The 61,137-nt window shown below is 37.1% G+C and overlaps 6 protein-coding genes across 20 annotated transcripts; 1 reads left to right on the top strand and 5 right to left on the bottom strand.

The window, feature by feature from the left end:
* Positions 1–557: 557 nt before the first annotated feature.
* On the bottom strand, positions 558–15,251 carry LOC148699646 (uncharacterized). 7 transcript variants are annotated; one of them, XM_089928066.1, is made up of 8 exons: positions 15,061–15,251; positions 11,917–11,998; positions 11,732–11,799; positions 4,987–5,084; positions 4,581–4,717; positions 4,042–4,109; positions 2,101–2,164; positions 558–942 (listed from the first exon to the last, which is right to left on the bottom strand). In XM_089928066.1, the coding sequence occupies exons 1-8, from the start codon at positions 15,069–15,071 to the stop codon at positions 904–906; spliced, it is 567 nt and encodes a 188-aa protein (XP_089784192.1). In that variant the 5' UTR covers positions 15,072–15,251; the 3' UTR covers positions 558–903. The 7 variants fall into 7 exon arrangements, 6 of the variants coding, with proteins under 6 accessions (XP_089784192.1, XP_088570044.1, XP_088570042.2 ...); XM_088713918.2 differs by having other exon boundaries at positions 11,732–11,844; positions 15,061–15,216; XM_088713916.2 differs by having other exon boundaries at positions 558–908; positions 11,732–11,844; positions 15,061–15,216.
* Positions 15,252–17,891: 2,640 nt separating this feature from the next.
* Positions 17,892–23,740, bottom strand: LOC103707225 (uncharacterized). The gene is made up of 3 exons (XM_008791626.5): positions 23,336–23,740; positions 23,090–23,195; positions 17,892–18,123 (listed from the first exon to the last, which is right to left on the bottom strand). Exons 1-3 carry the CDS (start codon positions 23,540–23,542, stop codon positions 18,041–18,043), a joined length of 396 nt encoding a protein of 131 aa, XP_008789848.2. The 5' UTR covers positions 23,543–23,740; the 3' UTR covers positions 17,892–18,040.
* A 1,058-nt stretch (positions 23,741–24,798) lies between these two features.
* Positions 24,799–27,294, top strand: LOC103707226 (uncharacterized protein At5g01610-like). Its single transcript, XM_039132884.3, has 2 exons — positions 24,799–25,444; positions 27,144–27,294. Exon 1 carries the CDS (start codon positions 24,931–24,933, stop codon positions 25,441–25,443), a length of 513 nt encoding a protein of 170 aa, XP_038988812.2. The 5' UTR covers positions 24,799–24,930; the 3' UTR covers position 25,444; positions 27,144–27,294.
* Positions 27,295–27,698: 404 nt separating this feature from the next.
* On the bottom strand, positions 27,699–36,018 carry LOC103707228 (alkaline ceramidase-like). 9 transcript variants are annotated; one of them, XM_039132747.3, is made up of 4 exons: positions 35,861–35,977; positions 34,840–34,989; positions 32,260–32,615; positions 27,699–28,453 (listed from the first exon to the last, which is right to left on the bottom strand). In XM_039132747.3, exons 3-4 carry the CDS (start codon positions 32,514–32,516, stop codon positions 27,937–27,939), a joined length of 774 nt encoding a protein of 257 aa, XP_038988675.3. In that variant the 5' UTR covers positions 32,517–32,615; positions 34,840–34,989; positions 35,861–35,977; the 3' UTR covers positions 27,699–27,936. The 9 variants fall into 9 exon arrangements, with proteins under 9 accessions (XP_038988675.3, XP_088570037.2, XP_089784189.1 ...); XM_088713911.2 differs by lacking the exon at positions 34,840–34,989 and adding an exon at positions 29,965–31,907 and having other exon boundaries at positions 35,861–35,969; XM_089928063.1 differs by lacking the exons at positions 34,840–34,989; positions 35,861–35,977 and adding exons at positions 29,965–30,198; positions 31,673–31,907 and having other exon boundaries at positions 32,260–32,402.
* Positions 36,019–43,145: 7,127 nt separating this feature from the next.
* LOC103707229 (late embryogenesis abundant protein Lea5-like) lies at positions 43,146–43,965 on the bottom strand. The gene is made up of 2 exons (XM_008791631.6): positions 43,671–43,965; positions 43,146–43,588 (listed from the first exon to the last, which is right to left on the bottom strand). The coding sequence occupies exons 1-2, from the start codon at positions 43,739–43,741 to the stop codon at positions 43,354–43,356; spliced, it is 306 nt and encodes a 101-aa protein (XP_008789853.2). The 5' UTR covers positions 43,742–43,965; the 3' UTR covers positions 43,146–43,353.
* A 3,444-nt stretch (positions 43,966–47,409) lies between these two features.
* LOC103707231 (dormancy-associated protein homolog 3-like) lies at positions 47,410–49,408 on the bottom strand. The gene is made up of 3 exons (XM_008791632.6): positions 49,237–49,408; positions 48,975–49,136; positions 47,410–47,869 (listed from the first exon to the last, which is right to left on the bottom strand). Exons 1-3 carry the CDS (start codon positions 49,349–49,351, stop codon positions 47,757–47,759), a joined length of 390 nt encoding a protein of 129 aa, XP_008789854.1. The 5' UTR covers positions 49,352–49,408; the 3' UTR covers positions 47,410–47,756.
* Between the last annotated feature and the right edge of the window lie 11,729 nt (positions 49,409–61,137).

The raw sequence follows: 61,137 nt of genomic DNA, 5'->3' as shown, positions 1-61,137 counted from the left end.
GTTTCTCTGTTTATTTTTCAAATCATCATAACATAAATAATGAGTTAATGATGGTTATTTTTACTTCATACTTTTTAAATAAAATATTATTTTTCAAATTTTATGTTTTCTCAAAATTTCTCCAAAATAATTATACAATGCAAATAAATATTATGTATCTAATAAGAAAATAAAAGAAAAGATAACACGATTAAAACTTTAAAAAGTTACCTCTTAAGATAAATAATAGGTATGTTATAATGGATAACTAGCATATAGCTTGCGTAATATTCAAGTACAGTTTTTTCTATTTTTTCAACTATTCTAAAATATAATATGGCAATATAATAAATTATAATAAAAAAAATTTATAGCATTTTTTTGGCACATCAAGCAATAAACTTTAATAAGAGCCGAACATGTCTTTAACAGTGCCATTAATATTAACATCCACATAATAAATAAAAAGTTCACCACAAGTTAGTTGCGCGCGCGCGCGCGCGCGCACATATATATATATATATATATATATATATATATATATATATATATATATATATGATATAATAGATATATTATTTAAATTCTTTTACTCTTTTATGCATCAAATTAAAGAGTGGCACGAAAATTGATCTACAACATACTCATCTCTCCTCTCATACACAGCATTACACCCCACAGAAAAATTGTGCCTGGAGATGCGTTTGCAAAGTGGCTTTGCCCAAATTTGTGGCTATGTTACAAAGAGGCTTGCCATCCCTCGCTGAAGGGCTTTAGCAAGTTCTGATAAGCTGGCCTTACTATAAAGCCACAGCATACAAAAGAGTAGTCTTACGGAATTGGAACAGGGAGTCTCTGATTGCTTCTTGTACACCATGATCAACATCCTCTGCACCCCCTATTGCCTCTCTCTGGCTCCTCTCCTCAGCCTAACAGGCATTTTAGGCATACTTGGATTATTATCTAAGAAAATTAAATGAGACATCATTAATTCTCCACTAAGATTAACCTTGAAGTTGTGTTACTTTTCTCAACTGGTTTCCACAAAAGAACTACACATTCTGATCCAGTCATACCACAAATGGTAGCAAGAGTATTTTTCTAAAGAGCGTATAGCATTTTTCCAAGAAATCCAAGAAGCATAGGTTATATTTGATATAATAAAAAGTAAAATACATAGAAGACTCAAAAGTAAAATGTCTATAAGCTACATGCCCCATGCATTGATAAAAATAACCTTAAAACATGATAAATATTGTACAACACAGCACCCTCTGAATTATAACAAAACCGAAAAATTTAGAAGCCATATTTAATCTTGGGGTGGTGGCTCCTTGAAGCAGCTCTCAAACTTCACGTTCCTCACTCATCAAACCCCTTCCTCTACAGGGATAATTCCTTCGTCCACCCAAATCCACATATTATAAATTATTCTTCCTATTGCTAGAAAATCAGAAAAAATGGCCTTCACATAATTTATCTCCAAAAATCTCTTCTGAAGGCATTCTAACTTGTCCTCAGTGCACATTACTCATTCTAAGCGTTCCATCTGCGATAGAAGATTATTATACATGGATCAAGAATGGACCAATAAAATGTTGAGATATAGGTCAGAAAACATGAAGATCACATGAGAATGAACACCAAAATTGATGATACCACTGCATATGGTATATAAGAAATCAGAAGGCTTTTCCTACAATTGCTATCCCAAGCTATCCCTCAATGACTGGAAAATGAGTATAAGAAGACTCTTCTCATGTACATGGCCAGTGACAGCTAGCACTAAGACAAAAGTTGATTCTTGAGCCTCGCTTCCATGGGCGAATGCAGATGTCACAAAAGAAAAATGGAAAATATTCCTGGTCAATGGCCCTAAGGGCTTACATATGAACTAGACAGCCGCATGTAAGCACTGGATGCAGATCTGGAAGATTGAAATGCTATTTCTATCTCACAAGAACTATGTCGACATAATTGCAGGAATCAGCTTTCTAAAGTGCTTGGGTATCATAATTTTCTAGGCTTGTTCATAACAAAAATAAATATTCCATCAGCCCATTTTGATAACAAGGATGAAACCCAACAAACGACTTCATCAGAAAAATAAAGAACAAATACCTTCCAAAGGCCATCATTTAAATAGTGCATATTATCAACTCCAATTCCCTTGTTGATAGAGCTACTGCAGCAACAAACAGAGTACATCGTTCAACACAAGGAATGTGAAAAAAAAAGGAAGAAAGATATCAAAATCTGAAAATAACCCTTTTTTTCTGCTTGAGATACTATTTGATGCCAATGTATCATTCATGAACAAAGAGAGGCATGCATACACTAGCAGGGCACAAACAAGTTCACAATGGAAATTTTCAGTTACATAATGATGTAACCATTTATATAATTACAAGTGGGATAAGAAGAGTATGGGTACCTTTAAATGCACTCTTTTAGTGTAAGACATGAAAATGTAATAATTTGTTGATACAAACGTTGCAAGATTGTTATAGAACCCAATTAAGTTCAGAAGCATAAGTATTTAGGAAGAGTATTCCAGTCAACACCATAACCACAAACCCACCCAACACCCCATCCACGGCGCACGCATGCGAGAGAGAGAGAGAGAGAGAGAGAGAGCCCAAGCTATGCATGCAGGGCTGGAGTGCAGTTTTAGTATTTCATACAGTACCATAACTCCTCTTTCTCCACCATGCAAAATTCGAACAACATTTTACCATGCAGTATAACTCGGCAGTTAGGTATCCATAAGTCATGCTTCTGCAATAGAATCCTTAGTATTACAGTCAATTTTAAGAATGCAGTCCCTAGGCTGCATCACATTACCTATATGGTTATCATAAATGGCCAGGCTGCATATAGGCAGAATAGGCATCCCACTTAACAATACCCAACCACATAACTTAGCATAATGTGCATGTATAACCAACTGCATGTGCCCCTGAATAATTGTTTGCATACTTCATTCATGCCATGCGGCCCCTTGACAATCCGGATACCGTGGCCACCTTTCAAAATACCGTCCATTATTATTATGACTTTTGTTTCTCATTACTGCCTTCCAACCTTCAAGTGGTTTTCAAGTGAAGAACAGAAATGTAACATGATTCCCTAGTTTAAGGTAAAGCCTACCGAAACTCAAGAAGATTTCATGCCTACATAATGTTTAGAACCCGTGAAGCTGCTACTTTAAACAGGAAACACCCCCAATGCCTACCACCCTCACGTGCATATCCCATAGTATTATTAATATGGGTAAGGAGAAATTAGGATCTCTTTGCTGACCACTGTTAGAAATCATCAAGTAAACAACTGAATGACTTTTTCTTCGTGGTGGATTTCTTACATTATTTGGACAAAACATTTGAGAATGCAATCAACAACCTTATGGCTTCAAGATTTACATGTAGAAGCAACCTGTTCACTAGTTTAACCTCAGTGATCCTTGGGAAACTTACGAGAAGTAAAATTAAAGTATTATTCAGGCCAAGCACAAGCAAATGTCGAGAATTAAAATCAAGAACCACTTGTCAATGGTCGAATAGCCCAAACAACACAAATAGTTCTTCCATTAATTTCATCCATAAATAAGAGAAGCATCGTTCTCTCTAATTTAGAAAATATAGGTTTCCTGACTAGGGAATCTTCCATTTTTATCAACATCTTTGATCAATTTCTCACCCTGTATACTAGTAATCACCTATACAGCCTTTTTTAATCTAAGGAGTAGCTTATAAAACAATATAAGTAAATCAACTAAGGATCATTTAACCATGAATTTCCATCTTTGCATCTGTAAACTATCAATTGATATAGCTTAAACTACACGAGGAGCTTATAAAAGTGGCCTTTATTTATAGAAGACTAGACACTGATCATGAATTGAAATTGGTGAAAAAATGAGAAAATATGAAAAAAAAAACATCATCACTCTTAAATATATATATCTGAATAATTAGCAATTGATATGTAATTGATCAATGGAACCTCAAAATATATTACAACTACTTAAAGGGGGGAAAACCAATGTAAGATAAAACCTACATATCTTTTGCTGTCATTTTTGTATATCCAATTGCCAAAGCATGTTGTTTTCCTTCCGCCATTATGGCCTGAAAATAATGAAGATACAGAAATCAGCCATTATTCCCTACATCACAGCACACAGAAATATTACTTGTACAAAAGTAATGTGTAATAACTAATAAGTATTTTAAAGGCTGCATGACTACCTAAATCTAAACACATTGTAAGTTGTAACAGCAACCACTCAACCAAATCCTATTGGTTGATATGCTATGTCAATACCTCCTGAGGGGGAGATAACCCAGAAATTACAGTCACTGAACAGTTGTACTTGATGGCAATTTGTTCTATGGCTACTCCATGCATGGCCTAGCAAAACTGAACATGATGCCAATTTGTTCTATGGCTACTCCACAAAGTAGCCTACCAACTGATGTATCTGAGTTGACCAGTTCACCCTTGACTTGTTGAAGTCATAGGGATTAAATTTTACATTCTATAACTACAATATAAATATAAATCAACTTTTGCTATGACCTGTAAAAGAGAATCTTTACCACAGGGGTTTCTTCCAATACTTCATCATCCAAAGCGCCACCAGGCGATGTCAGACCAGGACACATAATGTTAGCACCAGAAAGGACAAATTTGATCGCGCCTCTATCCACCTGAAACTTTTTCATTATATCTGGATCTGAGAGAGCATAAGAGAAAGGATGAGAACCTAAAGAATTACAGGGTTAGACTACTACTCAATTACTACTCAATATTAAGGCATCAGTTTGACTCAAAGAAGGTGCAATTTTTAGTGATCACATCACCCATGGGGAATATACAACAAATCATTTGCTGCTCAGCCAACTCATAAAACAAAAGGTAACCTATACATTACAAAGCTTGGAAACTAACCTTATACGAAACAAAAAAAATATAGGAAGAATAAGAGCCAAGGAGATACTTTACATTGATGAAGTAACCTCAATGTTGGCATGTAAGGACTATCTCGAACATTGAAAAATAGTGGTACATTGTTCACCACCACAAGATTGAGATGATTTTGGCTTAAATAAAGAGAAAAATGCATTAATCAAGATGTCCAGTTTAGTAGTGGATCAACTTTCATCATTTCATACATGGACAGCTAGAAAACAAGTCGCTAAACAAAAATAATGAGAATGAGTTGGCATTTTCAGTAAGAAATCTTTCAAAATTTAATAATCTGAACATCAATGCTTTAGGATGCCCAGAAAAGTTCCAAATGGTCCAGCAGACAATTTTTAATGCCTTACACAAAATTCTACAACATACATTATTGACCAGTAACATGAGAAACATGGAAGATACATTGGTTGACATAAAACAAACTCCAAAATAACTTAGATATTGCAAAATAAATCTACCCAGAAAGCCACGTTAAAAGGGATATCCTCCTTGTATCACTGCCAGATGTGCAGCATTACATTCTATGATTCAACTCATATTTATCTGATCTTATTCCTAATCTGAAACCTCCTTGCTTAAAGGAAAAACTTTTTGCTGCTCCATATCTCTATGTTGCACATACACTTGCAAAGACAAACCTAATATGTAATAGCCCTCCTGTACTTAGAGAAATATGATTGGATATGTAAGATTGAAATGTAAACCTTCTCTTAATGTGCTAAATACTGAATAATACTGAAATCGGTGATGTGCCTTAGAGACTAATCTATAAGACTTTTTTTTTTGAACAGAACTTTTGGACCTTAACAATGTCTTGGCATAATAGAATTAATGGGATCTTAAGATCCAAAAAAATAGCTTGGTTTTTAAAGTTGATATTTTGATCTAATGCTAAACATCTAAAGTTTGAACTAAAAATGAGATACCAACTTTTAAACCTTAATAATTAGATTTTCTATAAGCATTTTTTGTTGAACTCAAATGAGGAAAGGGGGTTTACTTACTTATTTACATGTAATGTCTTTAGTAAATGTCCTCTTTTCTATTTACTTCAATAATATTCAGTAAATAAGTGTTGTTGCTGAGGGCCCTGTTGGAATTTAACCTACTGAGTCATCATCTTCTTGACCAGCTAAGGAAGGAAAGGAAATATAGTAAGAATAAGAATAAGAAGAAGGAGGAGGAGGAGGAGGAGGGGAACTTTTATGGATTTCACTGGCTTTAAACATTCAGTAACTTCTTGATGCATAATTCAAATAGTCTTTTCCAAAAACTATGGATTTCCTTGCAAGTGACTATTCCACGCCTTTAGAAATTAAGGTTTTAAAATTTGCTTTCTAATTTTGAATCTCTTAGTCGCTCCATGTTTACATGTCTTTAGAAATTCACAATCTTAGTATCTGTTTGAAAATCGCTGGACTACTTTGCCAGTAAGTCTTCCACGTGACTTGGAACCAATTTTTTTTAGGTTCTTTGAAACTTACAGTTAATATCAAGATTGTGTTATTTTGAAGTTCTAATCATCACAATTGTTTTCAACACTTGCAATCTTTAATATTTCGACTCTCCAACTGAATTCAATCTCCAAGTTGCATTCAAACTTGCATATTCTCAATCTGAAATGTGGTTGATTTTAAAATTATTTGTTTTCATTTGAAAACTCTAGACGTATGTGTGTTTTGAAATTGCTATTATAAAATTAGTGTATCTCCTTCGATTTGAAACCATATATTTATTGAAATTCTCTAAATGCTAGGTCAGAAATAGTGTTTATTCTCTTTGGAGCTTTTATTAATTATTTAGTATGAAATTTGTGAAATTTGTTAAAGTATGAAATATTGACATAATTCTAAATAGAATTGAAACCTTAGCTGGGAGGTATATGAGTGACCCCACTCAAGTTGTGGCAAGGAACTCGATGGTATTTGTGGTCACATCTGGATTACCAATGAAAGTCTAAATGGACCCACAACCAGCTGGTACACAGGTGGCCTCACTTGATTTATTGATGAGAAAGCACATGCTATGTGGTATATGTGGACCCTTGGCCGAGTAGCCTGAGTACAGCCGAGGATATAAGTGACCTCATTTGCATTAGCAATGAGGATAATAAGTGGCCTCATTCAAATTATCGGAGACAATATAAGTGGCCTCACTTGCGTTTGCAATGAGGATCTAAGTGACCTCAAGGGTATTTTAACATTATAAGATAATGTGAAATTATATAAAATATCAGAATTTGACATAAAATATGTTATGATTGTTCCATTGTTAATTTTCCTTATAGTGAATTTTAATTTCTAGAATTTTCATTACCAAACCATCGCCAGAATTTTTGAAATATATATGACTTGTGATCTAATATGAATTATTGAAACTCTTCTTGAAAAATCATGTGTTTTGATCCTTTTACAATAATTCCTTTCCTTATCGAAACTTTTGGTTTTATTTCAATGAACCAAACCTGGATTTTCAATGATTCTTTGAGTTATGTAGTATGATTTAAGAGATGTGTTTTTCAATGAAAACCTAAATTCTTAATCATGGTAGAGGTTTACTTGTTGAGCTACATAGCTTACTCCACTTATTTTACAATCTTTTCAAAGTTAGTTGTATGATATATAGTGGACCCATTTCAAAGAAAGACTGAATCTGCTGGGGTTGTTTTTGGATCGAGTGATTATTGAAATAACAAAAGCATAGTTTTGCATGATTGTTGATATAATTGGCGGCACAATAATGTATAGGTAGATATGTTTTTAAGTTTGTAAGCGAATTTTCATTTAAATGCTATGGTTTATAATACATTTTGATATACATTATTCCATCATATAGTTTATCCTGAGGATGTTAAAAGTTTCAATGATATGTAAATCTATTATAATGGTCAAACCTCAAGATTAGCAAGTTCTAATTTTGAGGAATGACATTATCAGCATCAGGGACAGTCCTTGTACATTTGGGATGATTAAAGCAAGCTGTAAAGAAAAGGAGAAGGTAGGGAAGTTAGCTAAGCACACATGAGCACTCACTCATGCTTTGCAAAAAGAAAAAAAAAGATAACAAAATTTGGCCATGGTGGATAGGTGAATATAGGAGGAATAATTATGCTAGAAGCTCAGAAATTAATGTGCACACATTTCAATAGTAACCATTTTATTATTCCACCTTTTTATTGGAGTAAGTTGAAGTTGGAGGGGAAAGGGAGAGTTAAACTATTCCACCTTTTTATTGGAATAAGCTATTCCTTGGTTAAGTGGGATAAATGGGTCAGGAGGAGAAAAACTAAAGCATCATGCTCTACCTTTTTTTCCAGAAAGACCCATTCTGTCCTTCTTAGAAAGTGGTTTATTCCATGTGCTCAAATGACCGACTGGCTAAAAAGAGGTGGAATAAGTGAATTAAGAGAGTTTTATTCCTCCCTATTCCTCTTCCAAATGCAACCTTAGCATTTTAGCCTTTGCAGAAAATTGAATGACGGAAGAATTTGGTAGTTTGTTCGCATGACTTTGGAAAGATTGGCATCCTCTCTTCAGAAATAATTTCATCAAATTTGATTAGTGGAGAATATCTTTAGCAAGGTTCGCCATCTTGATACCGGATCCCATAATGGTACCATCCTGTTATAGTGCCAGTACGCCCAGTAGAGTACCTAATTCGGCATACCGAGTGTTGGTACATCCCCATACTATTTCAGTATCGGTACAATATGGTACAGTCGGTATGCACCGTGACCAGTATGGCAAACCTTGATCTTTAGTTTTCTTTATGATGGAAAGGGGACTAGATCATCCCAAGAAAAATCTAATCAACATCTATTTTCCCTGATACCAAATTTTTTTTGGGCTACGGCCCTGTTTGGGGGAGCTGTTAGTAGTAGAGCTTTTGGAAGTAGAGCTGTTCGAAGCAGAGCGTTTATAAAAAGCTTTTTGCTATTTGGTAACCACATTTCTAAAGTGCTGTGGCACTTTAACATGTGTTTGATAAACAAATTGAGAAAGTACTTTTGTGTGACAAAATGACCATAAAAGACATTACCAGTATTATACAATAGAGTATAATAAAATATAATATGTATTAATAGATAAATATATAATATAGTATAATATTAATGTAATGTAATATAATATTATTATAATATAGTACTATAACATTATGTATTATAAAATAATAATTTAATATAATATTAAATTATTTAATATAACATATCAATGTATTATGATATAATGTAATATAATATTATATTTATAGTATAATACAATAATAAATATATAAAATATTATAATTATTAGGGTAAATTAATTTTTCATCATTCTAATGACCATTTATCTCTCTAATAAATTTTCTAGCTAGGTGATAAAATTAGTTAAATAATTACTAATATTATTTATTTATTTATTTAGATCAGATTATTTGCCACTCACTCATTATTTTTCTTTTTATTTATTTTATTTAGTTATTTATTTATTTATTATTTTATTTCATTGAAATATAGAGGGGTCGCCGGTCATGGGTGGTGGCCGGCATGGTGGCTGCCACCATGGGCAACCACGAGCTCCCAAAACAAAAAAAGAAAAGAAAAAAAAAGAATAGGAAGAAGGAACAGTGACGGCAGCGTTGAGAGGAAGAAGAAGATAGAGAGGGAGAGGAAGGTGATGGGTGAGAGAGGAAGAGGCGGGATGAGGGTTTTGGAAAAAAAAAGTGAGATTTAAATGGGGTATTTTGGTGCAAAAAATAGCTTCCTGACAAAGCTGAAAACATCGTTTTCGGAAAGCTCCAAATTGGAGCTTCTCCCCAAAAGCTGTTTTCAGCTTCCCGCAAAAGCTGAAACAGCTTTCCGAAAACTTTACCAAACACCATTTTTTATCTGAAAGTACTTTTGGAGGGCCAGAAAGTGCTTTTTGGCCCTCCAAAAGCTCCCCCAAACAGGGCCTACTTCCATCAGCATGGTTTCAAATATAAATTAGCAAAGAAAGGTTCTATTCAAGGATTTTAAGTGCTAGTGCTACAAGGTTGTAGTAATTGGCAAGCAAGGCATGTGTCATGCCATGCTAGCATGCATGCCATCCTGCCGCGAAACAAACAAAATTGCAGAGGATTTGTAAGCCCCTTTTTTATCAAAATAATAATAATAAATCAATTAGTAGGTGTTGTTTGAGCCTGTTTTGGGTACCAAGCATGAACTTACACGCTCTGACATTTGAAACAAAAGTTTCATTCAACAGAGCCAATGAGAGCATCAAGGAAGCAGATAACATGATAAGTTATCATTTTCTTTATCACCGTTTTTAAGTTTTTGCAGCTTTAAGTTCACAATTTTGCTTGGCAAAGACTTTCATAACTTCAATTAATGTGACAGAACAATGATCATAATTTCCTTTTCCAAAGAATGGGAGGTTAGCTTGGATAGCTCTTCCGCTTGCTGTTGGGTGGGCCATTTTAAGAAAGATTTTATAGGACAATTCTTAAGTTTGAGGACGAGGGAATACATGACTTTGGACAATAAGTGTGGGATCCAATACCACATACTTCTATCGATTCTTTTAGAAGAAATTTTAAGGAGATGGAAGATTATTTACTCAAGGATAGTTTCTTCCAGATGCACCTTGTCGCTGCCTTCAGATAGCAGGAATCTAGACCTCTTCTACTTTGTTTCGAACAATGTAATAATAACCAAATGCTTATGCATGAAAGGAAAGGTTTGGTTTGCAAATGGAGACTGAGATGGAAAAGATATTGCAACATATTTAAAGGAGCTCCACACTGAAGGGAGAATGAAATGCATTTGTATCAGTAGACAGTGTCAGTAAATAAAGACAACTTTGCAAATGAAAGAAGAAAAGGCAGATGCGCTAATAAGCACTCACATATGGAAAACTGACATGGAGTCAGGTTGATTTGATTAACTAGCGTTTGGATTTGATATACAGTCTTCGCATATAAAAAATAATAGTCAACTAGACAGAAGAATGATGATACGAGTTAGCATGAAAAATGTTGACACTATCAAATTTATGGGTTAAACTGTTAAAGAATAAAGTTAAGGCGAACAATTGGTTGGTCCATAAGCAGAAAAGATCTTAAGAAATCAACATAGCATCAAAAGGCAGCCATTGAAGCTTCTCATGTGAAAAAGAAGGTTTCTCCTATTTAATCTATTGACTTAGAAAACAGAGCAGCATTAGTGAAGGAGCAGATCTAATTGCGAAAAATAATTGTGAAAGAAGTAAGAGAATTTCTAATTGCAGCATGCTACCAAAGACACCCTTGATGCTGGAGACACTTTAGACCTGTTATAAGTGCAAGTCCATATTCATGACAAGGTAATATTACTGATCAGCTGCGGATAATTTAGTGTTACACAATAAGGCTAGCAGTGATGTATGCTAAACTAGGCAAGATGGAACACTTTGAAGCATAATATTTGAAAACTAGCCAACACGAAAACAGAAAAAATGTAGTTTTGCAGCTCTATAGCTAAATGGATATAGTAAGTTAAAAAAATTGGTTGTCAGTTATCATGATCAAAACTTTTTAAAATAGCTAATTAACCCATTCTCAACCTGTTTTCCTTTATCATGCCCCAACTTATATATATATATAATGACTTTATCAATTCAAATTCCAGCACCAATATCCTTTTGTTAGCATGACTAAACTACCACATAACAAACAGAGTTACCACTGATGTTATAAATGAATCATCAATAATCACTGATATATCTTGCGGAAAAGTACAAAATAATTGAGGAAAGAATGGACGGACCATTTTGCAACAATTAGAGGCATTTTCTTTGGAAGCATGTCATCCAATAGAGGTTCAAGGCCAGGATACTGCAAAACAAGTGATCTCGCCAATGATACAAACAAGAGTGAAACCTATTCCTTCCATCTGATCAGAAGTAAGCTCAAAGTAAAAAAGGAAAATTACTTTTCAGATTTAACACAAACCTCATCAGCAATACTTTGTCGAATCTTCCTTTGTACAGATGCCTTCACTTGGTTTTGTGCAGATACGTCTTCAAAGGAGAACCTTCAAAGAGAAAGTGAAAGTTAGTTGCTAATCAATGGCATACATCAAAAAACAAGAATTTTTTGCAAGAAAAGACATAATCGTAATTATCAAAATCTTGTAATAGAAGTTCCCCTGGAGGAAAGATCTTAAAAGTTAATTTCTGTTTACAACAATAAAAAAATATGTAATATTTATTTGGGTTTGCATTTTGGATCTCATTGGTCCCTTTCACTGTGGATGATCCACATTCAGAATCCCCGCTATTACCTTGGAGTCTTGGACACTCCAAGCTTTTTTATGCTTGTAGAAGCCATCTCCAAGAACTATCCCTACTATTACCTTGAGGTGTATTGAACCAAACTGACAGAGAATCGGAACAGTTTCCCCTGTCGGTTCGATAAATTGGCCGAACAGGCTCTAATGGATTAAACCCCTTCAAGCCGGCTCAGTTCGATTAACCACCCCCAACCACCCCCGCCCCACACAGCTCAATTCAACTAAAGGAACCCCTCTGCCCCCTTCATCTTGCTCATGACCTTCACGTCCCTCTCAAGCTAGCGACCCTCCCCTCCCCTGCGCTCGTGATAGTCGACTACTAGCCCTCCCCCCACCAGCATCAAAGGTACGCATCCTCCCTGCTCCCTCTCTCTTTCTTGCGGGGTTTGTGTTAAGGTTTCAGGCCCTCTCTCTCTCTTTCAAGCCTCGCACCCCTAACGACGAGGGCTTTCGAGCCCTCCCTCCCTCCCTCCCTCTCTAACTCTCTCTCTCTTTTCCTCTCTCCTTTTCCATCTCCCCCTCCCTCTCTGACTTTTTGTCGATATGCCCTAAAATGGCACCGTACAGATCCATACCGTGCCAAACTGATCATCCGTCAATACCCCCTCTGGCGTCGATTCAACAAAACTTGCTGCTATAAATACTCTTTCTAAATTACTTTTGGCTCAATTATTCTAATTTATATAATTATGCTTTCCTATTTGTACATAGATACGGCTGGTTAAGTCTATAAATAAAAACTTTAGTTGAAACTTTGCAAGTATGTACATTACACTATCTCATTCATCAACAGAAAAGGTTCTTCATAATCATGCAGCACAAAGATGCGCCATAAGTTTTTCATAATCATATAGAATTTTTTTCAAAAAAAAATATGTTGCAAATGGTATAGAATTCAAAGAGTTAGCACCCCCAAAAGAAAAGGGAACTCAGCAAAAGGCCATGACTATAGGACTAAATTAGTGCACATGTCTAATGGGTAGAGGCCTAAGGGGATGGACCTAACATGAAGAGTGAAGGCAAGGAGGAAGAAGATGTCAAGTGAATAGTCAATCCATACAAGACGTCACCTTTCAAGCTAAGAATCTCTCTGCTGCTTGCCAAAAAAAAAAAAAAAAATCAAATCTTACTTAAGAACTTTATCAGTTTAATCTTCTATTAACAAAATGTTCTCGTGTTCTTCTATTTTCAAATTCGCTATGGGCAGTATATGCTTTCTTTTTTATCTGTCTTCTCTATATTTAGCAATGCAGCCTCTAGTCAAAAATCAAAGATTTCAAGTTAACAGTTAATCATAGTGAAGCAGTCAGGAATGTTAATAATCTGCCACATGTCAACAAGGTAAATTGAAGTTTAAAAGGTATGCTCCATACAATTGTCTCCTACAAAGACATATGTTCATGCCAGCCCACTTTGATTCCCCTTTTGTTGAGATTCACGTACTAAAGATTTACCTCTAAAATTGAAGTTCAAACCAAGGACTAAAAAATGTACTTTAATGCTCAAATGACCATTTATCATAATTAACAATTAACTACTGCAGGCTTTGCACCCATACTCTGCAATAATCACATTTTTACCATGTGACATCTTGTCTTTGTGTTTTTCTTTTTCTTGGTTGGTTTTTGTGGGTGGGGTGGGGGTGTGGTCCTCTCAATAGTCCCTTCACAATGGTAAACCCCAAATATTGGTTTCATCCTCATCAGTCACCTCACCACATAATGAATCACTGGCAAATTTGATCCCTTTTTAAATGCCTGCTCAAATGTGCCCAAGAATCCGCCCTTCTCTTCCTACCCCCACACCAGCATCTTTGCATGAATTAACTCCTCCCTCCTCATCCTTGACTTCTCAGATTACCGACCACATATCCAAAGCGCAGATCATTTATTATATACCATGCACGCAAATCATTTTTTCAAAGCTCTCTCCATGCCAATTCTCTTACCATATCTGCAACACACGATATCACTTTTCTGCCTCCTGCTCTCAGTCAAAGCATCTGTTTCCTTTTCATATCAAATTCATAAATTTCTTCTAAGATCTCAAATAACTCACATTGGAGCCCTCATCCTTATGCTGACAACAGCTGTATACCTTTAATGCACACTCTGCTACTCCAAATACTCCAGTTCCAAGCTCTCTAAACACGTTCCCTCAGAACAAAATGGTCCCTTGAACAAGATAAGCTATCTTATATCATATAATTGACAACAAAGACAGATAAGAATACAAGATTTGACGTTCTACCATGATATCACCTGCTGATCTACAATCCATAACAAAATATTCACTGAGGCATGTTGTAGTTCAGTGCTGATATTAAATCACATTGCAAGAGATCCAAACTCTCTCCTGTAAATAATATCTCACATAAAATTACCCTTAAAACTAACTCACTATAACAGTCTCCAGTAAATACCGGATCCAAACTCTTAATTTTGCGACCAACATCCAACTCCCACAGTCCAATCTCACAAAGGAAAAGAATATATATTTCTCCGGCAAAGGATTCTATGCAAAAATGACAGAAAAAAAATTGAATAGATGAAAAAGAATCAGGATTTGAAACCCTAAAACCGGGTGCATTTGAGTCTAGACTTTAAAGAAAACCTCGAGCAAATTAATTGACCAACAGAAACATAATTAGCAGAATCAACAGACATTACCCGAAATACGGTAAAAAAAGATCTTTCAAATAATTTAAAAAAAAACAAAAGAAAGATCGTTTATATTTTTTTGAGATCATTTTTTAAAAAAATGCCCTAAAAATCTTAGGATAAAGAAAGAAAGGTAAAGCTCACTTCTTAAACATATCGGACTAAGAAAGAGGGAACCAGAGAGCGAAGGCCGAAGGGATCCAAAGGGACAGCAGCGAAGGCTTCGCGCGGAGTGCTTCGAAAACGAAGACGACGATGGGCGCGTGGCGATTAAGCCGATCGGATCGCACAGGGTAAGAAGAGCACTTAAATTTTAAAGAAAAACATAAAGTCTGACGGTAGGGATTGTATCTTTCGCGAGAAAGAATGATTCACCTTCCTTCGCACGAATCTACCGTAAAATCCGCTTTAATAACTGTGCAGACCGATAATCTTGAAAAATTTGAAGGGCTTGATGGCCGCGTGGGGCGCGATCCAACGGACGACGTTGTGAAAGAAGATCAATCGTTTTTTTTGTGCGAAAGATACAACCCGAATCCGGATATCTATGTGCTTCCTTATATTTTTTTTGTATTAAAAAGTGGGGAGTCGACCAAACCGATGGCTATTGGCAAGTAAACCTTAACCGGAATATATAATTTTTCACGAGCTTCTAAAATGAGATTATTTGAATATTCTACAAATTTTTTCAAAGGATGGCCAAATTTATCTGAATCTTTATTGAGAATGTTTCAAATTCCACTCGATTCAACCAATTACTATCAATTTCTCATTAACTTATATTCTGAATAAATGAAATGGAACTTTATAAGGATGTTTTAAAAATAAACTCAAGATAATAAATTAAGATGGCAACAATTATGCTCTTGAAGAACTTACAGTTACATTTTGAACATTATGAGAATAAAAAAAATTTAATTGTTTGAGATTAAATTTGGCCTATATTTTTGGACATAGCTATGGGACGTTTAGGTAATTTTATAATTTGTGATTTTGTTAGAATAAAAACCAAGTTAAGTACACAATCCATATCATATAACAAACTTAATCTATTGATGTAAGTATTTTCTATGGTTAATTGTGGTACATGCAATCTTTCAAGATTAGAGGGAGAGTGGAGAAAAGAAGGAAGTTTGACTCAAGATCAGAGAAGGAAATGATAAAATCAAACTTGTTATTGATCCACAAATTTAATTGTTATAATTAAGTCTTTACAAATACATATCTATTCTATAAAAAAATAATGATTTAAAACATGACCGCTGAGATTAAAAATATGACATTGAGGTTGATAAGGTGAGAAAGCCCATAGGCTTATAGTGGTTCTTGCAAATGGTGATTTTGATTTACTTTATCTTGCTAAATGGATTGTAGACGAGAAAATTATTATTGTGTTGTTCTTGAACCTTGTGACATTGATCTTATGGTAAGTATTTTCTATCAAACATGCAACTTTTACAAAACAACCTCATCAAGTGATGAATATTGATCCGAGGAGTGACATTATGTCTTCATCATGGACTCAAAGAAATGCTTGTTGTTGTAGAATGGTTCTCCATCATGGTAGATTTATCATAATTCTACATTGATAGACGAACTAGGAGATACCCCGAGTCATTTGCTACACAAATGAGTTTGCTTTTGACTTTTTTCTCTTTTTTTTCTCCAACTAGAAATATGAAAATTAGAAACAGATGTTTAAACCACATGTAACGCATGTTTCCATTGACTAGTTATGATCCATGTATTTATGCACATAATTTAAAAATAACTATTCATAAATATTAATATAAATACAAGATATCAATAAAAAATTTAAAAGTATTGCTTAAATTTTTTAGCATGCTTTGCATTACAACGCATGGTCTGGAATTGGGAAATATAAAAAATATGCTAGCATGTAGAAATTATTTTATATAATATATAATTATATTTTATATATAATTCAACATAGGATCACTCTTAGTATGATATAGGAAATCAGATGCCGATTCATATGGCAAATCAAACCCCAATTAGATAGGTCTTGCTCAATGCAGTTATTGTTTTAGCTAATTATTTTGAATCTTATTAGTAATTATAAATCTAAATAATCTAACCTGTGAGGTTGTTCTTCTCTCTTTTTTTTCGCTTAAGAAAAAAAGGAGAAGAATTAATCTCAATACCAGAGGACCAGTAGCGCTTCCAACAAGCAAATCAGACGAGGCACATCCGATATCCGCATTTAATCGACACCCGCGCGTTTCGAACCTGTATCACTCTATTAAAAACAAAGCCCCGTTCCAACTGTGCTACGTTGGAGAGGAGCATTACTTTTTTTTTCCCTTTTATCTATTTATTTTACTTAGCATATTTTTTACATATAATCATGGCCATCCGTTGTGGGGTTCGAGTTAGGTCCAACGGTCATCGGAGCAGTTGCTTGTCCGACGCATCCAAAAGCGTCGGATCTAATTCCCCTCTCTTGAGACGCATCATGCATAGAGATAATCCGGAAGGCGAACGGGTATGCATCCATTAGCCGGGGCCGATATCGAATTTAATCAAAAAGAACGGCAGGTTTGGTGTCCGGGTTTCCATCTCAAATGAAGGGGAGCGAAGAGAGGGAAGAGAGAGAGAGAGAGAGAGAGAGAGAGAGAGAGAGAGAGCCCGTCGTCCACCGCTCACCTCGGTCTCGTTTCCCTCCTCTCCCTCCTTCCCGAAGCGCAATTCCGTCGATGACGAGGTCAAGGGAGGCGATGGAGTACTGAGTATAAGAAGAGGGGAGGTGGTGCCTCAAATGTAGTCGATGGATCCACTTCGCCGCCACCGGAACGTCGCCTTCCTCGGCCTCTCGGGCAACCGCTGCAGCGCCGGCTAAATTGGAGGTCCCGGCCTCCCTCTTCTTCTTACTGTTCCATCGTCTCTCTCGACCTCACCATCCGCCGTAGCGCCCGAAGACGGAGTTGGACATTGGGAAGGAACTCAACTAGAGCTGAGCTTATAAAACACGACCAACTGAGCTCAGATTCGATGTTCCAGCGCATTGCCCATTGTACACATGGAATAAGATATACGGGCAAGTGTTGGAAAAAGACTGTCAAATAGTAGGATACAGGCACTGGCAAAAGCATCTTCGACATTGTCAACCAGATTTGAATAACAGCACGGCTTTCGAGTCTACATAGAAATAGATGAAGTGGTTGGTCTCATGCGTCACGTATGAACCTGTTAAACAAGAAGCCAACAAAAGAATATTTATCACTCAGTGGACAAGTTAATCCATCACAATTCATGGTTAGTTTTTAATAAAGAAATAAAAAAGAAGGGAGAATAAAACTTCAACCCAAGATAATAGTAAAAATGGGACATAATTGCATGATAAATGCATTATATAGAACTTCACTGCTACAGGTACACATAGTTCAGTCATATACTCAGTTCAGTTTAAACAAGTAGATAAAAAACCTCATTCATTATGCCAACACTAAAATAGCAGTACTGCATGTAGTAGAGGATACCCACAGATATATAAAAAACCCAGATGACCAAAAAAATAATTGATGGCTAAAACAAAAGAAGCCAAGATGGTCTCTCATATAACCAAGGGTATCAAGTTTATCCAAATGAACTGCATTTGTGGACTTCTAGAAGCTAAGACAATTAGAATTCACTTGCTCTGGCTGTTTAGAATTTTCAAATGACTTTTACTAAGTAGAGTGGGGATGGTTCAATGAGATGTGAAAGTCGCTGGACGTATTAGCAAATATAAGGTAGAAAGACGCAGAAAAAATTACATTGATCACATAAATATAACATTAACAATAAGCCTTATCTGATCAAGTTTATGGCAGGCAGTCAGCATGATATTTCAATTCCATTTCTCCCTTCCAAACACAAGCTTGCCTTCACATGTTTAAAACTGGAAGCAAATATGCTATTCAAGGATGCTGTTCTAAATATGTATTGCTGGCATAAGAACAACAAACTTATGCAAACAACATTGCAGCCTGTCATGGTTTCATATTTGTGAACTAGTGGAAGAAAGTCATCATGACAATTCATAAAGTATGAGATTTATGTTGCACTGGAACCGAAGAATGGTGCACAACAAAGGGAATGGCTTAAAAAGAAGCATATCATACAGTAAAATTGGAGTACACGTATTGTATGAAGAATCCGTTTCAGCAAAAAAAAAAATACAGTAAAATTGGAGAGAGAAGGAATAGAGAACTGAAAAGGTTAGAAGATTAATGACAGCAGAACAGCCAAGCCAATCATCAGCCCTTTCCTCACTTCCATCCATATTTCCTAGGATTAATGCAGTTTTGCACAAAACACGTCGCCTCTTTAGCCTCAACAAGAACTCCACAAGGATGCTAAAAGGTACAATTTATTTATATAGACTTCATAATGCGACCAGAACCTTATTACTAGCTGAACCTCACATTACAATGGCAGGCCCATGATAGATTACTCAATCATTTAGTCAAATTTGAGTCAAATTTTCCTTTCCTTTTAAAGAATCTCACGATTGACTCAAAATTCTGCGAGCACCTACATGTCCTACACATTGCAAAGGAACCTAAAAGTTATGAAAACCATATATAGTCTCTCTTTTTACAGTGAATGAGATCTTACTTAGTTGAGTGCCTAATTGCAACCTTTCAGATGGAGTGTTGCTTCTTCACCAAAACTTGCAATGTTGACACTAAAGGAGCTTGAAGGCAACTTGGCGATGGTCCAAGGAGGCTGATGAGTAAACTTCCCAAGCCAAGGCACTTATTCCATGTATGAGCAATAATGCTCGTAGCATGTCAAATAGCTACCATATCCCTATATTTATTATTTGTTTTATTAACCATATTATTATTTAAGTTAGTCATTGCATATTTTACCATCACTTTAGAATAGTAAGTTTTCTTCTAGGGTATAAGAGGGCTTTTAGTTCCTGGGCCAGAACCAAGCTCCTCTTCTACTCCCAAAGAACAATTATCTCACTTCCGCAAGTACAATCACTTGTGAACGTGCTTGCTCTGACCTCCTGTGAGCCATCCTCCCTATATGGTTCCATGTTACTTCATCTAGTCCAGATAATTTGACTACATGCATGCCAATATTAATTCACGAAAGTGTCTAATGTCAGTTGCAAGACAATGAAATGACAGAAGACGAGGCTTTCTCATCTAATATGGATGAACCTACACAAGAATGAATCGGAGAAAACTATTTTTTCTCAAACTCATATATCTTGAACATGAGTACAAATGCAGAAGGGGCTCAATAATTATGATCATGTCATATGGAAGTGCAAAGATACACACCGTTGAAGGAAAAGGGGAGGAAACATTGCCATCATAATATAAACAAACAGTTTTGAAACTGGAAAGCAAAAAATATCCCAAACTCATAGGTCCTATGAATCACTAGTTATAAGTATAAATTGATAATGTTCACTTCCTGGAATATGTATCTAAAGACTATAGTTTAACAATAAAATAGTTTAAGCAACAGATCAAAAAAGACTTCATTGAAGTTTAAAAAATTAAATGTTATGTAACCCAATAATTAAAGTAATTAACTTGGAAACAAAAGAAAACATCGAAGGGCATCTTGCATTAACTATAGATGTATTAAATTATAAAATAGTGTCTGTGGAAGTATATTTCTCATCTAATATGGATGAACCTACACAAGAATGAATCCGAAAAAACTATAATTCTCAAATATATCTTGAATACGAGTACAAATGCAGACGGGGATCAATAATTATTATCATGTCATGTGGAAGTGCAAAGATACACACAGTTGAACGAAAAGGGGAGGAAACATTGCCATCATAATATAAACAAACAGTTTTGAAACTGGAAAGCAAAAATTATCTCAAACTCCTAGGTCCTATCAATAACTAGCTATAAGTATAAATTGATAATGTTCACTTCCTGGAATATGTATCTAAAGACTATAGTTTAACAATAAAACAGTTTAAGCAACACATCAAAAAAGACTTAATTGAAGTTAAAAAAGATATATGTTATGCAACCCAATAATTAAAGTAATTAAGTTGGAAACAAAAGAAAACATCGAAGGACATCTTGCATTAACTATAGATGTATTAAATTATAAAATAGTGTCTGTTAGAGCAAAACCAATTAATACCAGAAATGTTATTTGCTTTACTCAAGGAGGTCAACATATGAAATCTACTTTCATGCTCACAGATTGATAAAAAGACTGAAGGAGAAAATAACCACATGGTCCTAATAGGATGTGGAAATCATGTACACGACTGCCAAAAGTAGTTCAGTAACCATTAAGAAAAGGCAAGAACTAAGGATACATACATATAATTTCAGAAATGTATGAGGATATAGTGCGAAGAACATGTGGCATGGATAGTAAATTCTAGTTGCAATAGTTGCCTGCACCAAGAGTAAGGATTGCACCCTTGTATCTTTACACTTTCATAGAAGCATAAATGCAAGTCTCATGGAATTTAATTATGCAAACTAATTATGAATGTTACAGAGTTGAACTGTTGAGAAAAGAAGAGAAAAATGGGAGAAGCTCACAGAAACATGGGTTGAAAAACCTTGCTCCATCAAACATAGAGTTCTTTTAACCTTGGAGTAAATAATCTTTTATTACATATCAAATATACAAAGCAGAGAAACAAAATGGAGCCTCTGTGATTTGAAGCAGCTGGATGGTAAGAGGTTACCTCATCACTACATGCTGTTAAAACTTGAGAAAAGATGCTATAAAAAACAATAAAGACAATAATGGTATACTATTTGAACTCTTAACATTAAAGAGGGTTCCCTTACATATTATACATCTTGAGAAGATTAAGATGTTGAAGTGCATATGACATAAACCAGGGGACACAGTACTAAGTACCTGAAAATAAAGTCAACGGGTTGTAATAATGGGCACATGTTCGATGAAGACTGGAGTTTGCTGTTTTGAGAAAGGATTCAGGAAATCTTGTGCTAACAGAAAATCTACTTCTTTCGTAGGTAAAATATGGCGATGCCTAATCCATAAGTTTATTTTCAAGTAAATGGATGAGACTTCTTGGTTAAAGCTGCAGTTACGACAGTCGGTTCACCTTGGTGGCAAAAGTATAGAGCATACTTTGCAATATCCAACATGGATAACTAGCAAGCTGAAAATTTCACGCATATAAAATAAGTTTTGACAACTTCTAAATCCTAAAACAATAATGTGGTCAATATTCAAAAGTATATGCTGAGAATCAAATTAGACTTCTGAATGTAGTTAGATATGAAACTCTTCAGACCTTAATATGATCTTGAAATTTTTTTTGGATGACTGGAATCAGGATTAAAGAATTACTTGGTGTGCTAGCATCTTCATTCTGATATTACTTCAATGATGCTTCTATTTAAAGTCCTAGCATAGATAAAAGTTGCTTTTATCTACATCTGGATGTGTAAAAAGGTTTTTCGTTGCATTTTATCCAAGATTTCAGCTTTGCCTCTGGATTGCATTGATTGGCATGTCTTGCAAGATACAAGCTACTTTGATCTTTTCGTATGGACTCACATCCAGACCCAGAAACCCCGTAATAAACCGTTGAGGTCTCGATCAAGAAATTCACGAAAATTGTCCACAAGAATAAACATTGGGCCACATGGATGAACACCTTTTCCTACTGCCTTCAAGTAGCCACTCAACAGTCTAGGAAGAAGCACTGACTTTGCACGGGCAGTTTGTCTTAATCAACATCCAACAAAAGAGATATCTAACAATGAGAGATTCAAAAAGAAAAGGAGGAGGAAAAAACATTCCAAGAACACTTCGAAATTCTAATAATTAACCATAACCATCATCTTTCGATTGATTATTGATTATCCCGATGCACGGATTGAAATTTCTCCATGAAACACTTTACCTAAGGGAACTATCATTTCCTTTGTAACTTTCCCCCCTTTGTGCCAAGCAGTTCGATCAAATTCTCAATCAGGTAACTACTTGATCATGCACCAGTTAATCCACTCACTCATGACTTCCCTGAGTTCATCCAGCTAAAAAAAAAAAATACAGATCTGAATTCTTAGAACTTTTCAGCTAGATAACTATCTTTCCTTGAAAAAAAAAGAGAAAAACTAAGCTAAAAGACTGATACGAACGCAAACAGCAGACGAAAGAAGAGATCAAATGGAGTTACCGAAGTTGCGACCAACAATGCAGTGCCAAGTGGGGCCGTGCTTGTTGTCGAACTCCTTCTTGATGTACTCCGCGATCTCCTTCTCCACCGTATACTTCTCGAACGCCTGCTCCACAAATAAAACAAAGCAAACCCTAATCAACAGACCAGAAAATAGTAAAAAAGAAGAAATTTAAACTTTAGTCTAATATGGAAGCAGACGTAAAAGGGGAGATGCGATGGAGAGAAATAGGTGGAGCTGCGTACAATGCGGGCGCACTCGAAAACCTCCTGCTGCATCTCCTCCTTCATATCGGCGCTCTTGAAGGTGATCTTCCTGGCCGCGGCGGCCGCGGGCCCTGTCCCCGCATTGTCCCCTGGCGGCGCCGCCGGCTTCCGGTCATCAGAGGAGGTCCTCAGGTACGCCATTGAGGCCGCCGATCTGGCGCCACCCTTCTTTCTCTCCTCCGCCATCTCGCCCCCTTTCTCCCCCTCTAATCCCTCCCCGATATCGCCGGCGCCGGCACCGAAGAGAACGCGGCCGCTCGCTCTCAATTTTTCGGTAGTTTCGGAAGAGGAAGGAGATCTGGGTCTTGTTTTATTCGACTTGCTAAGCGTTCCAAGGCTGTTTCAAATTTGGAATTTAGAGAGAGATGGGGGCTGGAACAAAATTACACCTACGGTATGAGTATCAGTATCCGTACGATGGGACGGATGATAAGTATATTTTTGACCGATTGGCGTGGACAGAAAGCAAACTATTTTTGTGGACGAGCTTACGCTTCTTTTTTTTTTTAGCTTGGAGATCCAGACTAATAACGGTGATGCCGGATTCTGGTGTTCTTTTGTTGGCATTTGGTAAGAGTATAAGAAAATGAGTGCAAGATTAGCCAAAGTAGGTGATATAGCAACAGTAGATGTTTGTACCAAATTCATTTGATCGTTAATTTTTTTCAGAATAAATAATAAATTAAAATAAAATTTTCTAGCTTTTTGGGAATGACAAAAACTACTCTCATCCCTTTCTAGTACACTTTATATGACAAAAACACCCAAACATAATAAGATATTATATACAATATAATAGTGTAGTATTAATTATTATATCATAATATATAATTTTAGGGCTATAATTTAAAATGGTGAGATGGGCATAAAGAGTGGGTATAACACTATCCCAACATGGACATGGAACAACCTATACCCAAAAAAGAAAAAGAGTACAAGAAGGTTTTACTGAAGCATTACACCACTGTGCTAGAAATGTCTGATACTCTTCTTTTGGGGACGGATGTCAACATTTAGAGGGTACCCCTCTATTGCTTCGTCTCTAAATTTTGTAGGTTGTATCCAAGTTAAAATAGTGTAAGCAGCTGTTGTATGATGAAGATGACGAAAAAAAAGAAAAAAAGAAAAAGAAAAGAAGAAGAAGAGGAAGAGGAAGAAGAAGATTAAGAAGAGAAAGAAAGAAGCGGCACCACGCACATGCTCCACGATTCCGCCGTGCCAATCCACCGCTGCACCCGTAACCGAAATATTAATTGAAGGAAAACCATTTACCAAATATGTTCCACCCCAACGTGGCATTCCACACGCCACTATCCCTCCGAATCAACTAATCATCCCATACCACGTGGCATGCCACCGGTGCAACGTAGTGGCTTGGTAACGCAATTTAGGTCGTCTAGTCTAGAAAATACCTCCCTAAGCTTCAATCTTTCCCCTACCTACCCTTGCAGCTTCCTAACACGTGGTCTTCTGGTTCTTTCTGTGGATAAAACCACAGAAACAAACAAACAAGCGGAGAGCGTGTAGAAATAGGAGGAAATCTAGAGCAAGAGGAAGAAAGGAAGAAAGAAACCATGGGGATGATGGGGTCTCTCCTCCTCCTCCTCGTCCTCCTCCTCTGCATCGCTTCCTCCGCGGTAAGCTCACCCCTGCCCATCATCTTCTCCGATGATACGAAGCCGAGCGCCTACGAGGTGCTCGAGTCGTATAACTTTCCCATCGGGCTGCTCCCCAAGGGCTGCCTGGGGTACGACCTCGACCCGGACACCGGCGAGTTCTCCGCCTACTTCAACGGCACCTGCAGCTTCTCCCTGGAGGGCTCCTACCAGCTGCGCTACCAGGCCACCGTCTCCGGCCGGATCTCCGCCGGCCGCCTCTCCGACCTCCGCGGCGTCAGCGTCAAGGTCCTCCTGTTCTGGATCAACATCATCGAGGTCACCCGCCACGGCGACCAGCTCGAGTTCTCCGTCGGCATCGCCTCCGCCGACTTCTCCGTCGACAACTTCTACGAGAGCCCCCAGTGCGGCTGCGGCTTCGACTGCGACGGCGCTTCCTCTTCCGCTTTTGATCGATCAAATCTTCTTTAAGGTAGAACAGAAACCCTTTTAATTCCTCTTATGTTTAACTATATATGCGTATCTACTAGCAATGGAAATGGAAATGGAGATGACCCTTTTTATATTTCTCTCTTTTAGTTCGATCAAATCCATCTTTAGGTTCTCGAGCGGAATGGAAGAATTCCTCTAATTAATAATTTAAAGGATTTTTTTTTTTTTTTTTTTTGCATGAATACCCTTCTCAAAGTTTAAATTTGCATAAATATCTTTTTAAAACTTATATTTATTTCCATACCCTATAAAGCACAGATTTTGCACAATATTCTCACACCATTAATAAAAACCATATTTATTTTATTTAAAAATAAAATAAAAATTTTAAATTAATTTTTTTTCTTTTTGCGATCGTCTTATAAATATTTTTTTTTCACATCTATCTATTAAGAATACTTTAGTTATTTTAATTTAAAATTATTAATTTTTTAATAGCGTTAGATGTCATGGGTATATATGCAAAAATAAGAATAAAAAAATAGAATAAAAGAACAAGTATTTTATAAAGATATATGTATAAATATTAATTTTGAGAGGGTATTTATGTAAAATTTGATATTGAGGAAGGCATCCATGCAAAAATTTTGGATTGCTGCTGCATTTAGTAGTTCTCTGTTGTCAGTTGAAAACTGCTTGGGCTTGGGAAGCTCTTGTGTGTTTTAGTCTCTAATTTTTGATAATTTGCCGTTCTTGAACTGTTTTGCTAACATGCCTTCTGTTTGTTTTGGCATGAAATATCAACCGATTCTTCTGTTATGTTTTTGTGAACTAGTGTATTATTTTAGTGCTTAGTATATGGTTTAGTCGTTAATATTGTTTGGTAGGTGGGTGTAGTATGGTTTGTGTACACTTTTGATTACGAGGACGGTGGTTTTGTGGATTAAGTCTCTTGTATTTGTGGTACGGGAACATATCTAGGTAATATGGCATGCGAAAATAAATTCTATATCAGATTATCATATTTAGTATAAAAAATAAATGAAAGAGATGGTAAAATAAATGATGGATAGAAAAAGTAAAATAAATACCTCTAAAAGGTGGTTTTAGTTTCAGACTTTAGATCTGAAATTATCATTTCCCACATAAATACCCTCACTTATATTATATTAATATTAAATTAATTATCTTAATATTAAATTAATTATATTAATATATATTATATTGATATGTTATAAATATTTCAATATATTTATTAGTAGATACTAATTCTTAGTAAATAATTAAAATTATCAATAAATCTAACATAGAATTTATCAATAATTAATATATTTATTTACTTAAATATACTAAAAATATCTCCAACTAAATATGGTATTTTTTCCGATGTCATTTTGCTGAGTAATTTTTCCACCAATAAAATATAGTAAAATTTATATTTCTCTGCAATCTTTTTTTTTCAGATAAATAATACTTATAAATCACCCCAATCAAATGAATCCTAAGAAACAATGTACACTCGGGAATGCTACAAACTCAAGATAAGACTATCGATAATATGACAGTTAAACCTAGTAACCTTTTAACTGTGGCCAGCATCTGAAATTGTTACTCATAAAATAACTGCTAACAAGGACCATGCAGTTACCAAAAAAATTTGTTCTTTCATATCCTGTCCATTTGTATTAGTGCCGAATAATCAAGGGAACTAACATTTGCAAGCATGTTCTTGCATGCAGGTGGGACTCAAAAATATAAAACTTAGACAAAATGCTGTATTTACTGCTTATTCTAGCAACTCATGGAAGGTAGACAGTTACGCAGTTACATAAAGAACCAGATATGTATAAACACTTGATTAAGTACTTTTCCCAGGCTTGTCATCTTCAAGGTTATGTAGGTGGAAATACATTATCATCAAGGAAAAAAGAGTAATGACAACACTCAAGAGTCATAGAACCAAACCAGAAATACAAAACATGAGACTGAATGTTTATTTCACCAATATTTACAACTGCATAAGGCTAAGCAGACCATCCATAAACTTTATGTGTTCCATCAGAGCTCAGAATCCATCAAACATCAAATATAGACATGAGAACATCTAGATGCCAAAATGAAAGCACAAACATCTACTGGCTGCACTCCAGCTTGTGTGCATCAGAAGTTGAATTTTTCTCAAACTCAGGAAGCAGGAAATTTTTGTTCCATAAGATTCAGTAGATGGAAAAAAAAAGAAATTGAATTTAATTTTAAATCTACAATCAGGAGACTACATATTGTGCATCAAAAAAGAAAACAAAAGATCATGGATCCAACCCATCTCCACAGATTGAACAATTAAGCATGATACATAGAAAGCGCCAGTTTACGTCGAAAACTAATGAAAGCAGTCAAAACATCAAAACTTGGATCACTGATGTCCAACATACAAAATGTCTCTGCTAGCTCGCATGCAAAAATCGAACAATTTGTTTCCAGAATCAAAAAAGAAACCAGCATCAAGCACCTCGAGAAATCTTTCTACCGCTGTCACTCCCTTTTTTTCGGTTTCTGAATCTTCACATAGGGGAAGAAACCAAAAAGGTGGACGACCTGGGGTTTCCATCCCAGTTGCTGAGCACGGCAAAACATGAGGAATGTGTTTGCGAAGTATGAGTTGAATCCCATAAGCACATGCCACCAGGCATGACCCTGTGGGTTCATGTACCAATGTGAAAGTTTCTTACAGAAGACGCGGTCAAACAACCAGCATAGAGTCCCCAAAAATATTGTTGCCACATAGAGTTTGGCCAGCCGCTTAGCTGCAACATCTTTAGTCTGAATGTAGTATTTGTACATCCGAGGAACACAGAGAAGACACAGTACGATGTAGTGCACCTTAAATCCTATTTGAAAACGCACCAGTGAATGGGCCACGGCAAAGGCAGCACCATAGAGGAACAGGAAAGTAGGCATGGTACTCCTATAATGCCAGTCCGGTGAGTAGAGGACATAAAGGTAAAGCAGCATCTCCCATACCATTGGTGTCTCGTCACTCTGTTGTAGTCTGAAGGTAGAGTAAAAGGTCATCAGGTAAATTTAATGATAGAATATCAGCTACTTAGTAATCCAATAAATTATCCAAAAGCTTGGTATAAATAAGCGAAAACGACAGCAAAAACTCAAAATAATGGCCAGCCCAAGGATTTGGCGGTTTGCCATGTTATAAAATCTGTGGGAGTTAAATATGTACATAAAGTCGAAATTTAAGCACCATGCCAGATAGTAAATTTACAACATAGGTGCCCGGATAAGAAAATCGGAGGTTATAAGTCTTATAATTGAGGATCATATGGTGAAGTAGAGGACAATGGAGAGGGAAGATGAAGAGGAAAGGGGACAAGCTAATGCTTAAAACAAGTGTTTGCTGCCACATTGTGAATTCAGTAGGAACATAGGTATCTGAACGGGTCCTTATGATGCAAGTGTCCGTTTGTATAGGGGCATATATTTAATTCTCTGTATAATGATTAGTTTTAGATTCAATATTTAGCAGGCGTTCATATTTAACAAAAAAAATGTTCAATGTGTTGGAATTTAAAAGACAAGAAAACTTGTCAATGAATTGGAATTTAAAAAAAAATAAGCTAGTAAATTTACTAATTTAATCGAAGCTTTATTTCTAAAGTGACAGTGAAAAAAGCCTCCATGGTATTCAAGGCCTACTGACAACTTATTATGTGAAAGGCTCCCTTGTGTGGAAAGGACATATCCTTAGTTATTTAGTGAGACTGCTGCAATAGTGGAGGGTGTACATTTCATTTCCAACACCACTGAGATATCAGATTATACATGTTTAGCATTTTCACACTATTTATCACCCAACACATACCCTTTCTAATATAAAACTCTAAGCACTAGCTGAGGTTTTTAGGTCTGTCATTTTGTTGGCAATGTCATCAGTTAGTATGCCAATACAGATTGTTTTGATGTGCAAATCTGGAATAATGCATGTCCCCATTTGTTTGCTATCGATAAGATTCCAATATTCGAATCCAGTCACCACATTATCCCTCTTGATCCAATCCTATACTTCCCCACTCCCATCATTTCATCCTCCTCTATTAAAACAATATCCAAAATGAAAAAAAAAAAACATATTATACACACACACACATATATCCATCGCCTCATTTGTTTGTAATCAATAAGATTCTGATTGAATCCAGTTGCCACATTCTCCCTCTTGATCCAATCATATACTCCCCCACTCCCGCCATTTCATTCTTCTCTATTAGTAAAACAATACTCAAAATGAATACATATAGAATAATGCATGGCCCCATTTGTCCACTTGTTCCAATCCTATACTCGCCCATTTGTATACTAGTTACACCAAAAAACTACCAAAATGCAGACAGACTAACATTCAGAGGTAATCCATCCATGACTTCATAGTAGACAGTCGAGGCTCAAGAGACATCATTAACCACTTAAAAAGTACCAATATGGAAGCACATAGAAAACAACTAAGTTTTGATAAATTTGAGCAGACCAAATTCGGTAGAAACAACATACCTATGAAAATGAATACTTTCACCAGGAAAATTGCATATCAGCCCTTGCAAACACTTAGTTAAAAGTAGCTGGTTACCAATATTACCCTTGGTCACCACTACTACAAGCCTAAACGAAGTCATCTTCGAATAATGATTTACCGTCCACGTACTCAAAGGAAATAATAACTAATCTGATCTCCCCCGTAACTTCATTTGACTTAATAGCATGTTGATCTCATAAAATAACCTGAAACTGTTTGAGCAAACATGAGCTAAAATATATGTGCGCGTGCATGTGCGTGCATGTTCGTTGACTTAATAGCATGCAGATCTCATAAAATAACCTGAAACTGTTTGAGCAAACATGAGCTAATATGTGTGTGTGTATGTATGTAAGTTCTTTACAATGCCATTTATCACTCGTAAGCATATTGGAACTATTCCTGAAATCTGGGTAGATCATTGATGCTCAAATAGTGATTAAAATAGAAGTTTATGCTAGCCAACAACCTAAAACACCTGAATAGTAAGCAATATTCTCGGTCCATGAAGAAGAAAGGAAATACTACCTTAAGTTCAGAAATTAAGATCTTAAGACCTGTAAAAGAACTTCAATTGACAGGACTAGGCCAGTAGAAGGACCTTAATTGCGAAAATTACGCTATTCATTATCTTCATGAATCACAACATATCCTCTTTTACTTGAGGCACTCTTCTAAAAGCCCTATAGGAAGCCTTATTCCTGGCAGCAACACCTCCCATTTTTATGAATAACCGACTTTACTCAGAGAAAAAAAAATCCTGGTCCGCAACAAACTCATGCAACAACCGTCACCGATTTATGAATGGTATCAGAACTGAAAACAGAAAGCTCAACCATGTCCCCTTCCATACAGTAATTGCATCCAAAGGTTAGCCAACGAATGCTTGACTCATTCAACAATCTCTTGTTCCAATTGACCTATACATCTATTTGATGCATTACCAACTACCAGTTTAGCTCAATCATCCCATAGTAAATGACCATTACCTATCATGCAAAAGAATCTTGTCCATAACCAAGAGTTTTGCACTTAATTACCTGAACTGAGAGCAGGTGAATGAAAACTGGTTCTCAAAAAGAAAAGAATGGGATTACTAGGGAAATTGATGTTGAAGCAAGTTTTCAGAGAGATCTTGAAATGTGTGTGGTATCATAAGTAGAAGTTCCTGGCTACTAAGGTTTTTAGCAAGGGAAAAAATCGCTATCAAAATCAACTAATAGACAATCTAAATTTCCATAGAAGGAAATACTCATCAGTAGTGAAGTTTGACATAATCAAGTCAAAAGCAAATTATAGGTAGGTAATTGCACCAACATATAATATTGAGACGGGTGGAAAGTCAAAAGACAACAAAAGGGAGAAAAGGGAGGTGTATGCTCACAATTTTCCCTATTAACACCTATGTGCAACACAGGGGCCGTCGTGGCATATGAAACAATGAAGACAGAAGTTAATGTGGAAGCAAAAGTCATTGCCATGTCGTGATGCATGGCACAAAATGGGGCCCTGCTTGGGCCCAGGTCAAACAAGGGCTAAGGTAATGCTTGTCTGGAGTCGGACGCACATTTGAGACAACATTCAAACCCTGGACTCAACCTGGTTCAGAAGCTCAGCCAAAATTATCCATTATTTCAACCTCGAGAGCCCTTATAAACAGCAAACACCAAATCTATAAATTATTACCCATGCATGTATAAAGCAGGATAGGTAGCTTCTTTTCTTTCAGCAACTGGAACTTCAGAAAAATTTTACAAAGTAAATACTGAAACTAAGAATAGAGGTATCAATGCCAACAGAACTATATCACCCCAGCTGCATCATGTTGAGGCTTCACCAGCAAAATACCTTCCTTGCTCCCTCCAGCCGGGCCAACATAGCTTGGGGATAATATATTAGTTCGTATTGTTCCACCCTGTAGCTGTGGAAGGTCTGATATCATGTGAACTTGAATGAAATTCATAAATAACAGAAGCAATGTATGCAGGCTGATACATAGCAAGCTAGAGATAATTTTCTACGTTTATGTCAGCCAAAAAGCAAACAGCTCTATTTATAATCTTTTCTTTGCCTGTTAGATGTGTCAGAACATTTATGTGTAGGAACATCTTTTTTCCCCTGGATTATTAAGAATTCTATTAAGAGTTTAAAGGGATGCTAATAAAATTAGAGGACATAGACATAAGAAGATAAATGCAAATATGAACAGAATGATCTATGGAAATAACAAAAGAATATTGCAAAATACTGATCTACCAGGATAAGGAGCTTACACATGCTGTAATGTGGCATGAAATATCATGCTCCCGATGGCAAGAATCATGTTGGATATATGAAGAACACTAAATCTTTTCTCAAAGCGTTGTCGTAAGGCATTTATAAGTCCAACGAGTGCCAAAAGTATGCACGGCGCATTGGATATAGTGTTGTAAAATTCTGCAATATATGACGAATGGGTATAGTTTTTCTCACACAACTCAACAGTGGATGTTACTGGACCCCAGAAACTTGATACCACTGAATCTGCCATTTCTCTATTAATATGTACCGAATTTCAAATTCACATAATGAACGAGCTCCACACACAAAAGTACTGGTGCTAAATCATATGGTTGGCAACCAGACGCACCTGCAGAGCATAAGTAATTGTCCCATAAGCATTCATATAAGAGCACCAATAGTAAACTTAATTTACATTAGATTAAAATATTTATGACAAAATAAAACAAAGAAGATATCTATATCCCAAATCCAATCATAACATGTTCAAGTCCCGGTCCAAAAAAGTCTATTTATAGTTTCTAGCACATCCAAAGAAGTGAGCCTGAAAGCAATCCATAAAACAGATATCCAAATCTCTAGTTGTGGACCCAAAAGTCTATGGTTGTAACCTTACATGATTGAAGTATTTCAATACCTCCTAGCGTGCATCAGGATCTATCTTACAAAGATGAATTAAACGATCCCAAGGGAGAGATTTCAAGGACCAACTGGGATTCAAAACCACTGGTCAATGCATACCGCTAACTAGGAAGAGATTTCTCGCCCTAACTCTACCCTCCTGTAGATCCCCCATGGTCTCAATTATATTATTTTTAACAACTTTCTGATATTAATAGATTTTTTCATAAGCAGTAAATAATAATTTGAAACCAACAGGAGAAACAAAGCTCAGACAATATGCCATGATCCCATTCCATATTAAATTAGAAGAAAATTACCAGAGGACCACAAAAGGAAAATGGAAATAAAAAAAGACTATAAAACAATAGAATTCTTTTAGCAGAGAGCAAGCCTCCTCAAATCAAAATGATTATATAGATTAATGTTTACCCATACAAATTCAGCCTCCAAAACTAAAGTTTTATAAAAATTTCTTCCATCATCCCAAACTTCAGAGCCAACTATGTGGAAAAATGCTCAAGTTTCTTACTATCGTTGTCATGAGACATCAAAGAATTTAAATGCATAATCGAAGGCCCTAGATCAACCAATTGAGAAGAAGAGACTTTGAACAACTGCAAAATTAACAGCATGACAACCAAGCCAAAGTATAAATTAATATTAAGTAAACTACATCCCAATACTACACTTATTTCATGTTTTGTCCCCCTTTGAACAGAATTCATAATGGGTACTTTCCTGAATTACTACTCAAACAAAGGTTTCAAACTTAAGTGACACCCAAAGCTTTCTTCTTCAACAGCGAACTTGAAAGGTAAAAAAGGTATCATATGCCCCATAATAGGATAAAGAGTACAATATATATATTCTTATTAATAAGCCATCTACATACCACCCCAAAATTTCTATCCAAAATAACCATAACAAGCAATTAAGAAAGTTGGTCAACTTCTTTGAAGGCTATCCTCATCATAAAGACTATCAGATCCTTTAAGCCCATAAGTCGAGCAATAAAGACAATTTCTATCAAACCAAAACTCCAAAATATTTAAGCCTCATGGTTACATCCTCTTTTCCACACCGGTTCTCGATGCTATAATACATTAATACATGGTTTGCCGTACCAGTCGGCACTAATGCGTAACAATCATACCATACCAGTACCAAACTAGCATGTAGTATAGAGGATGTACCGAGTGTCGGTACGCCGAACTGACCCCCATACCCGATATATTGATACAGTAACAGGATGGCACCTATACGAGGTCTGGTAACAAGACAGTGAACCTTACATTGATGAATCCCAAGAACTAGAAGAAGACCACCATAAACACTTCTCAGAGCCAGTAATCAAGCAAAAAACCTAATCTAAATCACATGCACTAATTCTATTTCTCAGCCTCATACTTACACTCCCTTTCCAACAAAAACCCTCTCTGCTTCAATGCTTGATAAATCTAAAACAATTCAATTTCCCTCAAATCATGCACTAAAATATTTTTATTGAAAAAAAAAACAAGAATCGTTCCAAAAAACCACAATTCGGTTACTATGAAATGCAATGGTTGAGAACTAGGGGGGTTGAGATGAGACCTAAATAGGTACACATCACAAATTAAAATAAAAAAAAATAAGGAAACAAATAGAGAATTCTGATATGAAACAGGATTTTAGGGCTTTTGCAAGAGATAGCATACCTTGACAAGATGGCTCGGAGGATTAAAAGAAAGAGTTCTAGGGGACCAGCTAGGGTAACGTATCAATGATTCAATGACAAAAATTACTAGGATGTTTAACAGTAAGCATTGATCACATGAAGAACACGTGAGATTGGACAATGCAAGCTTGGATACAGAGAACATGAGTATCGGATGTATGACTAGATCTAAAGGTAGTAGGACCAATACGTATCCAGGAAAGTAGGTGAATTGGACTTTAGTTTCTCCAACCTGATCTGAACTTGGAAAGAAACTTGCCACCGCCTAGTTTGCTTCCAAACATAGATGACAGCTGCAAGTGGTTTGGGTTGGATCTGGCCATAGCTTAACACAAACCCGACATACTGAAAATCTTACAATATTTTCAGGCCAGCCTGTTTTCTGCACATCTCCAATAACAACCATTATAAGCCATTATAACAGGGGAAAAAATAGCAGCAGTACTCGACAAATTAATGGTAAACATAAATTAATGTTAGTTGGTCATAACATACATACATACAATGGCGACCACTTTACATATTAGAGTGCTATAAGGTATAATGTCATTGGTCAAAATTGCATCACATCCCCATAATGCAAACTATCATGTATGATAATTTACCCTTCAAGATTTCATCTAAAGTTTTGATGAAGTAAATTTCTAACCAAATAGAAATAATAATCATGATTTCCATGAATAAAAGCATGGTGCTTACCATCATGAGTTCAGAAGGGATATCACCAAGCAACAACCATATCAAAAAAGGATAGAAACAAAGGAGACACGGCAAGCCCTAGTTTCAGAACTCGAAATCTAAATACCAGTCAATAAAGTTGAAACCCAATTTCTTTAACAGAAGACCTAAACATACGAAAAGGCACTAGCTTTGCTCCGCTGTCCGAGTTCCAATAGGACACGACTTATAACACTGAATCCAGTGAGCTAAGTCTCAAGAACTTCCACGAGAAAGAATCAATACGGGAACAAGCATTCTCTCTTCTTTCAAACCACCCATAAGGTGTTTGTCTCGTACTAGCAATCAAATCCACAGCTATGCTCTAACGCTCAAAATTCAAAGAATTTTCCATTCAATTTTTTTTTGGTGAAAACTATCTTCCTTAGATCCCACCTTCAATTCCCACTGATCCCACGACCAGCTCCATCAAATGGAAAGAAAAAACACTCATTGCAGGGATGATATCTATAACCCTATCTAATCGTTGCAATGTTCTCTTCTTTTCTCATAATCCGAGAGAGAAAGAGAGATACCTGGTTTGAGACCGGCCTTGAGCTCTCGTGGCGTCACCTGGATGTCTTCCGAGAACCCTAGCGGCCGATGGGAATCGCGGAGCCTGGGGGCGAAGTAAAGGGTTGTTTTATAGTACGCGGAAAGCGGACGGTTTTTCCTTAACCGGTTGGACTCCATGATCGGCTCGAGGGGTTGTCCGCGGAATTAAATGGCTCTATCTTGAGCCGTATACCTCGGCGGTCGGGGACTCAACCGGTTTAATTGGCCGGTCCGGTCGAAAGCAAAACACTCGAAAAGGCCGGAGCCATTGGAGGTCCGCTCAAAATTCTTGTCGAGCCTTTCTTCTTCCCAGCCCGAGTTCGGATTTCGGAACGGTTGATCCGCACTGTATGCATTCCTTCTCTTCTTCCCAGCCCGAGTTCGTATTTCCCTTCTCTGATCCACCGATCCGCGCTGTATGCATTCCTTCTCCTTATTTTCTTCTTTGGCTTGGAAAATAAAAATCGAATCCATGCATGGTTGGATCGGTCCTCACAGTTTGGAGATAAAATTCTTTGTGGCATAAATAATTATCTAGGTCATTTGATATGGTCATTGTGTTATTCTTTTCGATCTGGGAGAATAGTCTATCTCTTTTCTTTATGCTTAAATTTTAATTGCTTATTCTTCTGGATCGAATTGGTCCTGATGAAGTTGGAGGGATTAGGGGCAGATGGCTGTGATGGCTTGGATTTTATTACTAAAGTGGACCTGAGAAATGGATCTGGAGCAAAGGATATGTGAAGAGGGAAGTAAAATAGGGGGAAAAAGTTTGTTCCCACTAAGAAAAGTAGATAACATATAAAAAGGTGAGAGGAAGAGGGAATGTTCATATTTCTGTTTGACTAAAGCAAGATCGAGTTGATAGTTGTGCATGATTATCGATTCGAGTTTAATAGAATTCATAACTATATCATTGAAAACCAGCTACATGCATGCATGGGCGCATTCATGAGTGTTGAGTTGGCTATTCTTGATGATTGCCTCATCCAAGATCTGCAAAGTAGCTGATAGGCAAATGAGTAATGTTGGAGGTCATTTGTAGAGTATAATTTTTTGATCCCACTGGTGCATGTTTTCTGAGGTTTCTGTGAATCATTAGTTGCAGTGAGTAACTTTTTCTCTACCCATATATAGGCCACTGCTACTAAATTATAAAGACCACTACAAAGCACAAAATGATTGAGGGCTTGGAATAAGATGCTTAGCCTCCTTTGTTTCGATTCCATCAAAGTTTTCTGGTATTCTTGAGATGTTGCAAGTTATATAGAATGTGCTACATTTGTCACTCTGGAATGGAATCCAAAGATAAGATGTTCTATTAATTATTCTGTAAAACTTGGAAATTTTTTTCTAATTATAGTAAGTGGAGCATGAAGCGAGATTCTTCTATAAAAAATTCTAGTTTTAAAGGAGGATGGCCACTTACGCAAAGAAAAAAGGAGGATGTGGCCCTTGAGGGTAATAATGGTGATGAGCTTGTTGCTTACTTCTATAAAAAATTCTAGTATTAAAGGAGGATGGCCACTTACCCAAAGAAAAAAAGGAGGATGTGGTTCTTTAGGGTAATAATGGTGAAGAGCTTGTTGCTTATAGTTTAGGGTAATAGGGGGCATGCCTAGTCAAAAGCACCAAATCAGTGGCCAAGCAGTGGCACATGGACCTGTATTTTGTCCTGTTTAGTTGAATATGTTTCTTTTGGAGAATCTGGTCTTTTACAAAATTGCACAGTAAAGAAGTCCTGTTGCTTATGGTATATTTTGGTGATCAATGATCATAATGCCAAGTCAAGCAAGCAAGGACATCAGCATTAGTCTTGTAGCACTTAAATTTTAGTTTGTTTCATCAAGTTGATACTTGTTTGAAGAATGTAGCCGTTTAAGGGTGTTGGTAATAGAGTAGGATTGTTGGTTAGCTTCATAATTAACTGTAATGGCGTGTATGATGGATGACCAATATAAGCAGGCATCAACTAGCACTTGAATAAGTAATCAGGCCTAAGAATATGAGAGCAATTGATCCTTGTACCAAGATTACAGAAATTGGTGACTATGACATTTCGGGGCCATGAACAAGAACATATGAAAGCGTGACAGTAATAATAACTTCTAGGACATCCAGTGATGATCCCCATTGTCACATGGATCCACAGTGAATATAACCCCAAGTGGTAGTTATTTTGATAGCAATTTATTTTATGCCATACTCAAGCTGCAAGCCTTTTCCAGCAACATGGGTTCATTGTTTGTATCAAAATATGGTATTAGTATGTTATAAGCAACTCTTAATGATTTTCTATATTGGTGCCAAAGTCCTGGCAGATACAATTTTAGGCAGGAAAGATCCTGTCTTGAATGGCAGATGACAAATCAGCAAGAAGGGAATTCTTGCTTATTGCTTGTATGCTATGCAACCAGGGGCGAACTGCATAATTTGATAAAGTTAGAAGAAGGCAAGATTTATTTCAAGAAGCTGCTTTCTCCTTGCGGCACAGATTCTTGGCCAAAGAGCCAAGATATTATAATGCCTCTGTGGAACTAGTCATTTTTGCTAAACAAAATTCTGCTATTGCTTCCTTCTCTGTCAATGTTATTGCATTCATGGTATTGGAACCATATGAGTAAACTTGTAGACTCGGTTTTAATTTATTCTTCTAAATTGAATAGGAATTAATGTTGCATTCTTTGGAATCTTGTAATCAAGCTATGCACAGAACTGTAATGCATGTTTCCTGATGTTATCTTGGATTGATTCAAATATAGGGTGGGTGGTCTTGTTGTTGAAAGATGAATGCTGAACTAGAAAATAACTTTACTGGAGTCAACTAATATAGACTATTGTCAAATGCTTGATCTTTAATCAATACTATAGAGTCTGCATGCTAGTACTGAATATGTACATAAACAACATTTTGATACCAAGATGCTAATAAAATTATGTAGTCTGTCTGTTGTTTAAAAGAAGAATAATAACAGAGGCAGCAAAAGCGGTGGACTTTGGGTTGTCAAAAACTAGGATTTATCTTGAACTTCTTGTCCTGACCAAAAAGTTTTGATTTCCCAGATTACTCTTCCAGAAGAGCTCCTGATATTAAAAGCGCCTGAGAAGTTTAAATTCCTTTTCTTCTCATAGTAGTTTAGTACTTTTGCTTCGCGCTATCATTAAATATAGCCATATTTCTCTTTGTTTTCAAATACCTTACTAAAGGAAACAATTGTTACATTACTACTGAAGTGGTAGTTTGATACATGTGTTTGAGGTTGAAGTATTGATTCGATGTGTTTTGCTGAGATCTGCCCAGAACTAGCAGAAATTTTCAGTTTCGGTCAATTTCCACTGGTTTCTGCAGTTTCGGTAAAAATGACCAACACTGATTTTTTTTCTTTTGTTTTTTTCTCTTTTCTCGCTTACCAAGCAAACATTAAATATATATATATATATATATTTAATGTTTGCTTGTTTTTCTAAAATTTGTCAATATTATTTAATACCACATAAATTTAAGGTTCTAATAGTCTATTCTAAATATTATTAAAATGAGATAGTGAAATAAAATGGTTTTTTTATTTGGACGGGCCTTTTTCCTTGCTTAGATAGGTTATTCAAGGGATCTAGAAGGAAACATGCTTAAATAGATTTTTTTGATTAGATGCATTACTAAAATGGAATAGAATGAAATATGCTAAGAGAAAAGTTTAATTAAATGAAAAAATAGGGAAAATTATGAGAAATTGTAAAAATAAAAAATAATAATACTCTTAAAGCATTAAACTTTAAAACAATTTAGTTTCAATCTGAAACTATTCAAACTGCACAAGTTATGATCCCAGATAACTTAAAATGCAATAAATGATATGAAATAATTTTTCTTGTTTTTTCTTAACTTTTCTACTTTTTTGACTTTTTTCTTTTTTGTTCACCAAAATTCTGAAACTTGGAATGAAGTTGCCAAAACCATCGAAACAATGGATATGAAAACTCTTCTTAGAGGACCAAAACTAAAACTGACACCCGGGTTTTAAAACCTTGGTTTTGTTCCTACCAGAAAACCCATTACTTCCTTGGATTGTCCTAAAACAAGCAGTTCTACAGGATCTGGCTTAGTAGCTGTTTTATGTAAGTAGACATATATGCTGCGATAGTCATGTCCATTCACCAAAGTTTGATGAACGTAGGTTTTTTTTCTTTACTTTTAGTAGATAAACGAGCATCATTAGCTTGAAGATTGGTATTTTTCTGACATCAAAACAAGCATCATTAGTGATTGCATTCACAGACATCTGAAAACGCTGGATGCGACTAACTGATTGCAATACCATAGGGAAATATGGTGCAGTTAACTGTAAAAAATGAAGTCTGTCTTGGTTTATATTATATTGTAAATTCGTGTGGATTAGAGATGATCAGTTTCAGAGTAGTACGATATACTCTCATTGTCTTATCAATATCTATTGCACTTTCCCACTTTCAGTTTGTACAACCTGCCACAAGATATTTGGGCACCATTTGCACCTTTCATTTGGGTCCAAACATAGAGAATGCTTCCTTTTGGTTAGTGAGAGTGCAAAATATTCAAATCTTGGAGTCCCAGCTTCTCATTTGGAACTACTGACTTTTGAGTGAATATGGACTTGAATTTTTTTTTAAAAAAAATTGATTCTCGATTCTTTTTCTCTTTCTTGATGAGGTAAAAATTGGCTCGTTAAGGATTTGTGAGTATTGATAGCTAATTTATCCAACCTCAAATTTTCCACTTAATTAAGACCTAGAGTTGTCAGCGTTCATGAACTCTCACCCCAGGTTGAGGGGTTATAGCTTGTTAGCAGTTACAGTTGTCCCTAAAAGATTCAATACCCACAAATTGACCTTCTTTCTGGCAAAAGTTTCAATTTTGCTCTAAATTTTATATTGAGCATATTACTTCTCAAACCGTAAGACCATCTTTAGTTTCTCTTTTCAAGGCCATGCTCATATGATGTTCTGACATTTATTTGTCCTTTACTAATTCTGAGGTCTGTAGTTCCCTCTAAAATATAATGCAGGTCTGGTGTATAATTCTACATGGATAAATGTTCATCCTCTCTCATAATGCCTTGGCCTCTTGTTTTCATATCTGTTTAGGGTTTCCTCGGATTCTTTGCGACCTGTTGTTTTTTTCTCTGGTGAAGCCTCGGTAGGCTTTAACAACTGCTGGACTGGTGCATAAGGAAGAAGGCAATGTGATACTTAAATCACCTCATGAAGTAACTCAAATTCTTTCATAACCTCCAATTATCACAATATTCTTTCATAAAATTAGTGCAAATAGATAGGGATGGCTCTCATCGCATTCTTTATTCGGCCTCAAACCTTGGAGGCCTCAATAGTAAATAGAGTTGCATGTTATGATTGGATTTAGGGAAAGCCTCTCACACAAAGAAATACAGAGGAGTGATCTTTATAACTTAATTCAAATGAATGGATGCTTCATTATTATCAGTCTTGGCTTCGCATATAGTTCAGACCAACCGATGGATGAAGGTGGCGTACACAAATACCAAGTAGCCTTTCTCATCTCTTTAAGAGCCCTGCAGGATTATGCCACATACGAATCGTGCATGTTTTGTCGGAAATGCACGACCCACTGAAACGGGCTTTGGTAATTTAATATTCAATTATGAATGTATCACACGAAATCTTAAGATATACTGCAAACTATGCTTGGAGTTTGGACAATCAATACAATGAAACCTCATGGTTTCCTATTTTAGCGTGCTGTTTTCGTATTTGGAAGCATATTTGGTGTAAAATGTTCTTGATGCGTGCCTTCCTCATGCAAGTGAGGATTAAAAAAAAAAAATTACCCACAAGGAATTAACCATCAGATTCTTAATGAGATTCCTTTTTTGATACGACGGCGACTCACATTGATCTTGCATGAGTACGACCAATAAAGTCAAGAAAAAAAATTGACGAAGTAGAAGAGGAATAGTCTCGTGATTCTCTCAAAAGACCTCATCTGAATGTTGGGCAGAAAATGAGGCGTTCTAATTAGCAATCTTGTTTGTCTTCCGGTAGACATGAGTGGCCCAGAATGTGTCACATCCTTTCGATAACCCATGTAAGTCCCGTAGCAACAGTTGTCCGTCATCATTTCTGTACTGGCCTTGAATCTATTTGATCACCGTAGTAGAATTTTCTTTCTAAGTAGTTTTTAGCTATGCTCCGATGATAGTTGTATCGAAGATGCTTCGTCTCCATGCTGTCAAAATTTACCGTAATGATATGATTGGTGGCTATGTGAAAAAAAGAAAAAAAAAGAAAATATTTTCTATTGAAAATAAAATATAGTAATGCTGATTATTCTGGTTGTCTAGTCAATGATTAGAATTTTGAGACCTGCATGCCCACAAGTAATAAATTTTTAGATTTAATAGGTTTTTCAAGTAAACAAGCTTTCCATAATTTAACAAGCAGCCAACCAAACATATCGGTAAAGGGAAACATATACATCAAATATCAAAAAAGGTCATTACATGAAAGTTTGTTCATAAAATATGTAGTTTGGATATGTGTCTGTAGCACCATTATTTTTGCCTGGGTTTTGGAATTTGGCACCAAAAACTATAGTGGATGCGATCTTAGTTACATTAATTTTTAGCTGGTGCACCCTAGAATAAAGCAATCCATGAATTAGGGGTAGCAATGGTTGACTATTCAATCTATATAACTTGATTCAACCCATTGTAGAATTGGTTAGGTTATCCATTTAATAAAATAATCAGGATCTTAGGTTTGGCCCGAGAAAAAGAAAGGTAGGAACGTTTTCCGTGAAAAAAATTAGAATAAAACATTTGATATTTCCAGATAAAAGTTGCGGTAGAGACCCTGTCTATATCATAAAATGAGGACACTATCGCACGAAGATCAGATGCCAGGGTTTTTTTTGGTACAAGTGGCTCACATCCGCAGCTAACAAAATTAGAAAACAAAAAGCTACATTAAGATTCTAGTACAGACTCACTATCCTACCAGACAAACCCACCAAAGTGATGAACTGCAAAGCCAGCTCGCATAGCAGATACCCTCTTATAGAGGATAAAGGTTTGAAACCGGCCTGAGAGGGACAAGAGATATCTGATTGAAATAGACCCGATGTCATACAAGCTGGGCACAACCTGACGCCAACCCTTAACAAAGAAAAAAAAAGAATAAAACCACATCAACCACTAAATGTTGCCAAACCTCCGAAAAAAGGGGAAAAATAATGGAGATAACACCTAACTAATGCATTGAATTCGTCGAAAAAAATATTAATTTCAGATTCCATGGATTAAAAACGGTTCAAATGAACAAGCAAACGCAGATAAAATAGAGAACAAATATTCTGCTACATTAAACCACGAATGGCATCAGATTGTAATTGTTAATAGTCGACGAATCGTAGAGAAAATGGAGCAAGACTCTCGGTGCCGGATTTTTTTTTTTTTTTGGTTCAGTGCTGAGACTTTGGCTTCAGGAGCATCGCCCGCAGCTCTGCCGGGTCGATCTCCGCCGCACGGTTCGCCGGCCGGTAGTACCCGGTGACCGGATCCGGCACCCAAGACGACGACGGTGCCGCCGCCGGCTCCAAACCCCCGTCTCTCTTCATCGCCGCCGCCGCCTTCTCCTCCACCACCGTCCTGCTCCTCCTCCCCGCTACCGCGGCTGCCGCACTAGAATAACCCCTCCTGGAAGAAAACAGATCAGGACCGTCAGATCAAGAAAGGGTTCAATGATTGACCGATAGATCGGGGGCGTTGAGATTCGTACCTGCTGGCGAGGAGGGCGATGCCGTCGGAGAGAGCCGCCACGATGGTGGCGTTGGAGAGAGCGCGAGCCATCTGATCTCGATCGGAGGGCTGAGATCTACTATCTAACGCTGCGAAGAAAAAGAAAAAGAAGAAGTTTTTCTTTCTTTCTCTTCGCAGCGGCCAAGGAAACGGCTCGCCGCCTCTCTCTGACTCTCTTCAATGGTTCTCCGGAGTGGGAAAGCGAAGTAGGGAAATGCGAGTATTTATAGAGGCCAGGAGAAGGCGGAACCGGCGGAGGAAACGGAGAGAAAGGTTTGACTCGGTCAACCCAGATGGTACGAGGGCCGGTGAAAGAGGAATGTTTCAACTGACTCTTGGGTTGTCCAGGAGCTGTATCTTCTCTGGAGGCCACTTGATTAGGGATGGGTCTGCTTAGCTTAACCTCATCCTCATCATCCAATTAGGAGACACTCTGGCTTAAAATTTCTTAGTTTCAATGTTTTAGTTAGGTCTTGGATGATCGAAATCCTGCTCGGACGGCGATCAAAATCCATTAGTGCTTGGAGGTAATTGAAATATATCAGTTATGCTGAATAATTAGAAATTTATTCAATGTATTCTAATTGGTTTCTTTGAATCCTTCGATTTTCCGTAATACTTATTCAATTAGATTTCGACTAGAGCCTATACATGGTAACGGGAATAAAAAAAAAATGTTGGATTTCTGTACTCTCTAATTTGAGATTGATATTTTTTGGATTCTAATTATCTAAAGGATTTTGGCCGGTTGGACATTTTTATTTGCTTTTAGCTGATTCATTTAGATCTAGGCCCAATTCAAACTAAAAGTCTAAAACTACTTGTTAATTTGGTGTTGTTATATCCTGCCCTGCCCGATCCATATATTAAATGGGTTAAATTTGTCAGAGATCTAAAATATGTATCCAACCCAATTAATAAACAGGTTAAATCGGTCAATCTGTTTACAATCCGAATCTATTTAGGCCAAATCCAAACCAATTTATGGCAGGTCGAACACGGGTCGGATTGGCGGATCGGATCTTATTTTGCCACCCCTAATCGTAAGGTCGGAACTGGTTGACCTTGACTCAATCCTGATGCAGCCCACTTGCATATTCTATTTTCAGGTGTAATCAGGGTAATGATCCATGGGATTCATTTAATTTGTCGGCACCACGAATCTCATTAAGTTCCATATGGATTTTCCAAAAGGGCAAGCTAAAAAGCTTCACCTAGCACCTTCATGGAAGAAAGACTAGTTCATATCAGTCCCCTTCATCAAATTGCACTCGATTGTTCTTCTTTTAATTTTTTTTAAAGGAACTAATAGGCAAATTCTATAAGTTAGTGAATGAAGACCGAACAAGGGCGGAGGGCTAGGCTTCCAAAGAAGTCAATTACCAACAAATTAATACCAAAATTTCACATTCAAGCGCAGAACTTACTATTGATTGATTCCAGATCAGTTATATAATAGAACGGAAAACAAGCAAAATAAACGCCAATGATTCAAGATTTCGATAATTTTTTTGCTAAGCCAGGCAGGTCAGACTATCTGTGTCCGAACACACCTAATAAAATCAGAAAACAGAATGTCACGAAATGTCCTAGGCAAATCCTCTCTCCAGGTCCATAGGTTGCCACCGGAGTGATTGGTTGCATAACCAGCCACTCAGTCCGCAGTACTGTTAGCCTTCCGGAAAACGTGCTTTGTCCGAAAGGCCATTCCGTCCCCGCTCATCGACCAAATGTTCCGAAGTAGAGGGTGGTCCCTACCCCGGCCACTCGGACCTCCCTGGATCCAGCCTATCACTGTGATTGAGTCACCCTCCAAAATAATGGAGCTGGCCTGCAAAACCTGGTGAGCATAGCGAATGCCTGCCCAAGCCGATGCAGCTCAGCTCCAGAAACTATGGTATCCGACAGCTGACAACTGCTAGCCGCCGCCACCCTCGAGCACGAGTTCCTAATCACGAAGCCCACGCCTCCTCTGTACCCTCCATCTAGTATTGATCCATCAAAGTTTATTTGAAAAAGTTCGGAGGTGGGGGCTCCTAGATGAAAAACACCATCCGTGGCGCAACCTAAGCATAATGAGTCCCAAATATTCCGAGCTATCAAAGGTCCGCCAACAGGGGTAACCCCGAAAAAGATAGTGCACTGGACTAAGCGGTAAAAATTAAGACATGAAACTATTACACTTTACTAGTTATCCAACTGATCCCGTAGCTTCCATTTATTTTCGTTAGTTTAGAACTACTTAGTTTTGTCTCATTAACCATGGCTAAACGCGTGTTTGAGCAAGGCTTTGTTACGTGCCAGATGGAATTGAACATGCTGCTTCCAAGTAAGCTTAAGATGTTCATGAATAGCTTGTGTTGTGATTCAAATCTGGCCCGAGGGTGACCACGCCGGTGGAGCCGAGGGAGCTGCCGATGCTAGAAAGGGGAAGACAAGAGCCACCTCCTGAGCGACGGCCGCGGACCTGTACAAAGCTTCACCGGTGTTCCCAGTGAGGACCCTCCGACGATCAAGTTAGAGTGGGTAAATTTGGTCCAGCCAAAAAAGATCTCTTAGAAATTACCTGACCTCGTATTTATAGCCTTGGTGGAGTGGCCCAGGTGACGAAGGTACTGTTAGTCCCCATTATGAGGGGGCATGGCTCTGAGCCGGATGGCGCACAGCTCAGGTTGGCTGGTGACGTGCGGTACAGCCCGTTCTTGAGAACAGTAGAGCATTGACAGTCATAGCAGGGTATGGCCGGAGTAGTCAAGGTGTCGTCTGACTGCTGTTGGCCGGTTATGGAGACATGACACGGCAGTGTGGTGGAGTACGGCCATGTAGGTGGGCATAAGCCTGCACATGGGTGCAGTCGTTGATGAAGCCGAGCTCATTAAATAGTCGCGTCATGCGTTTGACGAGGTCGGCTTGGCGGATACTGGGAATAGCTCGGTTTTCCGGATTCTGAGGTGTGCTTGAGAGAGCGCTCCGAGTTCGAGGGTCGGAGCGTATGCTGCGTATCGCTAGGGTTGGCGCCCCAAGCTTAGCCGGAGCAGGTCGGCGATTGTCCGGAGGTACCCCGAACGTGGTTGGAGGGTCGGCGAATGTCTGAAGTTGGTGAAGCTTTCGGAAATATCCATTTTTTCCTCTATCAGTTTGTATATTGGAGAGATCATCCTTCCACGTACAAAGTTTTCTGGATTCATTTTCAGTGGTGGTGCGTGTGCCAGTATCCAGATCAAAGGTTATGTAGGGTGAAAATAGATGCATGAAACCACCAAGCTTGCTCTGGGGGTATCACCCGCTTACTCTGAGCAAAGAGTACAAGTACCGTTTTGATCGTGCCAAAAATTAAAAAATAATTTTGTTCTTTTTTTCCTTCTATTTTTTTATTATAAAAAGAAGATGAAATAATTACAATGGACCTAATTGGTAATAGTTAGAACAATGCAAATAAACTATGCAGCTTTAATTTCTCTTATTTTAAAAAGAGAATAGCCTATTCTTTTGCACCTCACATGGGTTTTATAATTATGGAAATTGGTTCTATAACCGAACCTGATTGGTGCTAATTAAAATCTTTCACATAAACATCAATAGTCCTACATATCTACATATACCATGGAGCAGCATGTAGTTCCTGTCTGTTCTTTCTTGTTAACAAGTGGACCTCAAATCATCAAGTGAAACACCAGTAACGTAGATAGAACACCGACTCAAACAGCTTGAGAAACATATAAAACACAAAAGCAAGAGGCTCCAACTTGTGACTTAATAGGTACAACACATCAACCTAATCCACATAACCACATTCTCACACTACTCCCACACCCTGCCTTAGAAAACACAAAAGGAACGAACGCTAGAACCACTCAAGACACAAACAACACCCACATAGCCCCCTCACTCTTTATTTACATTGACACACCACCCAACCCTATCCACCCAGCATCTAAATTACATGCTTCTACTTCAATGCTTCTCTTTCACTCTCCGGTCCTTGGTTGCTCTCTCTCTATCTTGGTTGTAGTGGATGCTGGGTCTAACAGCAAAAGAAAGGATAGGGATAGGAGCACGGTCGAGTTCACACCTCGTAAGGAGGAGCAGGATTCCGTGGTCCGACACCGGCCATTCCTCCTCTCTCGTATGCATCAGACGATGATTTCCTTCTAAACCGGTTCCATTCTCTTCCTCCTCCTAGTTGTAACCAAATAATTCTTGGTTAAACTTCAAGGTATATAGTCGAGTTCAAGAATAATGTCACCTTATATAAGGTTACATGTGGAGTTGCATGAACTCTGGGTCCAGTGATATATTTATTGTTTACCAAAAAATATATATATATTTAATACATTTATACAAATAAAATGAGCAACATAAAGCTGAATTAGCTCGATAAAATCATGCTTTTATTTTTTATAACATGTTTAGGCCTTTTTTTATTTTTTTTAATAACATCATACTTAGGCTAGAGCTCTAGGACTCGTTTAGCCTTAAGACTCATTTAGCTCCCGAGAAGAATTTTTTCTCACCAGATTATTTTTTCTAAAAAGTTGATTTCTACTTAAGAAAATGGTTTTGGCATATTTGATTGACCATAAGAAAGTGATACATTCTAAAATGACTTATATCTAGTTGGGTATCTATTTTTATAAAAAAAATGTGTGAAATATTTGTTATACTCTTAATAAAGGAAAAAAATCTTAATTTCCAACTGGTGGGGAAGTAGTTTTTTCATGTCCTTCATAAATTTTTTCTTTTCCAAAAAAGATAGAAATCTTATTTTCATATTGCTTTCCTATCCCTTCTCTTTAAAAACTCTAATCAAATAAAAAAAAATTCTTTATTTTCTCATTAACCATATATTTTTTTTCTATTTTCACAAACCAAACGACTCCCTAGTGATTATCAACATATCATTTAGGGCTAAGATAAAAAGTCTCGGTGAGAATGGGAATGGAGGCATGGAATGGAGACACGCTCGAACAGAGGTTGTATCTTTGGCACGAAAAAAAGATTCACCTTTCTTTGCACGTATCTATTATTGGATCGTATATTAATTTTTTAAAACTTATGCATGATGCGATCCAATGGTCGATACCGCAAAAGAAAGGTAAATCATTCTTCCACACCAAAGATATAACCCGAATCCGTTGGCCCATAACTACCAAAACACCCAAATCACCCCTGCCATCCAAAGGGCATATGCGTTAATGCATCATGGAAAACACCCTCCCGTTTCTCCAAAATTACCAACCAATACCACCACTACATTATTGGACCTCAGACTTCCAGTCCTCACCGGAAAACGGAGACACCGGAGGCGTCGATCCCGACGGGGATAGCGGCGGCGTCGCGTTCCCCGGTGACGGGCACCCCGTCGGCCTCTTTATCATTATACTCCGCGTCACCCTTGGCGCCTCGTCGCCCTCAAATTTCCCGCTTCCCCCTTCTTTCGCCTCCTCTGCCACACAACAAAAGCCCGATCTCAGCCGTCCGATCGTCGATAATCCCCTAAGATCCAAGCACATCAGAGTTAAAGAAAGCATAAAGATAGAGCGCACCTTTGCCGGGGCTCGGCCGGAAGGCGAAGGTGGAATGCTTCCGGAGCTTGCTGAGGCCGGTCTCCGGCCGTGGCCCGGCGACGGTGTCGTCCCAGAGCTTGTCAAGAAGACCCATGGACTTCGAGAGAAGATTGGATCTGGCCGGCAGGAGAGAAGACAGCGCGAGATATCGAGAAAGCGATATTTATGGAAGGGAGTGGAGGCGTTAAGGGTCGAGCAGTTCGGGGTTGGATGGAAGGATCTGCACCGTCGATGTAGATCAGGATGGTGTCGTGGCGGGTGGAGCCCACGACGATTAGATAAGATCGGAGAGATGGAGACACGTGGAGAATCTCGGTAAGGTGGGGGAGGACGTCACGTGACGAGAATAGAATCGCTTCTTGTCATCGCCGTGATTCCCCCCGGAAAGTTTGAAAATATCTCACTTGCCACTGTCCGGGAAGATGGGAGGCTGCGTTGATGCGGGTCGTTAGATGGGAATCCAACGGACAGATCTTGCAGGATTTGATGTGACTTTTTGTTAGGTCAGGTGCTGGATAGGATTAGGCAAAAAAGATGGCAAATCCAGGGCTCATATAAAAATTTCTATGAATATTATCAAGATAAAACCAACTATTTTTATATGGTGACACGTTATTGTACATAGATGAATGGTCGATTTCATAAGAGTCGCGGATATTTTAGACGCTCGCAGAGGTTTCTTGAATTCCTGTAGCTTTTGAAAGAGACACTTGCTCTAATCCTATATGCAGTCATGATAAAGAATGAAATGAAAATGTCAAATTAGGCAATAAAAAAATCTAATATCCAAAATAAAGCACCGTTTGTTTTGCGATCGATGGCTGTAGCTTTTTTTTTTTTTAAGCCAAAGTTACAGAAAATTTCAACAATGCAACCTCTTTTGTGTAAATGTGTAATTCTCAAATCCAGCTTGTGCATGTCCAAAATCACAATTTTTATTGCTTAGAACAAGATTATAGATATTTCTATTGGACCAACCCTCTTACAAGTCAAATATTTGACTTATCAAGCATATCAAGAAACATATATGCATGAAACATCGTACATAAACTTAAGCTTGGTTCATGAATAAAAAGCGCTTAGTGATACAGTAAAATTTGTAGACGCAATTAGCAGTGTCACAATGTTGGGGCATGAACTAGAGTGACAAGTAAAATTAGAATCAACAATTTAAAACTGTATTAAGGTTAAATCCATATTTCACTCTTTTTTTTCCTATTTTGAGAAAAAATAATAATATATTTCTCTTTTATATTTAATGAAGAATAGATTTAAGGGCACTGATCATGTAGCCATTAGTTGCCACCAATCAACAAGGCAACAATATAAACTTGCCATCACATTGCAAGGAACTGAATTACGATAGAGCAAAAGTATCATTATAGTGAACTAATTCTATTTCATTTTTTGGGGTAGTGGTTAAGCAACCAAGAGTTTTGTATAAGCATTGTTTTTAGAATGAGGGGCTTTCGGTAAATTTCTTTCAAGATTAGAATTAGCAAACAGGTAAACCACTACTTAGGTTGTACTCTGATGTGGGAATCCCAAATCAAAGCCTGAATAAAAGGAACTTTAACAAACTGATTACTCGGCTTTATTTCTTCCTCAAAAGACTCCACTTGTCTTCTTTAAGAGGGACAAAGATAGCTTAATTATCAAGAAAGCTTAGCACACTTGTGAATCTCCTAACAAATATTGAGGTAGGAAATGTTGCAATATAAGTAGATCATTGCTAGAATAAATGTTCTTTTGCAAGAATAAACATTCATGTCAGTTTTTTTTGCCTTTGTGAAAAGTAAAACCAATCATTCTTATCATGAAGTGATGCCAAGAAAATCAGAGCAGAGATCAAGTTTCAAACCATTGATGAATCTCATTTCGCTGTTGTCGGTGAATCAAAGCACTTAAAAAATATTATTTGCATGCCTAATTATCTATGTCAAGAATTTAAAAACCATCGAATTACTTAAAAAATTGAAATTACTGGATACATTTTTTCAGTCATGTTCAGCTACATCCACAATAAGCCTAATAAGGGTGGCCCCTTATCGATATGCAACTTTGAGTAAGCACTCTCCAACATTTACAAGAACAAATCAAACAAAATAAATCAATGTTCCTTCAACACCAAATCCCTCTCTACTTGCCCTACCACACCAAGCTCAGTAAAACAGCAGAAAAGAAAGAAGGTGAGTAAACTGAGAGCACAAACTGCCAAAACCTGAAAGCAAGTTCTGATTAGTAATTGGCAATCTCTATACCATTAAACAAACTGCAATCAGCAGTTAAATGTTCTCAAGTTCCTGAAACATATTATAAGGATCTCTAGCATAAGAAATATATTCTTACATGTGTAGGTGAGCTGCTATGAGATTGGAGATGTGGTGAGAAAAAATCCATGTAGTTCCTTTCTTCTTTGGACTGTATAACGAAGAACCGATGTGTGAGAGATGTGCGAGAGACCTTACGACAAGTGTATCTGATTTTGCACTTACCACTTGCTACATAATGAGCCTGCTAATTCCTTTCATCTAATTTCAAATATCCAAGAGATTTATAAATATGTGAAGTAAACACAAATCAAATCCAGACCTTTGAACTAATCACCATAGTGAGATCAATATCAGGTGACAATGTCAAGATGCATAAGATCAGATCTCATGGCAAATTCTGCTCAGGGTATTCGTGTGCTGCGACTTATCGGAAAACGAGAAATCGCTGGTTATCACAACTCAAGATTACGCATTTTAGTTAGGAAGAATTAAAATCATAGCTACAATATTATACAATATTAAAACTGTTCAAGTTGAACCTCCCTCCACATGTACATGTGGATTCAGGATAAGCAAGCACAGGAGATTACATGTCAAACTGATTAAACTAGTACATGTTATCACCTGATAATTGAAAAATAATGAAGGGTATTTGGTGACACATAAATGTATAGAAAAGCTAACGATACAAACCGATGGATTTCATGCATGAGAGTAATTGGCATAAAAAGACCTCTTTGGAGTTTGATAGTCTAACATGCTAGAGAAATTTAGTGGCCACATCATCAGTAAGCAACAGTATAACACCCATCAGAATGCATCAGTTTAAATTGAAACATGGTAACCAAGAGCATCTCACATCAATCTCTGAATCTATGTGCTTGTGTCCTCAAATCCCAGAGAGTTGATGGTTCTCTATCAGTTCCAGCAACCCAACCATACCAACCTTCCTTCCACGGAAGGTCATGGGCTCGGCCCAGCCTTCTTCCACTCTTCCATTTGTTGTTCCTCGCTTTTGGCTGTCGAGACTCAAACATCAATTAGATCAAATGTAAATCCTTGTAAGTTTGAACCTGATGAGTCCCGATCCGAAGAAATCCACATCCAATTAAACACACAAACATTAACCCAATTTTTCAAGTTCTACCGTGCCAAAACTCCGAGATCGATCCCGATATAATTCCACCCACCATGTAAATTGGTCAATATCGATTCTATATGTTTAGGCGCAAAAATCGATTTGAAATGGATACTAATTGGCATGACCTTAGCCAAACCTGACTGACTTGCACTTCTAATTAATACAAGAGGTCTTCATGGTTATTGGTCAATATTGGTTCTATACGCCATTGTATGAAGATTTTAATCTTGATTTTAATTTGTACTCATACTTCAAAGAACTATGTAAGAGGGCATTGTTTAAAACAAAACAATTATATATATATATATATATATATATATATATATATATATATATATATATATATATATATAAGAAACATTCATAAAGTAGTTGGATTAATATTTGTTACTAGGCCATTGGCCATTATATATTATGTCCAATAAGCACAACTGCAAACAATAAATCTAATAAAGGAATATATAAGTTGTGGTTTCATATAGTCTAGCATAAGTGCACATTTTAGATCCATTATACTTGCTTCATTGAAAAACTAAAACCAAACCACACAATTGTTATCATCATTGTTATCTAAGATGCATGGCTCATTTCGGCATGGTTGAAACTGGAAAATACATGAGCAATTAATGCAAAACCTTCATATCTGAATTTCTGAAAAGAAAACGATGGCATGGACAGTGCTGCACCACAATGAAATTATCCAATGCGCACCATGCCTCCTCATGAGCTTCACATAAAATACTTCATATATTGGATTACAACTTCATCCCTCCCTATCTCTTTCTTACATTTTTTTTTTCTTTTTTGTTTCCCCTTAAGTTAACTTTAATTGGATGACCACATCATGTTTCAACTCTGAAACATTTCTTTATCCCCATTCCGGGGTCATCATTTCCAGCTTTCCTTCTATCATTTCTTGCTGTAGCAACCCTGTTAAAAACATCTAAGCATGAGACCTCGCCACCAACTTCACTGCGTCAGGAATTATTTTCTCGCTCTTCTGTTTGCATCATCCCCAAGAGAATTCCCGAAACCAGATGGTTGGGTTCAGAAGGTCAAAAGTCAGTGATCAGTCTTCTTCTTTTGTCCTCCTACTGCCATCATGTGAATCTATTGGCGTCCTTTATTCTCATAATCTCTCGAGTAGAAAGTATCCAATTCTCAGGGGTTGAGTGTCTGGAAGCACACAAGTATCCACCCAGAATCTAAAGGTCAGCAGAGGCATCAATTGCTGGTTTGAATTTTGGTTCGAGAGTAATTCTACTTTGAGCCCTCCCCATGCTCTTGTGGCCAAATAAGGCATTGCAGATCGAGAGTACGGCCTTAATTTCACACTCTCTCACAAGGTTGCAAGACCCAGAGACATGAATGCATGCCACCTACTCTCCCAAATCCTCTTGCATAAATATCATATATGGTACTCCTCATCTACCGCTCTTATTCATTTCCATCTTTGCTCAAACAATTTATTGCTTGTGTAGTTGTATTGATGGCTTTGAATCATACATTACTAACACTTGCCCTTCAGGACATACCGATGCACAAAGATTTTGAAATTGGTGAACTAATGGGACTTCTTATTGGTAGGCTGAACTAGCCATATCTCGTCTCCAGGTGCCTTGATGATCAAGTGCTGAGGCCTACAACCAGGTCTCATGCCCAAATATTGGTAAGCAATCAAGTACTAATTAGGAGTTTTGATCAGGCAACATGATCTAGATCCGGAGCAAATGGCTGTGTTGACTGATCGAGTTCGGGTCTTTTCCAATCTGATTTCGGCTACATCCAAAAACTAATGGGCTCAGGATTTAGTTGCCGGCGATCGAAAACAAGCTGACTTAGGTTTTAGGTCGTTCAATTGGAGTTGATAATATCAAAGCCTGATGTACATTGTCTACCCTTTTCCTTATTAGCTTAAACATCCGAGTTGAACTGGTTAGCCGATATTTATTAAGACTCAGGTTGTCATCTGTTATTTTGATTCTCATCTATTTGACTTAAATCATTCTTCCATGTGTGTGACCCAGGCTAGATTCTCCACTCGAGTTCAAGCTCAAATTATCCGTACTCATTCAATGTCAGCTGATGAGTTAGTTGAGCAAGCTAGTTCTTTGACTGAGCCTAATCTTGTTCATGAACCAGTTACTCCTCATGCTTCGCTCATCTATATGCAAGGAAAGCTTGAAAATATAGGGTCGAATCTGGCTCTTACTCCTTATTAAACTAAATCAAACATGCCAGCTAAGAAGCCCAAATTGTTTGCGAATGACTTGGTTCATTTGCAGATTGTAGTCCCATTAACTTAATCTATGATGACCTTAGTCAAGTTGCTTCCAATTTCCAATTTTCGGGCACCATAAAGATCAGAAGATGCGGCTGAAATTCTACCAAAGAAGCCCAATGCCATGAAATTGATGTAATATTTGATCCAATTGATTGGTACTCATGGCTTCGACCCCTTTTGAGGTCTTAGTGGAATATGGAATATGGAGTGGGACTATCTACAAAAGCATGCAGACCGGAGAGACCATGAAACAAAATTACCAAGCTCCATAGCATGGGCATAGGGACCCAAGCAACACATAATGCTGCAGTGTGGTCCGACTTGACACCTGTGTATCTAGTATCATGGACTATGCACATAATTCATTGGGACTGTGAGATTGTGATCCAAAACCCCTGTGGCATCCATAGTTGAAAGGCATGCATTACCCAACAAACTATACGTCGGGTACTTAGAATCTTTCATCTAGATTTAGGGAACAAATACGTGAAGACAAAAGCTCTAAAAGCTCAACTGTAATGCACACCAACTTAGTATTCTTTGTTTGCCGACATATGCCCAACAATTTATTGAAATATTATTGTTGTGCCTCGGGATCGATCATATCTCATACGAAGGGCCTGCCACGAATCAATAACCAACGTCCGCCACCTAGCAAGTCTGCAAGCGCGCAGAAGACCCTTTGAATTTCGAAAACCCTAACAACACCTCGATCGTAATCTCGAGCAGTTTCTGAAATGTCCGCGCCTGATTCTCGAAACATGTAGAGGGTTGCCGGTCTCAGTCAACCCACGTGCCCAAATTCCTTGGCAAGAAGCGCTCACCTTCTCCTATACAATCGACTCTCCGAAGGACTTTTCAAGTAAATGACAAACCACTGAAGATTTTATCTGTTCTCTGAGTGTCGATTTGATTTAAGTATCAGAGAGTTTTCTGTTAAACACACTCCGCCAAAAAAACTTCTTTATTTTAATATTTCAAGTCGAAAGCTGGGTCGTGGACCGAAATTCTAGACACAATTTTCAACTTAAAGCTTCAGTTTTGGATGATTTGAGCGGTTCACCATCGGCCTTCCTGTATTTTTTTTTTTTTTTGCTGCTCAGCACCAAGATAGAGGAGGTTCCTCCAGCACATTACTGCACACTTATACGTGTATATTTTTGTTTTTTCACCAGTGGGAATTATGATATATGATGTGATGTCATTAGACCTCCGGTGTGGAGGGGAGGGGAGGGGGCAAATCAGCATGGGGACACTCGCCCTATACACACAGAGGAGACCTCTTCACCCTCCATTAGTTTCTTTCGTCGTTTCTCTCTCTCTCCATCGATCTTTCCATCTATCATTCCATCTGTCCACTCATCATCTTATCCATGCGGCTTGTGTCTCACGCAACCTCACCGTGGGTGTATCTCTTGCAAAATTCTCCCCAATCCAATCCACACAGCATTATTAAACGAAGGAGAGGGAGAGGGATACCCTACCTACAGGCTTTTCTCTCCCTTTGGTTGTCCTCTTCCTTTTTGTTGCCTTGATTCGTACAAGATTGAATGCAACCACCACTTCCTGCACATCCTCTTTCCTATCAAACAAAAACAGTAGATTAAAAATACAAGTGAATGGTGACAATTGCAGCTCCAATCAATTGTAGGATGAAACAAAGGTCAGCATAAAATTTGATGATTATCGCTTAGTCTATGATATTACAAAACAAATTTGGAATTAATTCCCTGCCATTAGATGCAATGTCGATCTTTTTGTATCGAAAAAGAAAAAGAAAAGTTCAAACTTCGAATCCATAACCCTGATACCATTGAACTCTTTTGAAAGGGAAACATTTTAATAGCATAGAAAATCACAGAAATATATATATTATATAGACATCATGTTAATGACCGAGGTAAGTGACATATATAAGAACTCTCATGCATCGATCAACTTCTCTCAAATTTAAAATTATCCATATAACCATCTCTAAAAATGGCACCTCTAATATTCTATAACTCATTATCTTATAAAATAAAAAATTAAAATAGTTGAAGTTGCTTGCAGGTTGTAATAACTTTGAGGCCACAGTTTGTCTAGTCCAAAATTTCTTTTGGTATAAAGTAGCATGTTTTAACAACTAATTTCTTTTGGTATAAAGGTGGCTGCTATCCCTCACAAGGTTTCTTAAAACCAATCATGCGGCGATTGTAGTGCTTATTATTAAATTTGAATCTTCATTATATTAATGAACACCCCAAGAATATGTCTGGTCCCACATAGGTCGTACACTAAAAAAATTTTAAGCATTTATATACGATCAAAAAATTCAAACTATATTGATGATATGTCATTACAAATAGTACCAAAACATAAATATATCCAAAACTTAAATGGAAAAAACATACGGAGACCATATTGCGAGAGGTCAAAAAATTCAAACATTAATTTTTATTTATTTTTTAGAAAAATTAATATATATGAAGGCTTAAACGAAATAATTATATCACAATTCTGCTGCAGCACGGTGCCAAAAAATTTAAATAATAATTTCTATCTAGTTTTTTTGTTTATTTTTTATGAGATTTAGAATCTTACAAGATTCTAATCAACTGATTCATTATAAAAATAATTTTTAAATTTGTAGAAGATAGTATTGATGTCAACAAGAAGCAGGGCGTTGCTTAGCTGTCTAAGATTGCGCGTGCTTCATAACCTAATTATGGAGTCTTGTGGTTGGTTCTTTCGGAAGGATGGCAAACTTAAACTTGTCTTGTGTAAACTCAGCCATCACGGCTCGAGGAGTGAAAGCCACACAACAAGCGGACGGTGACCATCCGAATAATTCCGAACCCCCAGGCCCACGTGGATGGCCTTGGGTTGTCATCTATTTTAAGCAGCCCCGTGAGTTATATAGCCTGAAATTTGGATGAGTACCACGGTAAGTGAAATAAAAGACCACCAGTTTAAGGGAAAGATCTAATGATCATGATGTCGTAGGAGTTATGATGACCAGTGTGGCCCCACTTTTGTCCCCATCCTTTGTTCAATCATTTTTTTCTCAGTTTGCATTGTTTTACCAACTATTTTTTTTGAACGTAACTTTCAAAGAATTAAAAACCATTCGACTGAAAATAATATTTTAGAAATATTTGGTTTGTAATCCAAGTTAAAATTAAAATCGGAATAGATTAGAATGGAAAACAAAATAATTATAAAAATTTTAAAAATTTAAATTTGCATGAATACCCTTTTAAAATTTATATTTATTTTTGTACCCTCATAAAATATTGTTTTTGCACAAATGCCCCTAATAAAATGGTTCTTCTAGCACCGTTAATAAAACCCATATTTATTTTAATTAAAAATAAAATAAAATTTTAAAATTACTTTTTTGTCCTCCATCATAATCGTTTTATAGATGTTTCTTTTTCTACATTTACCTATTAAAGGTATTTTTGTCATTTTAATTTGAAACCATTAATTTTTTTAACGGCGTTAGGAGGCATGGGTACATATGCAAAAATAAGAATTAAAAAAAGGATAGAATAGCAAAATAAGTGTTTTACGAAGATACACATGCAAATATTAATTTTGGAAGGATATTCGTGCAAAATTCGATATTTAGGAGGGTATTCATTAAAAAACCCAATAAAATTTAAATACTATAAAAATAAAAATTTAATTTTGAAGAATTGAGATAATTTTTATTTTTCTGAAATTAGAATGGAAATGAAACTCTCTCCAATCAAACACTTAGAATAGAAGTCGCTCATTCTCGTTGTCATTCGAGAATCTAACTCTTCTTAACTAAATATGTCCTTAATTAAAATCTATTTATAGTTTTCTACTTCTTCCATGCATGTAATGCCAGAATTGTTCGGATACATTATTATATGTACTCCTCAATCTCACACATGCAAAAAAAAAAACAATAACAATAATAACATTGCGACAAAATTGTATTACCGTACTAGTATTGCATAACTACCAGAATGACCCTAGATTAAGGCTCTAAAAAGAGATATTTTAATGGTGGTCTGAACATTCATGTCGGAGTGCTAATGGCTACTGCCAAATTGTGAAGTTTGAATTATATAAAATTCAATTGATGGTGAAGTATCAGTAGAAAACTGTAATCTTGTTCTTTTTACATTCTACTCTCATCTATAATTTTACCGTTACAGGGACATTGTTCAACTTCTGTAGAAAATTCATCATCAAGAGAAGGAGATGATGCTTTAATCAACTAATGTTTCATGCCTCTATAAAGTCATCTCATCAACTTGTGCATGATGTGGCATCGTCCTTCATCCATTGAAGTACTACGTTATACGCTTAACAAATGTACAAGACAATGGGGTCTTGTTGAGTAAGCAAGCAAATTAATTGAATGCTTATGAATTTTCTACGCACAAGCCAACCAAAGATAAGCAATAACATTAATAAAATTGGATCAGTTTAGATTCTAGTAGCCATTAAAATTCCTTCACATGAATGATGAATCCCACCTTAATGCCCACGTATTAGTCCCAATCGGTGATACTGATACATCTCACTTGAAATGGAAGGAACCAACCCGGTTGGCCAATGGGGTTACTGTATGATAGCTGACTACGATTCACAAGTAGTACTACAACGTGGATACTGATTCCTATCATTAATCAAAGGTCTCCATCGCTACATCCGTGTCTCGTTTGGTCATGACATTTTTTTTTTCTCCCCTCTATTTATTTTTTTCCATTGTGTATTCTCTTACTATAATAACTATTTATTTGTTTCATGTAATAAGACAGTTGTTTTGGGATCTATCCTTTTTCTTTTGGAATAATCATATAAGAAATTTTAAAGATTTTTATTTTTTTTAAACTTTAATTTAGTACAACCAAATCATCAAACTTTTAAATTCGTTCATTATCATGTGACATTATATGAGGTATCATCTTCTTCTATCATACAAGCTTGTCATTCGTCATGGTAGTCAGATGAAATTCATAGCTGAGATTTGAATTGAATGAATTTAAAATTTGATGATGTAATCATACAAAACTTAAAATTTAGAAAGAAATTAAAAAACTTAAAATAATTTAGAAATTTTTGCATGATGATTATTATTATTATTTTTTAACCCAAGAGAACATAGGTATTTATTTTGGGGGGAATGAGGTTTTTATGGCAGTGGAGGCCCGACAAGGCCGGGATGTTCGCCAGAGTTGAATACTATTAAAATGGGAGGCAGGACCCCTCGAGCACTCGATTGCTCCACGCCTCTCCTGTAAGCAAACCCACTCCAAGACTCCACCTCCCTTCCCTTACCCCTCTATCTCTTTACATCGATCCTTCTCTCTCTCCCCCTCCTTTAAACCCCTCCTCCCCTTCTGTCCCTATAAAAGGAGGTGCCTCCTCCCTTCCCCCTTCACCAACCTCCATTCCCATGCTTCAAAGCAGCCACATACTTAGACTCATGTTTGAAGACTTCTCTAGCTAGCTTGGTGATCTTTTGGTGAGGAGGTCCTTGCTGGAGAAGCAGGGCACGTGCAAAGCCTTCGCCCTCTCTATCTCTCTAGCTATCTTTGCACGTGCTCCCCTTCTCCAACATGGCCTTCTCACCTCCACCTCCCCTTCTCGATCCCCTCTCTCAGAGCAAGCTTCCACAAGTATTCATTCATTCAGGTATGTCTCCTCTTGCTCACACCTAAAGCTTCTCTTGTTACCCACCTTATACTGTGCTCAGAAATGTACCATTTCTCTTGCGAATTATGTCTCATCTCCACGTTGGAGAGCTCTGCAGTCGCTTCTCAAGTTTCACCATAATATTCTCTTCTGCCTCATGGGCTGGTCCCTTGCACCTTGAGCTCTCCTTGTCATTGTGCATGCCCCATGTCATGGGGCCTCTACCGCACGGAGAAGAGCAATGTAACCTGGTTTTTTTCCTTTTCCTCTTCCTTTTTTTTCTTTTTTTTTCTGTTGTGTTTCTTTTATGACTTGTGGCGAGGTAAAGAAAGCAGCACCGTACGTAGCCTTCCCTTCAACACTAGGCTTTATCTGTCACAAGCCAAAGATCTCACGTCGCCCACACGTTTGGGATGCGTCAAGGTGACGTCGCGGTGAGTACGGGTGGTGGTGGCTCACACGTGTGGTGTGGGGAGGGTGGCCCGGTTTGACGCTTTGACCATCTCGTAAATGAGAGGTGATGG

This window comes from Phoenix dactylifera, chromosome 17 (genome assembly GCF_051530095.1).
Source record: "Phoenix dactylifera cultivar Ajwa chromosome 17, Ajwa_hap1_PhDact_Kaust_v1.1, whole genome shotgun sequence".
Classification (NCBI taxonomy): Eukaryota; Viridiplantae; Streptophyta; class Magnoliopsida; order Arecales; family Arecaceae; genus Phoenix; species Phoenix dactylifera.
Note: the sequence above shows the minus strand (reverse complement) of the source record. Positions and strands in the feature narration are given on the sequence as shown.

Excerpts from the sequence above, each read along its gene's own strand:
- LOC103707225 (XM_008791626.5), bottom strand. The coding sequence starts at position 23,542 with ATGGCGGAGGAGAGAAAGAAGGGTGGCGCCAGATCGGCGGCCTCAATG. Across the intron at positions 23,196-23,335 it reads TTTTCGAGTGCGCCCGCATT|GCGTTCGAGAAGTATACGGT; the intron begins GTACGCAGCTCC and ends TTTGTGGAGCAG. Across the intron at positions 18,124-23,089 it reads CATTGTTGGTCGCAACTTCG|GTTCATACGTGACGCATGAG; the intron begins GTAACTCCATTT and ends CTTGTTTAACAG.
- LOC148699646 (XM_088713916.2), bottom strand. Across the intron at positions 5,085-11,731 it reads CCTCTAATTGTTGCAAAATG|CCAAAATCATCTCAATCTTG; the intron begins GTCCGTCCATTC and ends TCTTTATTTAAG. Across the intron at positions 2,165-4,041 it reads AAAATGACAGCAAAAGATAT|TAGCTCTATCAACAAGGGAA; the intron begins GTAGGTTTTATC and ends TTGTTGCTGCAG.
- LOC103707229 (XM_008791631.6), bottom strand. The coding sequence starts at position 43,741 with ATGGCTCGCGCTCTCTCCAACGCCACCATCGTGGCGGCTCTCTCCGAC. Across the intron at positions 43,589-43,670 it reads ATCGCCCTCCTCGCCAGCAG|GAGGGGTTATTCTAGTGCGG; the intron begins GTACGAATCTCA and ends GTTTTCTTCCAG.
- LOC103707226 (XM_039132884.3), top strand. The coding sequence starts at position 24,931 with ATGGGGATGATGGGGTCTCTCCTCCTCCTCCTCGTCCTCCTCCTCTGC.
- LOC103707231 (XM_008791632.6), bottom strand. The coding sequence starts at position 49,351 with ATGGGTCTTCTTGACAAGCTCTGGGACGACACCGTCGCCGGGCCACGG. Across the intron at positions 49,137-49,236 it reads CCGGCCGAGCCCCGGCAAAG|AGGAGGCGAAAGAAGGGGGA; the intron begins GTGCGCTCTATC and ends GTTGTGTGGCAG. Across the intron at positions 47,870-48,974 it reads TCCGGTGTCTCCGTTTTCCG|GAGGAGGAAGAGAATGGAAC; the intron begins GTGAGGACTGGA and ends GGTTACAACTAG.
- LOC103707228 (XM_039132877.3), bottom strand. The coding sequence starts at position 32,516 with ATGGCAGATTCAGTGGTATCAAGTTTCTGGGGTCCAGTAACATCCACT. Across the intron at positions 28,454-32,259 it reads CATGCCACATTACAGCATGT|ACTACAACAGAGTGACGAGA; the intron begins GTAAGCTCCTTA and ends CTCTACCTTCAG.